This window comes from Arachis hypogaea, chromosome 17 (genome assembly GCF_003086295.3).
Source record: "Arachis hypogaea cultivar Tifrunner chromosome 17, arahy.Tifrunner.gnm2.J5K5, whole genome shotgun sequence".
NCBI lineage: Eukaryota > Viridiplantae > Streptophyta > Magnoliopsida > Fabales > Fabaceae > Arachis > Arachis hypogaea.
In genome coordinates, this window is record NC_092052.1 from 38,043,345 (window position 1) to 38,115,433 (window position 72,089).

Genomic DNA, 72,089 nt, shown 5'->3' on the forward strand with positions numbered 1-72,089 from the left:
AAAATTAGGATTTAGAGAAGAGAAAGATATGATATTTGGCAAAAGTAGGAAAACTGTGCGCCGCAAGCGACGCGATCGCATGGGCCATGCAGTCACACGACTTGCGCTTAAGGTGATGGACGCGGTCGCATCGGTCACGCGGTCGCGTGACCCAGTTTGTGCCAGTGGCGCGAGGGTTGCCTCGCACTCGCACAACTCTCTGTTCAAAATCATTAAATGCCAAATTTTAGGTGACGCGATCGCATGGGGCATGCTATCGCGTGAGTGGGCAGTTGATGGGGTACGACGTGGCCGCGTGGGGCACGTGGTCACGTGAGGGGGATTGCGCGTCCAGCGCCAGCCCAGCACCACTCTAGCACAACTTTCAGTTGTGCACTCTTTCTACGTCGAAAAGCAGGGCACGCGGTCGCGTGGGGCACGCGGTCGCGTGGGGCACGCGGTCGCGTGGGAGGTCATTATGCCCATACGACGCGGACGCGTTGGCGACGCGGTCGCGTGGGCTGATTTGTGCCACTAGCACTCCTCCAGCCACGCTCCAGCATGACTCTCTGTTCGTTTTTAATTTTCTCTCCTCTCCTTGCCACGCGGACGCGTCGCTGATGCGGTCGCGTCGCGTGGCACCTTCCCCCCCCCCCTTTTTTTTTTAAATATGCAGATGCAAATGCACGAAAGTACTGATAAAGAGAAGAGTTATTGAATATGAAAAACTAAAAATAAAGAAAAAAACGATCATACCATGGTGGGTTGTCTCCCACCTAGCACTTTGCTTTAACGTCCGTAAGTTAGACGCTCCACTAGCTCAATCTTCTGCTATGTGGGGATCTTCCAAGAGGAAGATCTCAAGCTCCTTGTTTTTCTGCATCTTCTCGCCATGGTATAGCTTTAGGCATTGTCCATTAACTTTGATAAGTTCAGAACTTGAAGGATGACTTAGGTGATAAACTCTGTACGGTTCGGCCTTCTCTACTCTGTATGGACCTTCCCATCTGGATCTCAACTTGCCTGGCATGAGCCTCAGACGAGATTTCTAAAGGAGGACTAAATCCTCAGGTTGGAACTCTTTCCTCTTGATGTGCTGATCATGTGCAGCCTTCACCTTTTCCTTGTATAGTCTTGAGTTCTCATAAGCTTCTAGGCGAAGGCTTTCCAGTTCTTGCAGTTGCAACTTCCTTTCAGCTCCGGCGTTCTCCATCCCCATGTTGCACTCCTTGACTGCCCAAAAGGCTTTGTGCTCTACCTCAACAGGAAGATGACAAGCTTTTCCATAAACTAAGCGGAACGGACTCATCCCAATGGGTGTTTTGTATGCTGTTCTGTATGCCCAGAGTGCATCTTGTAGCATGGTGCTCCAGTCTCTTCTATGAGGTTTGACTATCTTCTGCAAGATACGCTTTATTTCTCTGTTTAACACCTCGGCTTGCCCATTGGTCTGAGGATGGTATGCTATCGCAACCTTATGAATTATCCCATGCTTCTTCATTAGTCCTGTTAGTCTCCTGTTACAAAAATGGGTGCCTTGATCGCTCACGATTGCTCGTGGTGATCCAAAGCGACAGATAATATGGTTTCTCACAAAGGAAACAACAGTTTTAGCATCATCAGTGCGGGTAGGAATTGCTTCCACCCATTTGGAAACGTAGTCCACAGCTAATAATATATAAAGATAACCATTAGAATTTGGAAATGGACCCATGAAGTCAATGCCCCAAACATCAAAAATTTCACAGAAAAGCATAATTTGTTGAGGCATCTTATCCCTCCTGGATATATTACCAAATTTTTGGCATGGGGGGCAAGATTTACAAAATTCAGCAGCGTTTCTAAAAAGAGTAGGCCACCAGAATCCACAGTCCAAGATTTTTCTAGCAGTTCTTTGAGGGCCAAAATGTCCTCCACTCTCAGATGAGTGACAGGCCTCTAAGATGGACTGGAATTCTGATTGAGGCACACACCGTCTAATTACCTGATCACCGCCACATCTCCATAAATATGGGTCATCCCATATATAATATTTAGACTCGCTTTTCAGCTTGTCTCTTTGATGCTTAGAAAAGTTAGGAGGAAATGTGTGGCTAACTAGATAATTAGCTACATGTGCATACCAGGGAGATACCTCAGATACTACTTACAGGTTATCAAATGGAAAATTATCATCTATAGGAGCAGAATCACCCTTAATGTGCTCAAGGCGACTCAAGTGGTCTGCCACTAAATTCTGGTTACCACTCCTATCCTTTATTTCTAAATCAAATTCTTGTAATAGCAGTATCCAACGTATAAGCCTTAGTTTGGACTCCTTTTTAGATAATAGATACTTTAAAGCTGTATGGTCCGAATACACTACTACTCTAGTACCAAGTAAATAAGCTCATAATTTATCCAAAGCAAAAACAATAGCAAGAAGCTCTTTTTCAGTAGTAGTATAATTGGACTGGGCAGCGTCTAAAGTCTTAGACGCATAAGCTATAACAAAAGGGTCCTTACCTTCACGCTGAGCCAGCGCTGCTCCTCCTGCATGGTTGGAAGCATCGCACATGATTTCAAATGGCTGGCTCCAGTCTGGTCCTCTCACGATTGGAGCTTGAGTCAGGGCGGCTTTCAACTTATCAAACACTTGTTTGTAATCCTTACTGAACTCGAACTCAATATCCTTCTGTAGTAATCTGGATAAGGGAAGTGCTACCTTACTAAAGTCCTTAATAAATCTCCTATAAAAACCTGCATGGCCAAGGAACGAACGGACTTCCCTCACAGAAGAGGGATAAGGTAAACTAGAAATAACATTCACCTTTGCTGGGTCTACAGAAATGCCACTATTAGATACCACATGTCCTAATACAATCTCTTGTTTTACCATAAAATGACATTTTTCAAAATTCAATACAAGGTTTGTATTAACACATCTATCTAATACTCTAGATAATCCATCTAAGCAAAGGCTAAAAGAATCACCATAAACACTAAAATCATCCATAAAAACCTCTATACAGTCCTCAATAAGATCAGAGAAAAGACTCATCATACACCTTTGGAAAGTAGCTGGTGCATTGCACAAGCCAAAGGGCATTCTCTTGTAAGCATAAGTCCCAAAAGGACATGTAAAAGTGGTATTTTCCTGATCCTCAGGAGCTATATGAATCTGAAAATAACCTGTGTAACCATCTAAAAAGCAATAATGTGATTTACTTGACAGGTGATCCAGCATTTGATCAATAAATGGAAGTGGGTAGTGATCCTTACGGGTAGCTTGGTTGAGATGCCTGTAATCGATGCAGACTCTTCAAGCATTTTGAACTCTAGTTGCTATGAGCTCTCCATGCTCATTCTTCACTGTAGTGACTCCAGACTTCTTGGGCACCACTTGTACTGGGCTAGCCCATTCACTGTCTGAAATGGGGTAGATGATACCTGCTTCCAGTAGTCTGGTCACTTCCTTTTTGATAACTTCCAAGATAGTGGGATTCAATCTTCTTTGGGGTTGAGGGACAGGTCTTGCTCCCTCTTCTAAAAATATTCTGTGCTCACATACTTGAGGGTTGATGCCTACTATGTCTGCCAAACTCCACCCAATTGCTTTCTTATGCCTCCTCAGTACATCAAGTAACTGTTCTTCTTGTTGAGAAGTGAGTTCCCTTGCAATGATAACGGGGAACTTCTGCTCATCTTCAAGATAAGCATATTTGAGATGTGGAGGAAGAGGTTTCAGTTCCAACTTCTGATCATGGGTAGGTTCTGGATTGTCTGGAGCTTGTGAAAATGCTGAGGTGTCCTCATTGTCAGTCAAGAGGGTCCCCACACTTGGACCTTGTCCAATGTGCCTCTCTTCTAACTCTTCCTTGTGGACTTCAGCTACAGTTTCATCTATGACATCACACTGGAAGATAGAATGATCTTCTGGAGGGTTGTTTATGACTCCATTCAGATTGAAGATTACTATATGGCCATCTATTTCAAAAGAGTATATTCCTGAAAAAGCATCCAATTTGAATTTTGATGTCTTTAGGAATGGTCTTCCAAGTAGGATTGATGATGGCTTATCTGAGTCATTATGAGGCATCTCCAAGATATAAAAATTAGTGGGAAATGTAAGCCCTTTAATGTTCACTAAAACATCTTCAGCAACTCCAGCCACTGTAATAATGCTTTTATCTGCTAACACAAAACGAGCTGCCGACCTTTTTAATGGAGGGAGCCTCAAAATATCATATATGGACAAAGGCATTATACTAACACATGCTCCTAAATCACACATGCAATCATAAATTACTACTCCACCAATAGTACAACTAACTATGCAAGGACCTGGGTCACTACACTTCTCAGGTAATCCTCCCATTAAAGCAGATATGGAACTACCTAAAGGAATAGTTTCTAATTCATGAATTTTGTCCTTATGTATACATAAATCTTTTAGAAACTTTGCATATTTAGGTACTTGTTGAATAACATCAAAAAGAGGAACGATTACTGACGTTAGGATTTTTGCCAGTAAAGAAGTTCATAAAAACAGTCGTGTTGTAGATATAGTCTCTAAACCAACAAAATTCCCTTCGTGCAAACATTTTGGTTGTCACAAGTAACAAACCCCTTTAAAATTGATAACCGAGTATTTAAACCTCGGGTCATCTTCTCAAGGAATTGCAGGGAAGTATGTTCTTATTATTGGTTATGCAAAGGTATATTTTGGGGTTTTTGGATCCAGGTAAAAAGTTAGAAAAGCAATGGCAGAGGGAATAAAATAATAACAATAAACATAAACTCTTGGCAAGGTATTAGAAATTGCAAGTCCAGACCAAGTTATCCTTATCAATGATAATGAAAATTGAATCTTAATTCCACTTAGTCAACCTTTACTAAAGTAAAGGAAAGTCAAGGGATTAATTAGTTTGATCTTCGAATCCTATTTATTTCCTAAGAAAAGATTGGGATTATTGAAGTTCAATTCAATTGGCAAGATAACAATTATCAATTATGCTGTTGAATTGGATAACTCCTGAGTTACTGATTTCTTAACCAAAACCAAGAATGTAAAAAGCTAAATATAAATCACAAATCTGAAAATACCTCAATTGCATTAATAAAGAAAATCATAACATGAAAGCCATAAGCCAATTATTCAAAAGATAAATATCAATTAAAGTACTAAGGTGAATAAAAATGGCAACGAAATTAAACAGAAAAGAACATTAAACCTGGGATCGAGAGTCACTCTTAAAACTAAGAGAAGTCCTAAATCCTAATCCTAAGAGAGAGAGGAGAGAACCTCTCTCAAACTAAATCTAAATCATGGAAAGTGAATTATGAGAGCCCCTTTATGAATGGATACATTCCTCCACTTTATAGCCTCTAATCTGTATTTTCTAGGCTGAGAACTGGGTCAGAAACAGTCCAGAATTCGCTGGTCTCGAATTCAACCACGCTGGAATTCCGTCACTGCGACGCGGCCGCATGAAGCACGCGGTCGCGTCGCCTAGCATCAAGGAAACTATGGCCTATTATATATCAAATCGAAGCCCCAGACGTTAGCTTTCCAACACAACTAGAACCGCGTCGTTTGGACCTCTATAGCTAAAGTTATAGCTGTTTGAGTGCGAAGAGGTCAGGCTGGACAGCTTAGTAATTTCTCTAACTTCTTGTATTCCTTCCACTTTTGCATGCTTCTTTTCCATCCTCCAAGCCATTCCTGCCCTATAATCTCTGAAAGCACTTAACACACATATCAAGACATCTAATGGTAATAAGAGAGGATTAATAATAAGCAAATATAAGATCAAAGAAGCATGTTTTCAATCAAAACACATAATTAGGAAGGAAATATAAAACCATGCAAATAGTATGAATAAGTGGGTAAAGAGTTGATAAAATCCACTCAATTAAGCACAAGATAAACCATGAAATAGTGGTTTATCAGTTACTTCAACCTTTTTGAATATTTCTACCATTTTGGGATCGGGTTCCAGCTACTTCCTGGGCTTCTTTATAAGTTGTGGAAATGGAATGGGAGTGGTGTTTTCTGCAGTGTCTGCGCCTTTTGGTGCTTCCTCCTGTGGTTGGGCTTCTTCTTTTTCATCCATGTCCTGTATGTCATCTTCCTCTTCAACATCTTCTATTTCTACTACCTCTTCAGCTGAGGCGTGTTCTGGTAAGCTTGGTTCCTCCTGATTCCTCTCCTGCAGTGTGTTTCCGGACCTTAGGGTGATGGCATTAATGCCCCCTTCGGATTGGGTAATGGTTGAGAGGGAATTCCAGCGGAACTTGAAGGTTGGTTATTGGAATTTTGCATTGATCCAATCTGTGAGACAAGAGCTTGCAAAGTAGCGGTCAGACCATTCAGACTGGCATTAATGTTATTTTCCATGGTCTGTTGACTTCGCTCAAAAAATTTTAGTAACTCTTCATTAGGAGACGAAGAAGGGTGAGTAAATTGAGAGGTCTGCTGTTGGGTATTCTGTGGTCCTTGGGACTGCCTCAGGTGAGGTGCTCTGTAAGGTTGGTTCTGTTGCCTGTTGTTGTTATTATTCCACCTCTGATTTCTCTGATTATCTCTGCCTCCTCTGTTATTGTTGTCTCTCCAATTCTGGTTAGAATTATCCTGCCATCCATGGTTATTATTTCCACCTTGATTGTACCCTTGGTTAGGGTGATCATAGAAGTTATGAGTGGACCCCACCATGTTGTCTTCCTGTTGGAGTTGTGGGCATTCATCAGTATAATGGCTATAATCAGCACAAATTTCGCAAACTCTCTGTGGGACTAACTGCTGGCTTTGCTATGCTGGAGAAGGTTGAGCTTGCTGAACTTGTTGTTGATTCAATTGCATCTGCTTCAGCAAGTTGGTCATTTCACAGATACTCTGAGCTAGAGCAGTAGTCTCTCTGTTAGAGGATACTTCTGCAACGACTTTTGAATGGCCTTGTTTCTGCCTGTGGTTCCAAGTAGATTCAGCTAAGTCGCTGATCAATTGCCATGCCTCATCATTGGTTTTGTACTTCTTCATAGACCCATTGCTAGCACTTTCCAATGTGGTCTTATCTTGGGGCCTCATGCCCTGTGTGATATAGCTGAGTATAACATTATCTTGTCGACCATGTGGTGGGGGCATGCTTCCAGAAGACTATTGAAGCGCTCCCAGTATTCAAAGAGAGTCTCGTTGTCATCTTGAACAATTGTGGAAATGTCTTTCCTCATTTTATCAGTAACTTCAGATGGAAAGAATTTCTCCAAAAACTCTTTTTTGAGCGTATCCCAGTTGGATACATTTGCTAGGGATTGAGTGTAGTACCACTCTCTTGCTTTTCCCTCAAGAGAAAACGGGAAAGCTTTCAGCAGAATTGAAGTTTCATCAGCACCATCACACCTGACAGTAGAACAGGCTGCCTAGAAATCTCTCAGGTGCTTGATAGGCTCTTGAGCAGGTAAGCCATGAAACTTGGGCATCAAATTGAGCAGTGCGGTCTTTATTTCGAAATCTGTAGCCACCACTGGGTGATGCGCTTGAAACGGTTGCATTGTAAAATCAGGGGCTCCTTCCTCCTGGATGGTAACTCTCCTAGGTTCTGCCATGTCGTCTGCACGTGAATCAACCAAATCAGTAGAACGGGGGGCTGGTCTCTTCCTCAGATGGCGTTTCAAATCCGCACTCAGAGAGGACTAACCGACGCCGAGCTCGCCTTATTCGTGAGATGGTTCTTTCAATATCAGGATCGAATACTGGCAAGCGTGGGTCAGGAAGTGAACGCGTCATCTAGCGAAAGAAACATGCAGCTCATAGTAGCAAAATAAAATAAAATGCAAATAAATAAATTCTAATTAATAACTTTAGCACTCTATTGCAACTCCCCGGCAACGGCGCCAAAAATTGGTGCGGGCAGAAATTGGCGAATTAAAAATTGTTAAAATATATACGTTGCAAGTATAGTTCTTAATTCGCCAAAAATCCGCCTATCAATTTAGAAAGATGTCACAGAAAATTGAAATTAAAATACTGGGAGTATGAATCCCAGGTCGTCTCCCAACGAGTTGCAGAAAAGTGTGCTATTTTATTAATCAGAGGTTTTCAAAAAGGTTTGAATTGGGCAAACAGAAAATTAAATTGGTGAAATTGAATAATGTAAATAAAAGCCTTGACTGGGAATTGATTAGTTGGAATCCCTATTATTGTTGGAATACGCTCAGGATTAATTGACAATTAAAGGTTATCCTGTTTAGTTATCCTTCACTAGGTGAAGGAAAGTTAAACAAGTTGGAATGCTACGTCCGTTCACAAGTTGCAATCCACTTAATTAAAAGGGATTGGTGTTAGTGATTAGAAGGCAATCCAACCATAAACCCAATTACAATTTTTCTTTCAAGCCTTCCAACTCAACGGTTCCTTTCAATCAATTCCCCATCAAGTTAGGGAACTACTCACTCATTGTAAAGGTAAAATTCATAGCATATGAAAAGGAATTAAAGAAATACATTGTAAATAAAAATTAAAATAGTCAATTAAAAATAAAAGTGATCCTTGTATTAAATAATCCTAAGAATATTCCAATGGTAAAATTAAACAAAGCAAAGAACATGGAAGAGTAAACCAAGTAAAGAAAACGAACTAGAATGACGAAGTCTTGATGAGGTAATAACTCTTCTCTGTGTTCCAATGCAAAGAGCAATCGCAAATTAAATGCTAAGAACTATGAATGTCTAGAGAGAAAACCTAGAGGAGGAGTAAAAACTAGATCTAAAAACTAAAACTGTGTAGAATGAATGTTCTTCTTGGTTTCTGCATGTTCTCTGGCTCTAGTCTGCTGTTCTGGGCCAAAAACTGGGTCAAAATAGGGTCCAAAATCACCCTCAGCGATTCTGCAAATTATGCAGATCGTGCATGCCACGTGATCGCGTCGCTCATGCGGACGCGTCATTCGCGTTTCGCTTCACCACGCGGGCGCGTCGTCCACGCCTCCGCGTCACTCGTGCTTTTCCATTTCACGTGATCGCATCATCCATGTGGCCGCGTCACTATGATTGATCTTCTCCGCGCGGTCGCGTCGTCCATGTGGCCGCGTCGCTTCTCGCTGGTTATCTCCTCAATTTCTTGTGTTCCTTCCATTTTTGCTAGCTTCCTTTCCAATCTCCAACTCATTCTTGCCCTATAAAGCCTGAAACGCTTAACGCACAGATCACGGCATCGAATAGAATAAAGGAGAAGTAAAATGTATAATTAAAAGTCTCTAGGAAGCAGTTTTCACTCATGTAATAATTTCAGGAAGGAAATATAAATGCATGCTATTTTAATGAATAAGTGGGTCAAGATCATGATAAAACCACACAATTAAACACAATATAAACCATGAAATAGTGGTTTATCAACCATCCATAGTGAATTCCTTACGCCTCTTATCACCAACTGGTTGGAACAATTTCTGAAGCTTCTGCTCATCTTGCTGAGCCTTCTAAATCTCTACTTTAAATGTACTCGAGATCTCTAATTGATTCAAACAGGCTCTTCCAGCAACTTCTCCAATATCCAGCTTAAGATCCACTAACTTATCCACTAAATCCTCCTCTTTGATTCTCATCCAAGCTATTGTTAGGGACTTCCGACTCAAAGCGTCTGCTACCACATTCGCCTTTTCAGGGTGATAACTCAACTCGAAATCATAATCTTTAAGCAACTCCATCCACCTTCTCTGGCGCATATTAAGCTCTTTCTGATCAAAGATGTACTTGAGACTCTTATGATCAGAAAAGACGCTAAACTTTACACCGTACAAGTGGTGTCTCCAAATCTTCAATGCAAACACAATCGCCACTAATTCCAGGTCATGAGTTGGGTAATTCACCTCATGCGGTCTTAGCTGATGCGATGCGTGAGCCACCACATTCCGGTGTTGCATCAACACGCAACCCAAACCCTTCAAGAAAGCATCACAATACACTTCAAACGCTTCATGCGGTTCCGGCAAGATCAAAACTGGCGCTGAAGTTAACTTTTGTTTCAAAGTCTCAAAGATTTCTTCACACTCCGACGTCCACACAAAAGGCACCTCCTTCCTTGTCAACTTAGTCATCGGAAAAGCTATCCGGGAAAATCTTTCAATGAATCTTCGGTAATATCCGGCTAAGCCCAAAAAGCTCCTGACTTCTGTCACCGTCATTGGTCTTTCCCATTCCATTACCGCTTCTACCTTCGAAGGATCTACAGCTATCCCTCCTTTACTCACCACGTGACCTAGGAACTTTACTTCCTCCTTCCAAAACTCACACTTTGACAACTTAGCATACAACTTCCGCTCCTTTAAGATTTACAACACAATCCTCAAGTGCTCCTCATGCTCCTTTGCTATCTTGGAATAAACTAAGATGTCGTCTATGAAAACCACCACGAATTTCTCCAAAAAAGGACGAAAGACTCTGTTCATGTAATCCATGAAAACAGCAAGTGCATTCATTAACCCAAAGGACATCACCGCAAACTCGTAGTGTCCATAGCACGTCCTAAACGCAGTCTTAGGGATATCATCCTCCTTCACCCTTATCTGATGGTAACCGGATCTTAAATCGATCTTGGAAAACACCCCAACTCCTTGCAATTGATCCATCAAGTCATCTATCCTTGGCAGCGGGTACTTGTTCTTCATAGTCACTTTATTCAACTGTCGGTAATCCACACACAATTGCATTCCTCCATCCTTCTTCTTTACCAATAAAACTGGCGCTCTCCACGGTGACACACTCGGTCGAATGAACCTTTTTTTCAGAAGCTCTTCCAACTGAGTCTTTAACTCTGCCAACTCTATCGGAGCCATTCTATACGTCGCAATCGATACTGGTCCAGCTCCCGGCACCAATTCAATCGTAAACTCAATCTCCCTTTGAGGTGGGAATTTCGGGATATCTTCCGGGAATACCTCCGAAAAGTCTCTAACTACCGGAATTTGATCCAAGTTCTGAGCATCACCCAACGCATTAGCAGCCAACAGGATATAACCCTGACACTCCTCCTCACTACAGTGCACCATAATAGAGTTCAGGTAATACCCCGCAGCTACTACTGCTTCATTTTCTCCTTTCGGTATAAACCGAGTTGTCCGTTCAAAGCAATCCAACAAAACCCAATTCTTCGACAACCAATCAAACCCCAAAATCATTTCCAATCCAATCATTGGCAAACAGATCAAGTCATGCACAAAGTCTCTACCCTCAAGCTTGAAACCTACTTGCCTACACCCTGACCTAGTCATAACCATCTGATGCGGAGTATGTACAAGCAGATCAAATGCTAACTCTGACACTTTCAAGCCTAGTTCCTCAACCTTAGCAAACGAAATAAACGAATACGATGCTCTAGTATCATACAATGCAACTATAGTCTTATCACCAATTAAACAAATACCTCTCATCAACGGATCCGCCTTAGAAGCATCCTTGGGATTCACAGCAAAGACTCGACCTTGATGCTGACTTTGGCCCACATTCTGGTTCCTCCCACGAGTGTAATCCCTCGCAATGTGGCCAGGCAACCCACAACTGAAGCAACCACCTAAACCAATCTTGCATGAGTCATAAGGATGAAAACACCCACAACGCACACAAGTCAAATTCGGAGAATTCTTACTCTGATTTCCTCTCCCCTTAGCATACTGAAACTGACTCTGATTGTTCTTTCTAAAGCCTCCTTGCCTTTGAGGCGGATATCCTCCTCTCTTGAAGCTTTGACCTCTCGGATGAAAATACTTGCCACGCCCTCAACTAGAACTCCCTCCGTGAGTTTTCTTGGACGAAGCTACCGTCTTGGCATACCCTTCCACCACTCTCACCTTGTTCACCAAGCCGGAGAAGACACGGATCTCCATAGGAGCCACATCAGTCATAATGTTGTCCTTCAACCCCCTTTGGTATTTAATACACTTTCAACTCTTATAAGTCTCCGGGGCACCCTGACATACCTTGGAAAACCTACAGAGTTCCTCAAACTTGCTTGTGTAGTCCACCATAGATAGGGAACCTTGCTTCAGCTGCATCAGTTCCATCTCCTTTGCTTCCCTTGCAGACTCAGGGAAGTATTACTTATAGAAGCCCATCTGAAATATATCCCACAGAACATCGGTGTTCTGGAAGCTGTAGCAAGTGACACTCAGCTTGCCACCAGTGCTGGGCCTCTCCCGCAAGCTGATAAGCGGTAAACTCGACATATTGATTATTTGGAACATGCTGCGCCTGTAAAGCATACTCCATAGCCTGGAACCAGTTGTCTGCTTCTGTAGGATTAGTTGATCCTCGAAAGATTGGTGGGTGAACCTAGAGAAAATTCGCCAACGTCATCGGAACACCTCCCGTGTTATTGCCGTTTTCCTCAGCATTATCACGAGCATTCCCTTCACCGTTTCCATTGCCATTCCTAGCCGGTTGGCCCAACCTCTGCACAGCTTGCAGAGTCGCAGCAGCATTAGCCTCCATGGTATTCGCTAAGTTAGCCATGGCCTCCATGAATTCGGCATGGTTGTCAGCCGGTTGCGCATTCCTACTCTCTCGTGAACGGGCTCGACCTCGTCTGCGAGTGGCCATTAGGGTTGCTGTCTGCACCAAACAATCGATATCAAGGTGATCAGTCTCAATATCAAAATTCTAGTGCTTCAATTATCCCAAACAGCACTCACAAATAAGCATGCTATGCAATATCAAGCAGATAACCTAATAGCATCAAAGAAAAAGACACACAGAGTATGTAATGAAACACAATCGGCTCATCCCTTAGGCTCACGAGGACGAACCGCTCTGATACCACTAAATGTAACACCCTAATTAGCCTAAGCTTTACCTCGCATCGTAAAGCAAAGGTTAATCAGAGATTACGACAGTTCTAAGCTCATACATAATATATATAAGCTTAATCAAAATAATGAAATTTTCCAAGGAATTTATTTATAGGGCACCCCCAATTGATTTGAAAAAAAAATTTAGAACTTGCTTGAATTACATATATTGTGGATCATGTTTTGAGCTACGAACACAAGCAGGTGAGATTTGAGCCTAATTGTGTGGTTACATCATATAACCACTTATTTTCATTCTTGTGTGCATTATTCTCTTTCTATGATTGTAATCTTTGATTTGTTTGATTCTTTATGTCCATTATTTTGTGTATAAATGCATTTATATGATTGAGGCCATTGTTTCATCGAGCTCACTTACCCAAATAGCCTACCTTTTATCTTCCATTGTTAGCCAATTTTGAGCCTATGCTTAACCCATTTGTTCTTAATTTTAGCACATTACAAGCCTTAAGTGAAAAATAATAAATGTCCCTTGTTTGGATTTTTGATTAGCTTAGGCTAGTGAGAGTGCTTATCATTCAAGTTTGGGAGAGTTGGGAATATTGGTTGGGATAAAAGAGTGTTTTTGTATTTTTGTCAAAATTTTGAGAATTGGGTACATGCTCATGCATTGAATGTTAAATCATATGCATTGATGTTCTTGAATATATTTTAGTTTGAAAAAAAATTAAAAGAAAAAATATATAAAAAAGAAAGAAAAAGAAAAGCAATAAAAAGGGAACAAAACGCCCCAAAGTAGAGTTCAATAATATCAATGCATATAGGATGTGAATTGAAAAGAGAATGCATGAGTGTGTGAAAAAGTGAGGATTATGTGTAGTTAGGTTAGCATTTAAATTTTATAGGTTTTTATATAGGTTAGGTGGGAAGCTTAGGTTAATCAAAGATTCAAACTCTAGTCCACTTACCCATATGCATCCTACCTTGACCCTAACCCCATTACAACCTATGGAAAATTCCTCATGATATTTGTATGCATGCATGAAATAAGTGTTGATTGTTAGATGAAAAACAAATCTTAAAAAGCATGATTAGGGGAGAATTGAGTGAATCAACCCTATACACTTGAGTGACTAGAGCGGATACACATCCGGTAAGGGTTCGATTGCTCAATTACATGTTTTCACCATGATCATCTCTTTTCTTGCAAGTTTATAAAATCTTTTAATAACTCAATTCAATTGTGGGTTTGATTTGATTGTTATTGCTTTAGCCCTTATGCTTATATTGGTTTTCTTGGAAATTGATTTTTTTTTACCAAGTAATTGTAAGCATTTAGATAGATTGCACGTAGATAGATTGCATCTAGTTAGTTTGCATTGAATAACAGACAAATCAATGAAAAGAGCATATGGCTTAGTAGAGGATGTCTTGGTGAAGATTGAAGACCTTTACATCCCTGCAAACTTTATAATCATAGATACTAGGGAAGATGAGGATAAATCCATCATCCTTGGAAGACCTTTCCTAGCCACTGCCAATGCTATCATTGATGTAGCTAAGGGGGAACTGATTCTACAACTAGGGGAGGATCACATCTTGTTCAGGATGCCTCACCCCAACCCCCCTACCTAAAAAAAGAGAGATAATTGTGCAATACTTAGTATTCCAACTATCTCTTTCAGTACAGAGCTTTACTAAGCCCTCAAACACCAATTCTAAGTTTGGTGTTGGGCAGTCATCAACAAGCATTGAGAACAAAGGTACTAAAAAGAAAGTACCTAAAGGTTGGAGGGACAAGAAAGTCCCCACTGAAGGCCTCTTACCTGGCATGAGAGTTGTCTTCACCAAGAAGCCAGTCATACTACATACAGTGAGTCGTGTCCTGTCTCTAGAGCATGTGGAGCTCATCCATGAGAAGACAGGAAGAAAGTTCACTATAAGGGGAAAAATTCTGAGCCCATATCAATCTCCATAAAGGAGCTAACCATCAAGCTAGTGACGTTAACGAAGCGCTTGTTGGGAGGCAACCCAACCTTATTTAGTTATTTATATTTCTTTTAATTCCTTAAGTTTGTTTTTCTTTAGTTATTTCTTTAGGTTCATGATCATGTGCAGTAGTCAGAACAGAGACATAAAGGTTCAAAGACAAAAATAGAACACTCTGGATAGAGTATCTTACTGCATTAAACGCCACACAAGGAAGGCAGAGTGGGCGTTCAACGCCCACCAAGAGCAGCCAACCTGGCATTGAACACCAGCCATGGAGCAAAGGCTGAGCAAAGGCTGGGTGTTCAACGCCCAAATTGGCAGAAGACTTGGCGCTGAACGCTAGGAAGAAGGTCCTTCTTGGGCATTCAACGCCCTGAATGGAGCAGGAAGCTAGTGTTGAACGCCAGCCATGAAGCATGAGCTGGGCGTTCAATGCCCATAAGGTGGGCAGAGAATTCAAATTCCTAAACCTCTCAGCACCAGTGGGTCCCACAACATCTTCACTTACCCCACCTTCTTCTCTCTTTTTTTCACACTTTCCCACACACTCTTTCCTATAAACCCTCAACCAATCACATCCATACCTCTTCTTCAAAAATCATCATAACTCCCACTAACCCCCACCCACTAAAAATCAAAATTTCCCACCCATATTCCCCCCATTCATTCGAAACCCTAACCATGCCCTCCCTATAATACCCCCTCATACCACTTATCCCACACACTACTCATACACCTTTAACTCCCACTTGGCCAAATTGCTCATTCTCCCTCCATCTCCATCTATTTTCTTCTTTTTCTACTCCATTCTTCGGTTTTGTTTATTTTTTCTCGAGGACGAGCAAAGCTTTTAAGTTTGGTGTTGGAAAAGCCTTGCCTTTTGCTTTTCATTACCACTTATGGCACCCAAGGTTGGAGAACCCTCTAGAAAGAGGAAAGGAAAGGCCATAGCTGCCACCTCTGAATCTTGAGAGATGGAAAGATTTATCACTAAAGCCCACCAAGACCACTTCTATGAAGTAGTGGCAAAGAAGAAGTGACCCCTGAGGTCCCTTTTAGACTTAAGAAGAATGAGTATCCGGAGATCCGATATGAAATTCGGAGAAGAGGTTGGGAAGTCCCAACCAATCCCATCCAAGAGGTTGGGATCCTAATGGTGTAAGAGTTCTATGCTAATGCATGGGTCACGAAAAAACCATGACATTAGTGTGAACCCACATCCTAAAAATTTGAGCACCATGGTCCGAGGAAGAATCTTAGACTTTAGTCCGAAAAGTGTGAGGTTTGCATTTAACTTGCCTTTGACGCAAGGAGACCCACATCCTTACTCTAGAAGAGTCAACTTTGATCAAAGGCTGGATCAAGTGCTCTCAGACATCTGTGTGGAAGGAGCACAGTGGAAAAAGGATTCCCAAGGCAAGCCTATTCAACTAAGAAGGCTTGACATCAAGCCAATAGCTAGAGGATGGTTGGAATTCATCCAACACTCTATCATCTCCACTACTAACCGGTCCAAAGTGACCATAGACCGAGCTATCATGATCCACTGCATCATACTCGAAAGTGAGGTAGAAGTACATGAGGTGATACCTCAAGAGTTATACAAAGTGGCGGACAAGCCCTCCACCCAAGCAGGGTTAGGTTTCCCTTATCTTATCTGTCACCTATGCAATTCAGCTGAAATTGTCATAGAAGGCGACATTTTCATTAAGGATGACAAGCTCATCACTAAAAGAAGGATGGAGCATACTAGAGAGCCAGCACATGAACCACAATATGAGCATATAGAGCCACCTCAATATGAGATCCCTGAGATGCCTCAAGGGATGTATTTTTCTCCTCAAAGCTATTAGGATCAATGGCATACCTCTATGGGAGAATTAAGCTCTAACATGAATCAGCTGAGGATGGAGCATCAAGAGCATTCCACCATCCTCAATGAAATTAGAGAAGATCAAAGAGCTATAAGGGAAGAAAAATAGAGACAAAGGCGTGACATTGAAGACATTAAGCGCTCTATTGGATTCTCTAGAGGAAGTGGTAGCCGCCGTCACTGAGGTGGTCCCGTTCCATCATCCCTTGCTTTTATGTTTCTATTTTCCATTATGTTTTACTGTCTGTTCTCTTGTTTTTAGTGCATGATCATTTCTATCTATGTCTTAAGGCTATAAAGTGTTTCATATATCTATCACCTTGCTTAAAAGAAAATTTTATTTGAAAAAGAATTGAGAGATACATGAATTTCGAGTTCTATAATAAGAATAGTCAATTATTTTGATGTGGTGGCATTGCTTTTGTTTTCTGAATGTATGAATGAATAGTGCATATTTAAAATTGGAATTAAGAATGTTGGCTCTTGAAAGAATGATGAAAAAGGAGAAGTATTATTGGTAATCTGAAAAATCCAAAAAAAATTGATTCTTGAAGCAAGAAAAAGTAGCAAAAAGATAAAGAAAAAGCATGTTGCAATAAAAGAATATATATATATATATATATATATATATATGCATGCGAAAAAAAAAGAGAGAAAAAGCAGAAAAAGCAAGCAATAGAAAAAGCCAATAGCTCTTTAAACTAAAAGGCAAGTGTAAGGATCCAAAGATCCAAAGAGTGTGCTTAATAACTCTAGACACCTTTATCTGGGAATTCTAGCAAAGCTGAATCACAATCCGAAAGGGTTCACCCAGTTAAGTGTTTGTAGCATTTATGTATTCGGTGGTAATACTGGAAAACAAAGTGCTTAGGGCCACGGCCAAGACTCTAAAAGCTGTATTCAAGAATAAAAAAGAACTAAACTAGGAGAGTTAATGATATCATCTGGATTCTAAGTTCCTAAGGATGCCAACACTTCTGAGCTTCAATGGATAGTGAGATGCCAAAACTATTCAGAAGCAGAAAGCTACTAAGTCCCGCTCATCTAATTGAAACTGAGCTTCATCGGAAACTTTGAGATTTATTGTATCTTATTCTTCTTTTTATCCTACTTTCTTTTTAGTTGCTTGGGGACAAGCAACAGTTTAAGTTTGGTGTTGTAATGAGCGGATATTTTATCATTTTTTGCCATCATTTTCATATCGTCTTTAGCATGTTTTATTTAAGTTTTATTATATTTTCATAGGTTTTAGTACAAAATTTACATTTTTGAATTCTACTTTGATTTTGTATTTTTATGCAATTTTCTGGTATTTTCTGGCTGAAATTGAGGAGCTGGAGCAAAAGTCTAATTCAAAGACAGAGAAAGTGTTGTAGATGCTGTCAGGATCTGACCTCCTTGCACTCGAAAGAGCTTTTCTAGAGCTACAGAAGTCCAAATGGAGCGTTCTCAATGTCTATGGAAAGCTAACATTCAGGACTTTCCAGCAATGTATAATAGTCTATACTGTGCTTTAGAATTAAAGGCTCAAAAATGGCGTTTAACGCTAGCCATCTACCCTATTCTGGCGTCCAGCGCCCACAAAGGAGTGACCAGCGTCCAACGCCTAAAAGGGGGCCCCTATCCAGCGTTCAACGCCCCTAGGGAGTTCTAGCACGTGGAGACCACTCAAGCTCAACCCAAACACTCACCAAGTGAGCCCCGGAAGTGGATTTTCGCACTACAAGCCTTAGTTAATCATATTTCTGTAATTCTTAGTTATTAGACTAGTATATATAGGAGAAGATCACCATTGTTTAGGATCTTCAAACAACTTTTGATCTCTCCCAGCATATTTTCGAATTTCATATTGTATTTTCTATCAGTATGAGCCACTAAACCTCCTAGGTTGAGGTTAGGAGCTCTGCTGAGTTTTATGGATTAATAAAAGTACTACTGTTCTATTTCAATTCATGTTTGATCTTCTCCTAAGATGTATCTTCGTTCTTCAACCTTATGAATGAGTTGAACTGTCAAAAGTTATTTCTGTTCTACATGGGTTCAGCAAGCGTCTTTCATCGGATATCAGTGAACCACTAGCTTGATTATACATCTCTTAGACGGTTAATCCACGACTTTGTTGGGGACTTCTCGAGACACCAGTTCAGTCGAGGTATGGGGAGAGTAGAGTCTTTGTGGTAAAGGCTAGAACTAAAGGCGCAGCATTCTCTGATCCGGAAGATTCGACCTTGTCTGTGGCGTTTTGAGTAGGATCACCAAGGGGAATGAACTGTAGGAGCTTCACCCTCATTCAAACTGGATGCGCACTAACCCTGGTGTTCAGTCTAGAGGAAGATCGGCGACCTCTCAAGAGAGGCGTTGATCACATACAGCCTGCCATAGAAGAAATCATCCACAGTTGGAGTAGACAGTAAGACTAGATTGATCCAAAAGAACAAAGCATCTCTAAAACCTTAACCATCTTCTTATCATTGCATTCACCATCAACTTATCTGAGTAACGTTATCTTTATTTTACTTTTATGCGCTTTAAACAAACAAATAACTTTTCTATCAGCCGGACTAAGATCTACAAGATAACCACAACTTGATTCAAGCCGACAATCCTTGTGGGATCGACCCTGACTCGCTCAGGTATTACTTGGACGACCCAGTGAACTTGCTAGTTCAGTTGTGCGAAGTTTAATTCCGCACCAGATGCACTCCTACTGCTAGAATCGATGGAAACCTTTACTGTCTAGGCTACCATTATTGTTCTATTCTGCCTTCCCCTGAGCTGATAATACCACCATATTCCTCCGAATTTCATTCCTGTTCCATTAGGACATGCCACTGCAGTTTTTATTTTGGGGTTTTCCTCCATTGAAGTTACCACCAACAGTGCCACTCTCCATTTTTATTCCAATTCCGTAATTCAAAAACCTAGTTGGTGCCACAGCTGCTGTTTTAGATTGCGTTGAAATTGCCGTTGCCGCTGTGAGTTCAGACTAAGTGAGATTGTCGCATTTAATCCCCGAGTTCGGTTAATCGAGGTAGGGGGTTCGTTTTAAAATTAAAAGTTTTTATTACAAATAATTTATAAATATTTTGTATGACTAATTGGTGAGAATTGATGAAGTTGGTGATAGTGAGTATGTTTGAATATGATAAAATTGATTTTGGTTTGTTTGATGGCGCTGTGAAGGTTGAATATGTGATTGATTGTGATGAAAGTTGACTGTATGTGAGTTGGAAACAAGTATGCGATTGTATTTCTATGTGAATGTTTTGATGAAAATTTTGGTTACATTGGATGAAATGTATTTTGGGTGTTTGTAAATAAAAATTATGGTTGTATTTTCAAGTTAAAATGCGTAAGTGAAGGCCCAGAGGAATTGAGTGATTTAAAAGAATAATAAACTCTTTTTTCAAATCTTTAAAGGATTTTTATAGTTAAATTAAAATGTGAAATAAGGATTAGAAATGAGTTTGATACTGAATAGCCAACTATGGCATTGAAATAAGCTTGAGCGATGATTATGAAAATGTTTGGACTATTGACTTGGGTTGTAACCAAAATACATGAATGGTTAACAAAGATTATATAGTGATTGGTTGTTAAATCAAACTATGATAAGTTGATTATTGAAAATCTTCTGTCTGATAAATTATTGAGGAAAGGTTGATGAGTTGTTGAGATTGAGAGAATCCGTAGGATGGTTTTAGTCCCATTTTCAGGGGAGATTATATCCGAATTTTTGTAGAATATATGGACTTAGTTAAATTAAAATGTGTAAGTTGTCCCTAGAAATATATAAAATTATATGGTAATGCAGAGGTATGCTTAATTATATGCAGAGGTATGATTGATTACTTAGTAATACGGAGATACGACAAAAAGAGAAGGAATGAGAAATGATAGATGAAAAATATAGTTGAGAATTGGTTATTTGATTAGGCCTTTATGCCGAATTACTAATGCAGAAACGCTTGCCTAACTGATAGCCTGTTTCTTACTGTGATGCACATTAGAGATGCTAGCAAAATTATTATGATTATGATTCAGCTTAACTGACACGGATAAACCCGTGATCCCGAGGTATCCTGACTGACATAGTTCGCTCATGATGATACCAATGTGCCTGACTGACACAGTGAAAAAACTATATTTGGGGTTCGCCTTGAGTAACGTCGGGTTGCGGGTAGACAACTAACGCATGAGCTCATGGCCTGTTTAGGACAGACATGTATCATATTATTTGCGTATTTGTATTTGGTTGTGTTTACTTGTTTTATTTTTCTGTGATTGTGCTGTTTGTCTTATTCTGCCTTGTTTGTGTCTCCAATTGGGTCTCTTGTGCTATTAATTTGTGTATTAAGGTAATTAAAAATTAATGTTGTGATTGAGATTTGTTTTAAATTCAGAAATTTTAAAAAAGTAATTAATTATCTAAAGTAAAATTAAGAAGTATTTTCAAAGGTTTGATAAAAATAGTTTTATTGAATAAAGTTAATTATTCGCATTTTATTCATTACTTTTACGGCATTTCTTTTCCCTATTGAGAACCTTCGAGGACGATATTCTCATCCCCTACAAATTTTCTTTTCAGCAACAGGTTCAGGAATTCTTGGCGCGAAACTACGACCGAACTACAGAATTTTATGTATATATATGTATTCATATTTTCTGTATTTGGTTTAGTCTTAAATTTTATTTTTCCCTCGTCGTTTATTGTTTTGGTTTTTAGATGGATAGGACTTGTATTTAAGAATATATACCTTTGTGATTAAGTGATTTAAAGTAAAAGTTTTTTGTTTTCTTAATTAAAATTTCGGTTTGTATTTGCAGAGGCTCAATATTAAATAAATATAGTATGAAATTAAAGGGTAAAAATAGGTAATGCTCGGATTTTTAGTGCGATCATAAGTTGTTAAAAGTTAGGGTGTTACAATATACTTTAAAGACATACAATAAAATTATTATTTAAAAAATTTAAATATTTTTTAATAAATATAAAACTAATATTTTAAAATTAAATTTTTTTATAATCTTAACAAATATATTTAATACACATAAATTAACTAAACCCTTTAATATAATATTTGTCAATAACACCAACAATTAAAAAAAAAAAAAAGCAAGAGTAGTGGTAATTACTATTTAGTATTTACTAATAAATAAACAATTAAATATGCTGGTGGGTTTTTTCTCTTTAACTCCAATCCTCAGGTGAAGTGAGTGGCGACTCCAACTCCATTTGTCTCATCATCATCACTCTTTCAGAGTTTCAGTCTTTCGGCACTCTCACTCTTTCCTCTTTACAACAAAAAAGCACCACCTCATAGCTCATTCTCCTCCTTCCTTCGCTTCTTTCTTTCTCTTCTTCCCAAGAAACAAGAACTTTAATAAAATGCATCCAATGTAGCTTCTTTTCTTTCTCGTTCACTTAAAACATTTCATTTCTTTTCCCGTTTCAAACGATGGATTCTCTTCTCTCACTCCAAACCCCAAGCAACAACCCACACCCTCATTCACCGCCAGGCCTCACCCCAACGCCGTTACGGTTACAACCAACACAAACGCCGTTACTAGTTCCAAAACCAGAGCCTCTCGACGATTTCTTCTTTTCTAATAATTCCCAACAACGCCCTCACTGGTTCCCTCACCAGCAACAACTACAACCACCCCAACCTAACAACAACGAGTTTGAGTTACACGCGCCACCATTCGCGTCTGCTTCTCCAGAAGAACAAGAAGACTCCGAACTCTACAACCACTTCTTCCGAGTCTCTCAGCTCTTCCGTACAGCTTTCTCTGATACTCTCTTCCAAAAGGACGCCGTTCCGGAACCCGTGACGCCACAATTACAGTCACAGTCGCACCCGAATTTTCAAGATTCTCTTTCCTATGCTTCTAGTTCCCAACCTGAACCTGAGGCTGAGGCTGAGGTTGAGGCAACGCCCGAAGCGGATTCACGCGCCTTGGTTCCCGTTCCGCCATCTTCGTCGTTGGTCGTCGCGGCTCCTTCGAAGCGCGTAAGCAAGAAGAAGCAGCTGGTGAGGGTCTCCGAACTCCGCCTTCACGAGCAGCTTCATTTCCGTGAGGTCGTGAGGCGAACGAGGATGATCTACGACTCGATCCGCGTTCTCTGCACCATCGAGGAAGAGAAGCGCGTCCAGGAGGAGAAAAGAGCTGCCGCCGTCGCTGACGTTGTTACTATTGCCGCTGATGAACCGTTCGCTGCATCTGAATCCACCATTGAATGTTCTTCCTCAGCTGAAACCACCGTCTCTGTTGCCGTGCCAGCTCCTGAATCCGCCGGGGAACAACAATCGGCGAACAACAATGGCGCCGGCGATAAGCAGCCGGAAACAGTCAACAGGGGCGAAGCTGATGCCAAGATGGCGCGGCGGATGCGGCAAAGAGGGGATATTCGTGCGGCGCAGATGATGAGGTTGAAGCATCTTTGGCTGAACTGCGATAAGCGAATCGTCGGAGCGATTCCCGGTGTGTATGTTGGCGACGTATTCCTCTTTCGGATGGAATTGTGTGTCCTTGGATTGCACGGTCAGATCCAAGCTGGCATTGATTACCTGGCAGCTTCCATGAGCCCCAACAATGAACCAATTGCAACGAGTGTCATTGTCTCCGGTGGCTACGAGGATGATATGGACGAAGGAGATGTCATAATCTACACTGGACAAGGCGGGCAGGCCACGAATTCCGTGAGGCAAGCCACACACCAGAAGTTGGAGAGTGGGAACCTGGCATTGGAGAGGAGTATGTATCATAATATTGAGGTTAGAGTGATTAGAGGGATGAAGTATGAGGGAGCCGCTGCGAAATCCGGTAAGATTTATGTCTATGATGGTTTATATAGGATTTCTGAGTGCTGGTTTGATGTTGGAAAGTCCGGTTTTGGTGTTTATAAGTATAAGCTTGTTAGGACTGAATGGCAGCCTAAGATGGGTAGTGCTATTCTTAAGGAAGCTAGGGGCATTAGGAAAAGTGGAGTGGGTTTTCAACCAATGTATTGTCTTTCTGTTGATATTTCGAATAAGAAGGAGAAGGTTGCGGTTCGGCTCTTTAATGATATTGATGATAGTAAGGAGCCGCTTTGTTTTGATTATCTTCTGACAACTATTTTCCCTCCATTTGTGTTTCATCAGAGCGGGACAGCTACTGGGTGTGATTGTATTGGCGGTTGTACGGATGGATGCTTTTGCAGTATGAAGAATGGAGGCGAGTTTCCTTATAATCAGCAGGCGATCCTTGTGAGGGGGAAGCCTTTGATTTTTGAGTGTGGCCCTTTTTGCAGTTGTCCACCTCAATGTAGGAACCGTGTGTCGCAGAATGGGGTGAAGAACAAGTTGGAAGTTTTTAGGTCGAAGCAGACAGGTTGGGGAGTAAGGTCCTTGGACCTTATTCATGCTGGTGCTTTTATCTGTGAGTATTCAGGGGTTGTTTTGACTAGGGAGCAAGCACAGCTTTTGACGATGAATGGTGACTCGTTGATATATCCTAATCGGTTTTCTGAAAGGTGGGCAGAATGGGGTGATTTGTCTCAGGTAAACTCGGACTATGTGCGTCCATCTTATCCGTCAATTCCTCCTCTGGATTTTTCTCTGGATGTGTCAACGGTCCGAAACGTTGCTTGCTATATGAGCCATAGTTCAAGTCCAAATGTTATGGTTCAATTTGTTCTGTATGATCACAACAACTTGATGTTCCCTCACATTATGCTGTTTGCAATGGAGAATATCCCTCCACTGAGAGAGCTCAGCCTTGATTATGGGGTGGCTAATGAGTGGACAGGCAAGCTCTCTATATGCAATGGGTGAATTCATAAGATTCAAGCCCTTCTTTTTTTTTTTTGCTGAAGCGGAGTTTCAGGCATTGTTTCACTGAGGTAAAGCCATCTTATATTGTTTAACTCGTCTGGTTTCACCATTATCTTTCATTAGATTATGTCATCTGCATATCCATTCTCTGTGCAGTTTCCATTGCAAACTGTTGACTTAATACCATAATCCATATGATAGTGACTTATCGGAATATCATATTAGTATTCTGGTGTTTTCAAACACCTTGGATGTTCGAGACATTTTACGGTGAGGGTGATGACTGACCTCACCTTGTTGTCTTTTGAGTATCTTTTTGCAGTCTGCGTTGCGAAATGCAAACCCATTATGACCATGGTTGCTCACTGATATATTAACATATTATGCAGTTCATAATTACTTTCATCTGCTTTCCATGGGTGATATTTTACTGAATATCCCCTTAAAACTTGTTTCACATAGCCAAATGTCCCTTACTGAGACTTGACTTTTTCCCATTCGGTTCCTTTGCAAAATGGTTCGTGTAATTATACACTCATTTTGTGTTTTGAATTCCCATATTCATGTTGGTGTGATTTTCATATCTGGTGATTTTCTGATTTGGTAATCATTCTGTGCCTAGTGTTTAATTATTGAACTTAGTTTGTTAGTAATTTGTGAAGAGCTTTACTATAATACCATTGTCCATATATATATAGTCTGTCTCTCTTCCGAACATAACCCTCTTTATCATAACAAGTTTCTTAATATACATATGTGTAGCCAACTAGGTTCTTATAAACCAATATTAAGCCTTTACTTGACAATTGAAGCTCCTAGAAAATTCATTGCTTGATACAACCCAGACTTGGATATTACAATTAACTATCAAACTAGGAATTTGAGTCAAACCTAACTTAGCATTCTATAAATACAACAAACTAAGCTTTTCCTGCCAAGAAAGGTTCGGTACATTTGTGTTTGTAATAGGACCTATTCATACTGAAAAAATGCTTGAATGGACCACTAACTATTATTCCTTTTCGATGCAATGCTAGTAGAAATTGCTTTGATAGAGACATTCTCCTTGGAAAGATGCCATTGTGAATCAATTCTCTTAAAAATTTAAATTGATTAGTAGAAATGCATGCAAGCCACTGCAAAAGAGTCTTTGGGCTTTGGTGTCCAAGCAGGCCCCAAGCCATACTTAATAGGTGGTTTCTCTTCTAGTGGCGCAACATATATGTGGTCGTTGGTGGCATCCTTCTCAAAGATACAAATGAATGAAATAGAAAAAAAAAGTAGAAGGATGGACTTATTCTACCTTAGCATGCCTTCGTTACAAATCTTGGCACCTTTATGAACTTTTCAAACGCCTAAGTTAACACTTTGTAAAAAAAATATCTTGTGCTTGTGTTTTTTACTTTTCAAAGTTGGATTCAAATTAAAAAGTTTCATATAAATTTATATTTTAATGAATATCCAAATATATTCTTATTCTTTATTATATTTATGTCTATTATAATTATTTTAAATTTTAAAAGTGATTTCACCAAACACTATTGTTGTAACTTAAGCTTTTTAAAAACTACTTTTATTTTGTTTTAGCAAACATAACTCTTATGACTTTTGAAAAACCAAAAAAGATAGGCAACTTTCAATTTCACTTTTTTAGGTTCATTGAAACATTCATGTATTTAGGCGTTTTGAAAAAGGGACTATTAAAACACAGTATTCTACTTTTTAGGGTAACAATAGTTTGACCATGTCTACCGAACTTTATGCACAAGTGAATAAGTTCTGCATCCTTCTCTTTCATTAGGTTCTATTATTGAGCTCTAGACACGATAGGAACTCTGGATCCTGGGTTGTTATTTTCATATATTTGGTAGGTCAATGTACTTAAAAATGAATAAAAAGGGTTTAAGTGGGTTTAATCATTGGATAATCCAGCAACCCAACTTAACTCTGAAATGGATAATTTTTAAAATTGTCAGGTAGCTGGGTCGGTTTATTGTTTTTAACATTGTTCATAATATTGTATCTATTTGTCTCTGACTTTTGTGTTTAATTGACTAACCGAGTTTAGATTCCACATGTACTTTGCACTAGGCTTAGTAATAGATACTCACTGACTCATTCTTGTATTTGTTTGCAGACTTAGCTTGATTTTCAGAAGGGTTCAACGTACTCAGATTTTGTGAACCATTGGAGTGCCTGCTTATGAACCCTTAGGGTACCGTAAATTGCGTAATAGCTATATTACATAATCGTTTTATCTAACTCCTGTTGGCCAATTCATGGCCTTTTCTGCATGGTGAAGATCAGGAAATAGTGTTCCTCTCCTCAACTGGAACAAATCTGAAAATATACTCAGTTGTTGCTGCCATAATTTGTTCTTCGATACCTGGTTTCCGGCAAAATATTTGCAAATCTTGTAACCACCCAATTCTAGGAAGTAGCTCGGCTTCGCTAACCTGTTTTTGTCATTGTATATAATGTAAGTTCAAAGCTTGTACAGGGATGATACTAGTGGTTGGCAATGATGGATGGATAGAATGCAGCAAATCTAATTAGTTTTGGAAACAAAATGTGTTAGCAATCTTGGTATCTATCATCGTAGGCTCTCGGTATTTTTGGCCCATAGAATATACTTTAGATATTTGGCTCATTTTTTTTAATATGGATAGTATGTTGGTGTTTTGAATGGAAATAGGCGTTTTTGGTGTATTTGCATGTTGGAGGACATGTCAGATGTGCATTATCAACATGTGGGGGGCTTGCTGACGCAGCACGTGGAGGGCGAGCTGGCAACACGTGAGGGGCGTGTTACTGATGTGGCAACGTGTGATTTGAGGCCCCCTTAACACGTGTTGACGTGGCAATGACTGATTCGAGGGCACTTCCAACATGTGGGGAGAGTGTTGATGACGTGTCAAAGTGTGATGGGAGGGCAGCTTCAACACGTGGGGGGCGTATTGCTGATGTGTCACTTTGTGATTCCATGGCGATGCAACACGTGGTGTGCGTGTTGAGTGCTCTGTCTATATAAAGCCAAGCTCAGTACCATGTCATTGCGGAGAAGAGAGAGTGTATTTCTGGTGTGATTGAGGATACCGCAAACTTGGTAGTGGATTGCAACAGGGAGATTATACGAAATATTCATGAGGGAGTGAGGTTTGTGTGTCAGAATCCGTTTGTTTGTGGTTTCATGCACCATGACGTTCATGGAGCTTTAGAACGGCCTCTGTCAAAGCATGGAGAACGGTATGTTGAGGAGAGTGAGTAGTATTTTGTACCGGAATTCCATTATAGTTTTTTATGGTCTAATACAATTTGATATTATGCTAATCATTGACGAAGCGAGTATGCAAAATATGTTCTAAATTCACCAGTAGACTCGGGTGCAACAGCCACAGATTAAGCTGTATTTTGAGTTTGAGAACATAGAGGCAGATGGGATTCAAAATGATTTAGATATAGAGGATGATAGAGCTATAGTGTACGAAGTAATGAATGGTGACAACAAAGAGGACTTCGAAGCCACTTGTGAAGCCGACGATGAAGATGAGAATGGTGATGTAGGAATTGAGGCTGTAGCGGAGATTGCAGTGGTTCCTCCTGCAGTTAGTCAACCCATGGACGTTCCGCCTTGTATGCGTAACTTGGACCTTGACGCCATGTATGCATCGGAATTTTTCAAATATGCAAACATAGGTACGTTATGAGTGAATAATACATTTGTCTTCATTTATATTTTGGATGGATCAAGCAATAACGATTTCTGATTTGTGTAGGTGTTGTTGATCCTAAGGACGGGGAGTTTAGAATTGGAATGGAATATAGTTCTAGAAAGTCTGTCGTTGTAGCAATCAGAAGTTACAATATCTCTAGAGGAGTCAACTAAAATGTTTTTGAGTTCGTGCCACAGGCGTTCTATGCAAAATGCAAGACGTATGGGTGTGGGTGCAACTGACTTATCCGAGCCAGCTTGATACAGAAAAAAGGTTGTTGGAAGATACAAAGATACAACGGTAGGCACATGTGTGCCATCAGAACGATTTCACAAGATCATTTCGAGTTGGACTCGGACACAGTTGTTGAGGCTATAAGGCCATTGGTTGAACCGACCTGTCCATCAAGGTCAAATCTATAATTGCGGAAGTCCAGTCAAGGTTCAACTATACCATCAGTTACCGAAAGGCTTGGCTGGCAAAGTAGAAGTCCAAAGCCATAGTTTTCGGTGGTTGGGAGGATTTTTACCAAGCGTTGCCATAGTGGCTCTCGGTCATGGTTCAAAAGATGCCTAACTCAGTTGTCCAAATAGAAATACAACCTATGTACAACGGGAGTGAGGAGGCGGACAGTGTCAGAATACTTCACCGCGTTTGGAGTTTCAATTCATGCATTAGGACATTCAGGCATTGCAAGCTTTTAGTTCAAGTTGATGGCACACACCTTTACAAAAAATACAAAGGTACACTTCTGGTTGCTGTTGCACAAGATAGGAATCAAAACATTGTGCCTATCGCTTTTGTCCTGGTGGAGGGGGAGACAGCTGATGCGTGGCACTTTTTTCTCAGAAATTTACAAAGGCATGTTGTTAGAAGAGACGGTGTGGGTATGATCTCAGACCGACATGAATAAATCTAAACAGCAGTAAATCGTTTCGGAGGTGATTAGTAACCCCCAAGAGCATGGTGGATGTTTTGTATAAGGCACATTAGTAGTAACTTCTTAAGGGCATTCAAGGTCTCGCACTTGCAAGAGCTTGTTGTCAACATAAGGTATTCAAGGACAATGGAAGAGTATAACATCAACTATAAGAGGTTGGAAGAGCGAGGTGAGGCATATGCCCGGTGGTGCGATGCCATTGGACTTAGACACTAGGTATTGGCATTTGACGAGGGACATCGATGGGGTCATATGATAACGAACCTTGTCGAGTGCATTAATTTAGTGTTGATGGGTGCCCGAAACCTCCCTGTGTTAACGCTCGTCTGAGCAACATATTATCGGTTAAATGAACTATTTACGTGGAAAAGTGACGAGACTCACGAACGCAAGCATGCTAGATTTACTTACTCTGTATTTGCACAACAGCGGATAGAAGCAAATATGCAATGAGTTGGGAACATAGTTGTTCACCGGTTTGATAGACAAAATGAGGTATTTGAGGTGCGCGAAATGCCTACTAAAAAGGTGTTGGTAGTTGATCTTGCGCGACAGACATGTAATGTGGGCACTTTCAAGTGGAACGACTACCATATCGCCATGTTATTGTTTGTTATGCTAACCAGCATCTCGATTGGCAATTGTATGTGCATGATGTGTACAAAATAACAGAAGCTCGTAAGGTGTATAGATTATTTGAGTTCATACCATTAGGTGATCTAGAGACATGGCCTGCTTATTAGGGACCCACATTGGTCACTAATCCCGCCTTGAGGCGAACATTGAAAAGTCATCCTAAATTGACCTAATACCTGAATGAAATATACTCACGCGACATGCGTGGTCCTCGGATATGCTGTCTCTGTGGTAGACAAGGTCATAGTCGAAGTCGATGTCCTTAGCGTGCTCGACCGAGTGGTGCTGGTGACGATGGTAGTCCTTAGATCTTTGTTGGTCTTTGTGTTTGTATGTTTAGGTTAATTTTATCAGTTAATGCTTTTGATGTTCGTCGTGTTTGTATTTTTAAATTAGAGTTAATCCATTAATGTTTTTCATGTTCGCCATGTTTGTATTGTTAGGTTAATATTATCATTTAATGCCTTGTGAGCTAAACATACAAAACATTAACTAAGAATAACATTAACTTAGTTTTGAAACCATAATTTAAAATTCAATTAGGTAAATATATAAACGATTAACTAAGAATTACATTAACTTAATTCTTAAAATTAAACTTAATTACTAAATTCCTGCTCACTTCTTTCAAACTATCCAGTTCAGTCCTTTGCCCATTATGCCTTGACCGAACTGCGACGGAGTAAGCCTATCAAGTGGATTTTGCTTCGTTCGTAGGTCATACGGATGACCCTGAATTGAATCATCGATAGCAAGAGTGGTCGACCCACCTGCCTCTGTCAGAGCAGATGCACCGAGGTTGTACTCATCAGCAACCTTGAATTCCACATGCAGCTCGATAAAACCATTATCACACGATGCCTGCCCTGAAGTGTGATCAAAAGCAGGCCCCTGCATACCAGAGTCCATATCTACTAATGCCTGATGTGGATGAGCCAACTCTGACGATGAAGATATAGTGGGTAAATCTAGACAACCACCCAAACTAGGCTTGACCCATTGCTGTATCTGGTCATCTCCATAACCGTCAATGGGAATCTACGATGGGATCAACAGGAAGTCAACATATTCTTGTTCGGGTTGAATGTGATATGTGGGCTGATTATGCTGGTTGAACTGACCCTGCTGGCTATGTTGAGAGTGCCGACTATGCTGAGAGTGATGATTGTGCCCACTATGCTGACTGTGATGTCTGTGATGATTGGCCTTGCTATGGTTGCCGGACTGACCATGATGACTATACTAAATGTGGTGACTGTGCTAGCTACCATGATTGTGGTCTAATGGTTGTGGTACATAATAAGGAAACAACTCAAACACTGCACACTGAGGTGGTCCCTAAGGTGCTGGTGGCTGTAGTGCTAGTGGCTGATATGGATGCGAAGGAACGTGCTCCGACAATCTCACCAGAGGTCCGTATGAACCCACGTACCAATCCTGGTATTCCGCCGACGGTCTAAAGTCCCAAGTCGGAAGGGGTGCAGATCCTACAATCGAGTGTTACGGCGGTTGTCTCATTCCTCTATCCATTGCGCATGTTAAACTTTTCAGTCATAAAGTTGCACTCCGCGAAGAGTGATGCAATGCTCTGCCAGTAGAATGTCTCTTACTACTGTCGGGGAGAGTTGTGCATACCCAAACTGACGCATCACTTAGTTCACATAGTGTCATTCCACACACTCGAACGACAATAATGGAGCAACGGTGTTACACACCTCAAGGTGTCTATGTAGCTCGTCGGGTATGATCACTCCTTCATACGGCTGCCACACAAACTGTAACATGTTATTAGAAAATTAGAACGCTGGCATTAATGTTGGATGTTAACACACACAAAGCAAAAACATTTACCTCTTTCATATAGTCTATTTCTTGCCTAAATGTAGTCGTGGTCTTTGATAACCACGCGGAAATTCGTTTGAAATGGCTCCACCTGAAACACGTAACATTGAAAGAATTAAAAAATGTGCTGTCAAACAATAGAATACACAACTAAAATAGGAACTGTTACCTCCGAGCAACTGGTACGTCGGCCGCTGGAAGATACTGCCTCGGTACGGGCACAATACACGGCATTCGCTCCCATGTCCAAACAAACAAAATATTAAGAGGGTCATCCATCTCCTTAGTATCATAATGTGATGCACGGTACAATGCCCTGTAAAGATGCACAAGACATGCTGACCCCAACTGTAAGTTTGGATTAGGTTGAAATCATGGAGCAATGGTAGATACTTCGCGTGGGCATATACCGTCAACTTATCCGCAAATAAGGTGGAACCAAGAAAATAGAAAATTTGGCATCTGATGTATCTCTGAATAGACTCCAAAATGTCCAATCGATCTGTGTCTCTGATACGGCGAACTCATGCCAACTTTATGTAAGATTTGGAGGAACTACTCATAATGGGTTCGCAGCCGAAAATCGCGATGCTCTAGCTCTACAGGAATTCGCCACTGCTATCTGTCCAGCCGCTCACAACCTGCCCATGAATGTGTAGGCTAAATATATAAGCGACATCTTCCAATGTCACAGTGACCTCACCCACCGGCAATACAAAGGTGCGAGTCTCCAGCCTCCACCTTTCCACCAAAGCAGATAATAAAGGGTAAAATTCTCTTATCACCCAAATTCTAGAAACATGGTAGAATCTCATTTCTCGTAAAGCGTCTTCTACCATTAGGTTCCACGTCTCTGGCGGATCCAGTTTACGAACCATAAGATTCCTGTTAGGCTGGTACAAAAAAAATTTATTATTCATTAAATATTTCTATTAAATATATTTATTCATTAATATATTTATAGATAAATAAAAAATAAAAAATATATCATATTTATATTATTCATTTACTAGTTTAAATAATACAAATACCCGAACAAATTTTTTTTATAAATTCATAATATTTATTCATATTCGTAAATAAAAAATATTCATTAATAATATTAACATTTAAATTATTTATTAAATCTATGCAAAAATAATCACATTATAACAAAGAATTCCAAAATTTAATGGATTATCTCATATTAACATAGAAAAATAATATTATTAATTAAAATTACAGAAATTCAAAAAATTGAATTACCAAAAAAAAAATTATCAACTTATATAAATGGGATGATCCAAATAATTGATAATAGGTTTCTCGGGTGCCGTATAATTATGTACAATTTTTAATCACTACAAACTAATAATTTTTTTAAACACAATACTCACATTACTAACTCTCTTCTTCTTCTTTCTCGCTATATATTTTTTTCACACTACTAATATACTAACACACTACAGAATGGAAATGATGTATGGAATGGGTCATGAAGAAGCTCAATTTATAGTTTCATTGGGTCGCTGGTTATCGGAGTGGAGGGGCTGTCCCCTGCATGCAGACCGCCTACAACACCCCCTCTCCCAGCGCGTGTTGCTACAGGCTCCTTGGAAACGCGCGGAAACCCTGCAACACTTCTAAGATTCGGAGGCAACACACTCACCGCATGTTATCAGGGCCTGCCACCCATCTTAGCCTGTCACATTACCACGCCCCCGCATGTTAAACCTGCACCCACAAACCGACCAAACACCCCATTTTTAATATTGAGCAAAAACACCAATGACCGTTCCATATGAAAAATAAATTCTGTAGATATTTCATTTTGAATTTTTATTTTATTTTTTTATTGATTCTGAGTTACATGGTTGTTTTGATGCATTTAAATGACATCAGAACATACTATGCATGTTGAATACTGTTGTTTGCTTAAAGTTGCTTTAAACTTTAAATTGAGTATAGTGGTGTATTGTGAATGGTTCTTAGAAAAGGTATATAACAAAATTGATAAATTAGATTTATTATAATTTAATTAAGGACTCAAGAATAGTTGCAAAACCTTAACATGGTGCAGAAATATATCCATCTCCATTGAGTTCTGTCTAGGATAAGGTTATTTAAATTATATTTTAAATTTTTATGTGCTGCTATGCAACAAACAAAATTTTTATGTACTCCCATACATCAAATGAAATTTTAAATTTTTGAGTGAATACCCCATCCGGCACCTGACAATTATCTCGAAAGGACAACGAGGCTCCCAAGAAAAAAAATACCCAATCCAGCCCCTGATATTTTTTTGGGACTGATTAGCCCCTGTGCCAAAAAAAATAACATTGATTTTTTTGGCACAGGGGCCTCGTTGTCCTTTCGAGGTAATTGTCAGGGGCCGGATTGGGGTTTTTTTTGTCAAGGGCCTCGTTGTCTTTCGAGATAATTGTCAGGGGCTATTTTGGGTTTTTTTCTAAATTTTTATATAAATCCTAATAAAAAACCGTCAATGGATGGAAGTAAGTGAATGGAAGAAGCAATAGTTTTAATAATGAGTAGTTAGAAAAAAGATAACCGTGTTAATAGTGGGTAGTTTAACACGATTAGAAAAGTAAATGTGTTAAAGTGCTTATTTTAAATGAACAGTTCATATTTCCTATTATTTAAAATGGATTGCTTATCTTTCCTATTATTTAAAATCGTCCATCTTTCCTATTATGTGAAACGTTCTATTCTTAAGAGTTTGGTCTAATTTAAATCATTAATATTTTTTATTATTTTCAAAAATTATATTTAATTATTTATAAATATATAATGAGATATATGAAAATGAAAAAACTACACATATCTAGTTTACACCATAAACTAGATACGTGCAAAATTATCTCGTTTACAATGTAAACGAGATAAGGGAAGAATATTTATTTCGATAAATATTTTTTAAATTATCTATTTCAGTTATTTTTATAATTAATTTATTTATTAAAATAAAAAAAATTATTGACTACCTTTGTTTATTGATTGAAAAATTTCACCAGGCTTCATTTGTACCATTACAATCTTTACCCTGGTCAAAGTATGATTTTTGTAACTCTACATGTGGTCACATGTCCAAATTGGATTCGTTTCTGAAATTCGGCCACTTTAGCCACCGAAACCATGTGGCTACCAGAAACGAGTTTTTTATTTTTAATATTAGGATAGAAGGTGGGTAATATCCAGAAATGAGGCTCTGAGTATGTTATGCACAGATATGGGTTTGATAATTGGCATATTCAGAAATCGTTAATAACGATTTTAAACAAATTGTGATTAGCGTTTTCTATTAGGAGAGAGAGTGTGGAAAGAGAAGCTGGAGGCGTTGGATCAAGTGAGAATGGCTAGGATCAATAAATAAAATGAGGGTACCGATTTCATGGGGGTGAGCAGAGAGACAATGGATAGCAACCGCAAGATAGACGATCTACGGCTGGGAAGCTTGAATAAAATCGGTACTTCCGATTTGATGCTGTGTCCACGTGGCTCGCATGCGGTGAGTCCCTGTGTGGTCCGTGACTCCTCTCTCCCCAGAAGCTCTCACTCATCATTGAGAAGACCAAAACACCAACACACAAAGTGTGTGTTAACTCTCTGCTCTCTGTTTCGGTTCCTTTCTTTTTAAGTGCCATTGTTTCCATATGAAGGTTGTATGTTTTGTGGAACTCCAGATTTATCTTTTTTAAGATGGAAAAGAAAAAAATCTCAATGGATAAACATATTGTGAAATATCTTGATCATTCTTTATATGTAAGTAATTTTTTTTGTCTATAAAATTATTTATAATGTTAACATCAATTATAAGTTGGTTAAATGAACTTAGTACTGTTATAGAGTAAAAGTTAGTTATAATAATAGATTTAAGTATAATAAGTTAATGTGAACATAATAGTTAATCTAAATAAACCCATGAGTACTCTGTTTTTAACAGTTTAGTGCTTTTTTATTTTTTAATCATTATTATTAATATTGAGATAGTTATTATATATTTACATGATAGTGTTATTATATACTGATAATGTTATTATGGAGTAAAAATTAGTTATAATAATAAATTTTAGTATAATAAATTAACATGAACATGATAGTTAATCTAAATAAACACGTGAGTACCCTATTTTTAAGAGTTTAGTGGCTATTTTTATTTTTTTAATTATTATTATTATTATTATTATTATTATTATTATTATTATTATTATTATTGAAATAGTTATATGATTAGGCTATATGATTACCGATAGTGTTATTATAGACTAAAAATTAGTTATAATAACTGATTTGAGTGTACAAAGTTAATATGAACATAGTTATTAGTCTAAATAAATATGTGAGTACCTGTTTCTAAGAGTTTAGTGGCTATTTTATTTTTTTAGTTATTATTATTATTATTATTATGTGATTACTGATAATGTTATTATAGACCAAAAGTGAAGTTAGTTATCATAATGAATTTGAGTGTACAAATTTAATATGAACATGGTAGTTAGTCGGCATAGGATTCGGTGGTCCAGGAACTTTTGGACTACTTAGTGGTCTAAGTAAAAAACATATTTTTGAAGTTTTTTTATCAATTACTACGTAGTCCTTGAATTAGTTTTAATTACAAATTAATCCCATATATTTTATTTAATTATAAAAATAATTTTTTATTTTATAAATTATTATTTTATCAATTATCTATTATATTTATTAACAATCAAATACAAAAATAACAACCAATTATATCCTCCATTCATCCTAATAATTCCAATTGATTAAAAAATTAACTTTGATCTCTTTACGTTCGTCCATGGCTTCCAAATCGTGTTTCCTTGAAATTCAATCGATTGGTTTTTCAAAACAATCGATTGAAAGTTGTAAGGTAGAATGGTAAAAAGCTTAAACCAATCGATTGTTTATACTTTCCAATCGAATGAATGCCTCAAAACAATCGATTGTTGTTGTTAATCAATCGATTGAATTCACGAAAACAACATGGATTTGCCAAATACAATCGATTGGAAAGTGATGACATTGAAGTTTTAGCCAAATTCAATCGATTGGTAATGTAATCCAATCGATTGGAAGGTGATGAAGTTGAATGTTTTGCCAATTTCAATCGATTGGTAATGGTACCCATCTACTCAATCAATTGTTTTTTATTATACCAATAAGCTATTGAACCAACTTGGTTAAACTTGGTTACCAAAATAATTTCGTCATGTAGTATCACGGATTTAATTAATACTAGTAGAAATACATTTTCTTCGTCCAAACTAGACCAAACTACAGGATCAATGATTTAAGTTAAGTGATAAAAATTGTTCTTATGTTAATACATTGATATTGGTGCAAGAAGATAATAAGATCCTGATCATGGTGATTGAAAAAAAATTGGATTAATGAGGATTTGTACAACCTATTTGTGATTTATGAAAGTAGAATAGAATAAATTGTGCAAAATCCTACAGAATTCTGAAAAATGAGAACATTACCAATTGATTGAGTAGATGGATATTCCATTACCAATCGATTGAAATTGGCAAAACATTCAACTTCATCACCTTCCAATCGATTGGATTACATTACCAATCGATTGTATTTGGTAAATCCATGTTGTTTTCGTGAATTAAATCGATTGAGTAACAACAACAATCGATTGTTTTGAGGCATTCATTCGATTGAAAAGTATAAACAATCGATTGGTTTAAGCTTTTTACCATTCTACCTTACAACTTTCAATCGATTGTTTTGTGATATAGTGTAAACCAATCGATTGAGTTATCATTCAATCGATTGTTTTGAAAAACCAATCGATTGAATTTCAAGGAAACACGATTTGGAAGCCATGGACGAACGTAACGGGATCAAAGTTAATTTTTTAATCAATTGAAATTATTAGGATGAATGGAGGATATAATTGGTTGTTATTTTTGTATTTGATTGTTAATAAATATAATAGATAATTGATAAAATAATAATTTATAAAATAAAAAACTATTTTTATAATTAAATAAAATATATGAGGTTGATTTGTAATTAAAATTAGTTCAAAGACTACGTAGCAATTGATAAAAAAACTCCAAAAACATGTTTTCTACTTGGACCACTAAGTGGTCCAAAGGTTCCTGCACCACCGAATCCTGAGCCTAGTTAGTCCATATAAACATGTGAGTACCCTGTTTTTAAGAGTTTAGTGACTATTTTATTTTTTTAGTTATTATTATTATTATTATTATTATTATTATTATTATTATTATTAGATTACTGATAATGTTATTATAGACTAAAAGTGAAGTTAGTTATCATAATTGATTTAAGTGTACAAAATTAATATGAACATGATAGTTAGTCCAAATAAACATGTGAGTACACTGTTTTTAAGAGTTTAGTGGCTATTTTATTTTTAATTATTATTATTATTATTGAGATAGTTACATGTTTACTGATAGTGTTATTAAGTTTTATTAGTTATTGTGATTACGGTTGTTATAATTCATTTTTAATAGTTTCACTTCCAAATGCATTTCCATACTTATTAACATTGATATTGTTATTGTTGTTATTATCATTATTATTTTAACAGTTATAATTATGTGTTGATTATTTCTGTCAGGGTTCTAGAGTAATTGGACTGAGACACTTATATGCTCCAGAACCATATGATTGAAGAATAGAATCCTATCTAAGAGCCGCTGGCTTTTACAATGTGTCTCAAATTCGAAAAATTCCAGGACAAACGGCCCTGATAAATGCCTTGGTAGAACGGTGGAATCCAGTGACTCATACGTTCCATCTCCCTATAGGTGAATTTACTATTACTTTAGAAGATGTAGCTTTGATACTTGGACTTCAAAGAACTGGGCTACCAGATACAGGGCCAACCAACAGTAATCACAGATCCATGGTGCAAGAATGTCTGATGAACTTTGGAGTTGCCCCAACAGCGAGTGAATGCAGAGGTAGCTTTATCAAGCTAACATGGTTGCGTAATGTTAAGCATGGAATAATTTTGATTACTCATGAGGCTATGAAGCGTTATACCAGGTGCCACATTATGTCGCTGTTTGGTACCACGTTATTTGATGACAAATCCGGTGCGGTGGTGCATTGGAAATTTCTACCCTTGCTCTGTAATATTCCTAGAATCAGGACATATAGTTGGGGATCAGCTTGTCTTGCCCACTTGTATAGGTCTCTGTGTAGGGCCACGCAATATGATTGTAAATATTTGAATGGGCCTTTAGCACTGTTGCACGTATGGGCTTAGGAACAGATGCCTTTCTTTGCACCAATTCGCCATCCCCCGACTTTCCTATTAGCTTGTCGGTATGACCTCTAAGGATATTCATTACTGATGTTTTATTAATTGACTATGTAAATGCATTATATTGATGTAACATTATTCAATGACAGGTGGAATGAGTGGAATGCCCCTTCGAGTGAGTTTACACGGTGGACACCTGCACATTTTAGGCAGATGCTTGATAACATTACAAATGCTAATGTATGTCATTATTATTGCTTATGTTTCATTCGTCCTCTAATTTCATACCATGCGTTATTTTCATTGTTAAGAGGTTTGCCTAAATGCTCTTATACATGGGTAGAAACTCCAGAAAACTCGGTTTAGAATCCTGACATCCTGAGCCAATTCATCCCTGCGGTAGCAAGGTAACGTTTCATATTCGACGGCTGCTGATGGCTCTTTCTTCACCATTGCCTCAAACCATATGGGCAACGCTTCATAAGAGGCTTCCCACCCTCCAAAAATTTTTTCAACTACCTTCTGCTTAGCCAACCATTCTTTGTGATAACTAATCGTGTAGTTAAACTTCAATTGGACATCTACAATCACTGATTGCACCTTTATGGATGGATTGGCCTCTATCAATGGCTTAATTGCTTCTGCAATAGTGTCTGAATCCAACTTCGAATGATCCTGAGAAATAGTGGCTCTAGTACAAGTATGGCTGTCATTGTATCGTCTAATCTCCCAACAATACTTTCTTCGCATCATGCTAACCCTGATAAGCCAATCACAGCTTTGCCCATATTGCACACATTTCGCGTAAAATGTCGTCGGCTCAGACTCAAAAACTCGATAATCAACACCTCTGTGAATGGTATAATCTTTAACTGCCTTGATCACAGCCTCTCTAGAATTAAATTCCAACCCTATGACAAATTCACCATCCTTGACCATAGGTGGATCTACAATAACACTGCTAACCCATATTTACACAGTGCATAATATTAATACGCAAACATATATTTAAAGTTCTAATCCAAATACGGTGTGATGCAACTACAAACCTGCATTGGCATACTCCGGAAATTCTGGAGCATTCATGGCATCGAGATCCAAAGCGCGCATGAAAGACGGTTCTTCGAATGGATGCTCTCTCGCTAGTGCATTTGCGACGTCTTCGATGTCCGACTCAATGGTACAGTCCTCTTGTTCCTCGTCTGCATTCGGATCAACAAAATCGTAATTTCCTTCATATTCCTCTTCGCTGTCACCGTTATAACTTTTCCCATCGAAATCATGATCATCTTGTTCCACCGTATTTGGTAATTGGTCAAACTCCATATACAACTCAATAACAGACACTCGTGATTGGGCTTGATAGTAGATTGAGAACATCTCTTGCAGACTTGTGTCATCATTGATGCACATCGCATGAAATTGAACGAATCCACCGAATACTAATATAGATCATCTGTATAAAATATTTGCCACCCTCTTTGGCATATAAGAATCTATATTTTGACAAATATAACTCTTAAATTCTTCGAACGACACCATAAAAGAAAAAACAGATATACAAAGATTATTACACATAAATATCACACCTTGAGCTGTTTCAGATAAAATTTGACCATTATAATAAATTTTAAAACTAATATTATTATTCATTTTTGTGATCACGAAAATTATATTTCTATTATAATTTTTAACACGAATTAACAAAATATCATAGTATCAAAATGAAATATTTATATAACTAAAATAAACAAAAAAAATTTACCCAATAACAAACAACAAAAAAATTGCTTGCACACAGAAAAGAAGAGAAACAATAAGAAGAATAAGAAGTAGAAGAAGAGCATTAGAAAGAGAAAAGGAGATCGAGAATTGCAAGACATTACATTCACGCACGCACTCTATATATAGAGAAGTTAATAAACAAATCGTTACTCACGTTTACGAATTAAATAATTTCAAAATTAATAAAAAAGGAAATCAGCACTAACGATTTCATGTTCCCATAGATTCAGAACTTATTTTTGTCCTACTTGAAATCGTAAGTCCCATTTTCTATATTTTTTTTCCTATTCAAAAATCGTTAGTCTCATTTTCACAGTTTTTTTGTCCATTATGAAATCGTTAATAACGATTTCTTGTTGTATTTTCTTAATCTCCATATCAATGCATTACACTAAACTAACATAATATCTCCGTATTATACCTATGCTTTGATAATATCTAAAAAAATAGCCACCAGAAACACTGCCATTTAATTATTTTAGTAACTAATTATTTAAATTAAAAAATTATATAAATCAATATGAATAAATATACACAAATAAATAATAAATAATTTAGTGCCTAATTTTTAGTGTATAGAAAATATTTTTCATAGTAACACATCAAAACGTTTAGCTGACTGAAAATGATAAATCAAAATTGAATTGACTTAAATATGTGAGATATTTTAAAAAATAAAACATCGTTCAATCATTTACTAAGCACAGAGACTAACAAGTACAAATATATAAATCCATGATATCCTGGAGAAAAAGAACTTTACATTTTAGGGAAGGCATAATGTATGGTCATTTTCATATATTAAGTGACATGGATTAGAAGTATAACCATGACAAATAGTTTACCATGTGAAAACTCATGTATACTTTTATGTATTATTCCTTTTAGGTTACATTGCATTTCCAAAAATCATATTCATTTGTTTTTTCATGCTTTTGAACACCCAACATATTTTTTCATTTCATATTTTTGGCCCGCTTAGAATAAGGCTTACGTAACAGAAAAATAATTTTGGCCAAAAAAATCGTCAAATATCCTCACAATAATTTACTACTCAGTTATTGCTAAACCAATGATGCAACATTAATCCACTCAATGGAAAAATTTCCCTTATCACATGTCATCATAAGATTGGTCGAGTTAAACTTTGGCCATTCTTAGTCATTGACTCCCATGCCACTATAGAACTTACCATTTATGTATTATTCAATAAAGTATTAATATAATAAAATTTTTAATTAAATTTAAAAATTTATCATTATAATAATAATTATAATATTAAAAAATAAATCATTTGTAATTTAACTTAAACTGTTCTTAGTAATATAATTGTTAATAAGGACATTAATAATTCGTGTATATATATAATTTTTATAGATAAAGATTAATAGATCTTGTTTATTAGTTGTGGAAAAGAAAATATATGAACGAAAAAGATTGTTTAATTGTTAAAAAAATTCAACTGTAATCTACCTCTAAAGTTTTTATTAAAAAAAATTAATTAAAAAAAGTGATAATTTATGAGCAAGAGATACCAGGTCATGTGGGTTGAGGGTGCAGCAGCCTGTTAACCCTTTATCTTCTAGCCTATGCCCAAGTCTCGAAGTCCAACTCTCAACTTGGAGAGGACAGGACAGCATATTGCAAACCCATTTAGTCTAACCAAGAATATCCAAGTCCATGTTCCATCACAATAATGCCCCTACTCAGGTCACAAGCTCGCGTTATCAAGTTTGGAAAATATTACACCTTTTCATAAGTTTTATAAACCCGTGTGCTCTAATATATATGACCGAGGTGAGATTTGTCAAGCGAAGAACTTAGAACAATGTTATATTTGAATAAAAAATTTTATCTCTAAAATCTATTTTTAAAAAATATATATATAATTCTTTTCGTCTCATTTTTAAATCTTTTAGAGACTTATTTGTTGTTAATATTTTTTGTGAATTTTTTTATCAACAATATAAATTTTCGAGTACCATTTTAGTAGTTTATTTTAAATAATTATAAAACTCGACCTAATTAATAAAATTTAAAAGTTATAAGGAGGCTTATTTGTTGTTAACATTTTTTGTGAATTTTTTTGTTAACGATATAAACTTTAGGGTACTACTTTACTAGTTTATTTTAGATAGTTATAAAATTTGACTTAATTAATGAATTGTAAAAGTTATAAAGATTAAATTGATTAGCTATAAATTTTATTAGTGTGAAATTTAATTTTTATTTGATTTTAAAATTTTGTTTTCCAAAAAAATATGAATAGAAAAGATTATTTAATGGTTGTGCAAAAGAAAATATATGAACGGAGGATTTTTTTTTTTTAGGCCCACTAGCTCTCAACTTCTAGAAGTTAGGGTGGGATAGCGTAGAAAACCAACAAAAAAGTATTTAGATAAATGCACAGTGAAATACACGTATCATTACAAACAAGAGCAGCCAAGTGAAGCAAGAAGTCTTGGAAAATTCTGAGAACATTGGTGCGACCGATGCTTGCCAAGCTATGCTCGATGGCTTTCTCAGTTGAGTCGAGTATCTGCGACCGAAACCACAAACAATAATGAATCAACTATACGCAATGGCAGCATTCTGTTAACTAGATTAATCAATTTAATTAACAGTTATAAAACTCAGACTAAACTGAATATGTGAAAATTAGACCTTTTCAATATTTTGCAGAGATTGATTCATCATGAGGCTACTCTCTTTGAGTTGCTTTGCCAGCACAACTATCTCATAAGCCAAATCCTCTTACAACTTTCTGCAAAGAATAAAAGGAAGATTAATTAACAAAAATAATAGGAATATACAACAACATAACATAGACTTTGAGTGAAAAGATGTAAAGGTTATGACTCCCCAAATTGCAATACCAAAATCCAACATAACAAGTTTTAAATTATAACCCAATTAAGCAATATCTGTGCTTTTCAATGTGTGCAATTTTACAGGTGAGTGACCAGTCTCAGCAGGTTCATGTAGTCTATCTTCAAAACTTGGGATAGGTCTGTTCCAAGAACAAAGATAAGTAACAATAAAGCAACCTACAAACATATATGGCTGCAAGAAGGCACTTTAGCTTACACAGATCTTCTTCTTAATCCAAAAGAAAGAGGAGAAAGAGGAATTTGCTTTTTTGCCTCTATTTCAGAGTAATTTTCTTTAACACTGGTCCATTCAAAGTTGTTATCAGATTTTTGTGGTTAATATGACAATCTGGCTTTTCCACCAAGATAAAATAGGATATACAGAAGAATGGTAAACAAATAAAAAAGAGCCCATTTTGCTGCCTCATGATTCATTCCAACCAAGTGATAAAATTCAAGCAATGAAGTGTTTATACACACTTTTCACATTCTATGTATTTTTATTTTCACCATTGTTCAAAAAAGCTCTTGGTGTTTATTTAGCTGAGTAAGTAGTAATTATAGAGCATAGTTAATTTTTCAAAAATATAGAAATTAGAACCAAAGTGAAAATGAGAATTCCTTTCTTTATCAAAAATTTAAATTTAGCAAATTCCATCTTCATATAGTTTGAATTTTCATCTTTTGTTGGAACAGAAAAAGTAATTTAATAGGTAGCATCCAAGATTTTTTCATTCTAATTATCTCCCTAAAGTAAAAATAAGAGATTAGAAATACACACCTCAAAGTTAAGCAGTTTGGATGAAATGGCCTCAATCTTCTCTAAATACTCATTTATTGTAACCTTTGAAATCTTGCATGACCAGAGTTACACTAATCCACAAATATTCAGTAAAATAAACATAAATATATTAAGAATATAGTAGCTTTTATAAATAATAAGTTACCGGTTCAACTTTTAAACATAAACAATGTTCAATGTGAGTCATATAGATTACTATTGTATAAGGTGTCTTATTATGTTAGGCACAATATTGGGCCACACTCATTCTTGTTCATGAATATTAATAAAGAAAAAAGTATTGAATACTAAATATATTATATCTAGTCTCCTTCCATCTAATCCTAAAAATTTCAACAAGTTCTGGTATTCCTATATTACAACCCAAGTGAAAAAGATGAAAGGGAAAAAAATGGTGTTCTGACTTATGAATAGACAACGAAGTTACTTTGTCTCACTTACGTCTAAGACTTTAAGTTACCTTGGTAAGCCTTCTGTTGTCTTCTCTTCAGCCAATTGTTCTAATTGTTCTCACATACTGCAAAGTCAACTGATACGCACCAAATCTCTATTCCTAAATTAGTGTGTTTATATTTAGTAGTTGTTAGCTGATAGCATCAATTAGCATAATTAGAGTAAGAATTCGTTCCTCTATTTTTGGTCTGTATCTTTATTTTTCTATTTTGCAGATATGCAGTTAGTTTTAGAATGATTGGTTTTAGGTTTAGGTTGCAGGTCTCGATGTATATATGTTAAGAACACATTCTATCAATGACAGACTTTGACACATACAATATCATTTTAGCATGGTATCAGAGCTGCCCAAACTCTGATATTCAAATCAATGGCAGATCTCCACTGTAAGGATGGCAGCAAAAGAAAGGGATGAAAACGCTGCAAAGATAATTGTAGAAAAGACTGAAGGCGATGGAAGCAAGAAAACTCCATCACCTTATGAGTTGAGTGCGAGTGACAACCCTGGAAATATCATCACACAGGTACAGTTGAGAGGTGAAAACTATGACGAATGGGCTAGAGCGGTGAAGATATCTCTACGGACTCGAAGAAAGTGGGGGTTTATAGATGGAACCCACAAGGAGCCAGCAAGTGAAGCTCCAGAATTGGAAGATTGGTGGACTGGTCAGTCCATGATTGTGTCCTGGATCTTGAATACCATTGAGCCTAGTTTGCGCTCAACTGTGGCATATGTGGAAAACGCAAAGGACTTATGAAAAGAAATAAAAGAATGCTTCTCTATAACAAATAGTCCAAGGATACAACAGCTGAAGGCAGAATTGACGGAATGCAAACAATAGGGAATGTCCATCAGTCCATGGTAAATTACCATGGAAAACTAAAAGCTTTGTGGGATGAGCTGGCAAATTCTGAGCAAATTTCAAGATGTGTGTGTGGAGGATGCAAGTGCAATCTTGCATTACAATTTGACAAACGGAGAGAAGAAGAAAAGGTTCATCAATTTCTGATGGAGCTGGACGATGTGGGTTACGGGACAGTTCGGTCCAATGTTCTAGCAACAGATCCCCTGCCTCCACTGAACCGAGTTTATGCTATGATGGTGCAAGAAGAGAGAATGAAGATAATCACTAGATCGAAGGAGGAAAGAGGCATGGTAGTAGGCCTCGCTGTCCAGACAGGATACAAACCAAGGGAAAAAGGTGAAGCAAAAGACAAAACAATTGTGTGCTCTCATTGTGGGAGGTCTAGCCATGATACAAAAGGGTGCTTTCAACTTGTTGGATACCCTGAATGGTGGGGTGACCGACTACGAAATGAGGGTCGAACCACTGGAAGAACCCAACAAAATCGGGTGGAAACCGAGGAAAAGAAGGACAATTTCATGCAAATGTGGTACATGTCGGAACCGAAAGCGGGATCAAATCAAGCGCGGAAAAACAGAAACTTGAGGTGACAGGAATCAGTGAAGAGCAGTGGAACATGTTAATGGCGGTATTAAATTCACAAAAATCAAATGATCATGTAAAAATGACCGGTAAGAAATTTTGGGAATTGTGGATTGTGGATAGTGGTGCTTCTAATCATATGACAGGGACCTTGAGAAACTTGTGTGAATTGCGAGACATACAGGGATACCCAGTTGGGTTGCCAGATGGAGAAAAAAGTGCTTGCTAACAAGGAAGGAACAGCAATTCTCGATGGAGGACTAAGGCTTAAAAATGTTTTATACGTGTCACAACTGAGATGCAATTTAATATCAGTATCACAATTAACTGATGAAGAAGAATGTGTGGCATTATTCACTAACAAATTGTGTCTATTGCAGGACCTACTTTGAGGATGCCGGTTGGAGCCGGTGAACGGAAGGATAGACTTTATTTCTATCGTGATGTAAGTGATGTAAAAGTATTTCAAGCTGGTAGAGATTCTCAACTGGAATTGTGGCACAAGCGTCCTGGACATCCGTCTTATAACATTGTTCAGATGATTCCAAATTTGGGCAGCTGTAGTAGAAGAGAGTGTTTGAATAAAACTTGTGAAGTGTGTGAAAAATCCAAACAAAGTAGAGAAAAATGTTCTTTGAGTAATTGTCATGCTTCTGATAATTTTGAATTAATACATTGTGATTTGTGGGGACCTTATAGAACTCCTTCATCTAGTGGTGCTTCATATTTCTTAACAATCGTTGATGACTGTTCTTGTATTGTATGGATTTACTTGTTGTGTGAAAAGAAAGAAGTGTCACAAACTTTGATAGATTTCTTTACACTTGTGGAAAGGCAGTATGGGAAACGCGTTAAGAAAGTGCGTAGTGACAATGGAGCGGAGTTTATGTGCTTGAAATCATATTTCTTGAAAAATGGAATCATGCATCAAACTTCATGCGTAGGGACACCACAACAAAATGGTAGGGTTGAAAGGAAGCACAGGCATATCCTCAACGTAGCACGTGCACTTCGATTCCAAGGGAGCCTTCCCATTAGTTTTTCGGGAGAATGCATTCTGACAGCCGGTTATTTGATTAATCTGACACCTTCATCTGTCCTCAATGGAAAGACTCCTTATGAAGTTGTGAATGGAAAATCCCCCATCCTATGCACACTTGAGGGTATTTGGATCCCTGTGTTATGCACACAACCAAAATCGACAAGGAGATAAATTTGCTAGCAGGAGCCGTGTGTGTTTGTTGGTTATCCTCATGGCCAAAGGGGGTGGAAATTGTTTGATCTTGACAACAAAACATTCTTTGTCTCACGTGATGTGAGGTTTTTTGAAGATGATTTCTCTTTTTCCATTAAAACCAGTGCTCCTACAACGGGTCCAGCTACTACCATTGAGAATGAAGTTCTTGCTGGACTTGGTGCACTCAATGAGGAAGAATTAGGGCTTAATTGCCAAATTGGTCAAATTAGGCCCAATGACCACACGGAGCCCATCAATACAGAACAAGGTTGCAGCATCTCAACACAAAAAGACACCCTCGATACTCACAATGATATTGGGAGTTTGGAGGCCACTTCATCGTCGGTACCGGCCGCTCCTGCCACCACCGTCTCTGCTATGCCTGAACCTACCACCGTCGCGCCACTTGGAAGAGGACATCGACTGAAGATACAATCTATCAAGCTACGAGATTTCGTCACTTGCACCACGGTACCTCCCAATCCATCAAGTCGTTCTCCCTCTCCATCGAGCTCCTCAGGTATGGTTTATCCTTTGACAAACTATATGAACTGTGAAAAATTTTCTTCCTCCCATCGCATTTTTCTCACAGTCCTTCAAGATGAGCAGGAACCTACGCTTTTCTCCGAAGCTGTTCGAGATGCACGTTGGAGGGACGCTATGCCTGAGGAGATTAATGCCCTCCAACAAAATAGAACTTGGGATCTCACACCTTTTCCTGTCGGCAAGAAAGCTCTTGGATGTAAATGGATTTACAGAATCAAGTATCATTCGGATGGTAGCATTGAACGATTTAAAGCTCGCCTTGTTGTCCTGGGAAATCATCAAGTGAAGGGAATAGACTACACAGAAACATTTGCTCCTGTGGCCAAGATGGCTACTATCCGCACTGTTTTGGCGGTTGCTGTAGCTAGAGACTAGGAACTCCATCAAATGGGTGTTCACAATGCTTTTCTACATGGTGACCTTGAGGAAGATGTGTACATGAAACCACCGCCTGGGTTCTCGCTGTCACAAAAAGGACTGGTATGTTGCCTTCGAAAATCTCTATATGGCCTTCGACAAGCGCCTCGTTGTTGGTTTGCTACTCTCTCTACTGCTCTGGTTCAGTATGGTTTTCAATACTCAAAGTCAGATCATTCTCTGTTTGTTTTTCGAAAAGAAAATGTACAACTTGTGGTCCTGGTGTATGTTGATGATCTTGTTATTGCGGAAAATGATCACGTGGCCATTTGTAGTTTCAAAAACTATCTTCACCGTTGCTTCCATATGAAAGACTTAGGCAAGCTGAAGTACTTCTTAGGAGTAGAATTCGCGAGATCTCCCACAGGCATTTATTTGAGCCAGTGAAAATATGCCTTAGACATAATTGCCGAAACTGGGCTTCTTGGGGCTAAACCAGCTCCTACTCCTATGGAAGATAATCATCGATTGGCCTTAACTACGGGCCATTACTGTCTATTCCTACCCAATATCATCGCCTTGTTGGGCGTCTCATCTACTTATGTTTTACCCGGCCCGAACTCTCATATAGTGTTCATATTTTGTCTCAGTTTATGCAATAACCTCGAGAGAAACATTGGCAAGGTGTTCTTCGAGTTGTTCGTTATTTAAAAGGTCAACCTAGTCAATGTATTCTTCTGAAACGGGACTCTGATCTGCGCCTCTATGGCTGGTGTGATTCAGACTGGGCAGGATGCCCACTCACACGCAAATCTCTTACTGGTTGGTTCATTTCTCTTGGCCATTTTCTGATCTCTTGGAAGACAAAGAAACAACTCACCGTTTCTAAATCCTCTGCCGAAGAGGAATACAGGTCTATGGCCACCATCACCTGTGAACTAAAATGGCTTAAGGATATTTTGACTTGCTTGGGTGTTCCTCATCCTATGCCAATTTTTCTTTTTTGTGACAGTCAAGCCGCCCTTCATATTGCCAAGGACCCGGTCTTCCACGAAAGAACAAAGCACATCGAAGTAGATTGTCATTTTATTCGTAATGAGATTCTTCATAATCACATTTGTCCTTCTTATGTTCCCACTCAAGATCAGCTGGCTGATATATTCACTAAGGCACTTGGCACAAAATAGTTTGTTTCATTGCTTAATAAGTTGGGCATTCAAAATCTCGATGCTCCAACTTAAGGAGGGGTGATACGCACCAAATCTCTATTCCTAAATTAGTGTATTTATATTTAGTAGTTGTTAGCTGATAGCATCAATTAGCATAATTAGAGTAAGAATTTATTCCTCTATTTTTAGTCTGTATCTTTATTTTCCTATTTTGCAGATATGCAGTTAGTTTTAGAAGGATTGGTTTTTGGTTTAGGTTGCAGGTCTCGATGTATATATGTTAAGAACACATTCTATCAATGACAGACTTTGACACATACATTATCATTTTAGCATCAACAAATGATCATTTTACATTTTACCTCTTTCCAGAGTTAGCAAGAAACTAAATAAAGTATATTTCAAGAAGACTAAAGACAATTACAACTTATAAGCTTCCTGAGATAAACACAAGCTCAATATTACTAAAATTAAAGAGTACATGAACGAGTTTTGCCTGGTTTTGTTGCTAAGGTGCAGCTGCAAGCAACCTCCTTAGGTTAACTTCCATTTTACTAATTCCCATGAAAATCCTGTAACATTTTAGTACACAAACAAAATTAATTATCTTCACCAAAAAATTGTAGAATTTCAATCCTCCATGTTCTTCAAGTAAAATAGCTCAGATCTTAGACCAAGGTTGTACATATAGCTTTCTTGGTCATTCATGCAAGATTTAATGGTCTGAATTTGTTCCTATCACTTGCACTCGCATATAATTTCAACATAAAACTTTCCACAAAATACATATAAGTCACTGCGTTGAAATAATTTCAACATGACTATCGATGGATTTTCTTACACTTATCTATTACTCTTATTGGAATTTCTACAAGGAGGTAAATATCAAATCGGTACTCGAAAAATTTTATCATTGACAAAATGGTACCTGACTTTTGTTATTTACAAAATAGTCTTTAAATAATTTTAAAATTTGACAAGCATGCTCCTGAGCTCGTCGGAGGACATTTCCGATGAAAAGGATGCTAAGGTGGTCACCGAAAAATCCAAGAAGATTATCATGTGCTTTTGTATAATATTTTATTAGTATTTTGAGTCCTTTGATTTCTTGTTAAATGTAGGAAAATTAAATGTCAGCAGAAGAGAAGCGGAGCACAAGCAAAAGAAAGCAACTAGAAAAGCAAATGATATCGAAAGATTAAGATTTGGAGGTTTTTTTTTTTGTTCACGGTATCTAAGAACCCGACAAGGTCAAGGACTAATCCGTCACATATCTGAACTCCATTTAAAGGTCTGTCGCTTGCCAATGAGTTACTGCATGCATAAGATGGGATTCGAACCCCCGACATTTGCTTAAGCGGACGAGTGAGTTGACCACTCTACCAACCCAAATTGGTTAAAATTTTGGAGGATTTAATGTTAGGTTTTCATGGTCTTGAATTCAGATTGGCCCTTTGGATTGGGTTGGGTTCTAATCAATGCCAAGAAAACATCTTCAATTTGGAACACATGATGAGAATAGATTCTCGAAAGGATAAAGTAACTTGGATTGGTCGATTGGCAAACTTACTTGTCAGCTTAAACAAGTGTCACTCGTCAGCTTAAACAAGTGTCGAGGGTTTGAATCATGACAATTCTGTGCATAGTAGCTTCCTACAACTCGAACGACATAAAAGATACTATTTGTGTGTTTTTACAAAATATAATGTGATTCTGTCTACATAGATAAAATCAATTATTTGTATAAATTACATAAAATACAAAATAAATATTAAAAATATATGAAATAATATATATTCATACACAAATAACTGATTTATTAAATAACTTTTTTGTTTATATATAATTTTATATTAAAATTATTTAAAAAATCATGTATATACAAAAAATTAATAATCATATATTTAATAGTTTTTTTTAATTATTAACATGAATTTAAAGTTATATAGATAGATAAAATCAAGGGTGAGGCCTAATAGAAACAAAAAGCAAATAAGCAATTCCAGCATGCAAACTGCAAAGTATGGATCAATGCACAGATAGATGCATTATAAGCAAAGGCCAAGCTGTATTTTATCCATACATGTTTCTTGCAAATATGTTATAAATTATGATTGGATATCTAAGTCTACGTATAAATTATTTAATATTTTAATAATATTACTAAAGAGTATGGGCAAAGGACTTTGAAATAAATGTTCACTCCTTACACGGGAAAAAATGTTCACTTTATAAATTATTTTGTATAATATTTTATCATTTAAGTTCTCAAACTTAATGTTTCATAATAATAATAATATGAAGTTATATCTATACTCACTTTGTACCACTTGATAAGAGTAATAATAAAAATCACAAATTCATCAATATAATTTTCGAAGTTCAATATCAATTTTCAAAATAATATTAAAATCACAATAATTATCCAGTTGAAAAAAAAGAATTCAACTACATAATAAGATACTTTTAAGTAAAAAAGTGAAATAATGTCATTAGCTAAACCAAATATCATATAAATTGTTATTTGTGTAATTTTTCAGAATTTCCAATACAGCATATTTTGCAATTTCTATAATATTAGAGGAGAAGAATTATCAAAGCAATTTTTTAATTAAAAAAAAAGAAGTTAGAGTCCAAAAAATGATTGTTATCTGTTACACACTTAAGCGGACCCACATTTGCAGCAATGAAAGCCAATCAATAAAGTAAGCACCTTCTTCTTTCTTCATTATTCTGATTTCCAATTTCGCAGAACCCTAAAATTTCTCTCTCTCTCAACTCTTCGAATTTCACAACCCCGTCCCAATTTACAATTGTCCCATGTAATAGAGATCAATTAACTATAGGATGCATCCAAACAAAAAACCAATCAGTTAATACATGCATGGAGGAAAAACATACAATTTCTGAACAAAACATTGTCTCATCGACCTCCTAACATGGGAATTTTTTTTTAATTAAATAAATATAAAAATTATGAAAATAAATAAAAGGTGAGGTATTTATAAAAATGCACTATAGAACACATCTCGGATACTAAAGAGATAACTAAAAAATGAACACATTTCGGATGCTGAGATTTCATATTATGACTAGGTGACACCGAGTCACATCCTGAGTGCACCCGGAATATATATAAGTATAGAAATCGGATATTGAACATCTGAGATATGAGCATTACGTGAAGGGAGTCTCAACATCCGAGATATAGTAAACGACTTAATTAGGGTCTCAACACCCAAGATATGTTAGAAAATAAGTCTATTTATATAGCCCATGCCAATACCTCCCCTCACACAATTCACAAACCAATCTTTTCTTTCTCTTCTTTCCGTTTTGTTCTGATGGAGAATAATCAATTCTTCTTTGTTGTGGTTTATCCCAATGGAATAGTCAGACACGGTGATGAAGGAGTGATTTTCGAATCTGATAAGACTGTCCGGTTGAACACTAACCGTGTTGATAGCCTCGATGCGCTAAAGACGATTATGCTGAGTAATATGGGAGGAGTAAGTACAAAGGAGGTTAGGCGAGTTGCATATAGATTTCTGCACGCGCTTCCGAATGGTGGATTTACTAACCAGTTATTTTGGATTGATGGGGATCAACATGTGAGGGTAATGTTCGGTGCACATGCACGGCTAATGCCGCAACATGTGATGGAGTTGTATGCTACAGTCTATGACGTGGTTGTCGGTGGTCGGCCGTCTCCTTTGAGTCCTAAAGTTTTCCCGCTCGAGGCCACACTAATCCACTATGCCCAGCCACATGATAGTGCCGACGAGGATGACAATGACGGCGATTCAACTTATATTTTTCTGAAGATGAGTATGTGCTGGAGACTCCTGGCAACGGTGTTGGTAGGTTTTTTCAGCCTCCCCCTTTGGCCATTCATCGACTGTCAGATGTTCCTAGTCATTATCAGACGTTGAACTCGGACGCAATGCTACGATCTTCTAAACGCCGATGATGGGAGGATCATAACACAGATGGTGGGGTGGAATTCCAAGTTGGGCATAGGTTCAGGAACCATGAAGCAGTTCTAATGGTAGTGAAGAACTACAGTATTCGATGGAATGCGGAGTACAGAATTTTGGAGTTAGATAGTCTTAAATGCCACTGTCGTTGCAAGCAATTTACCAATAGTTATTCATGGAGTCTTAGTGTGGCACTACAACAAAACTTGAATTATTGGTATATGTTACGATTTATTTTAGATGCATTAGAGTCTATCACGTTAGTTTTGTATTTTGCATAATGTTGACATCCACGAGAAATTTGTAGGGAGGTGCGTAGGTTTAGTGGATTACATACCCGTCTGGCACCTACCATGTCTCAGAATCATGCTCAGCTGGATAGTGGTTTGATTTGCAAGGTCATGTTACCTATGATTAAGACTGACCCGTCGGTGTCTATCCCGGTGTTGCAAAGTACGGTGCATCAGAGTTACCATTTTAAGTTCTTATATCGAAAGGTGTGGATGACAAAGCAGAAAGCGATTGCCAAGATCTATGGCAACTGAGAAAAGTCGTACAACAGGATACCTGCACTCTTACAAGCTTTGTAGGAGTGCCTCCCAGGCACGATTCATGGTTGCGTTGTTGTACCTTATTACAATGGGGACATGGTTAACAGAGAGTTGAGTCAGTTTGATAAAGTTTTTTGGGCATTGCCTCTATATATTGAAGCGCTTAAGCATTGCAAGCCTTTTGTATCTGTGGACGGGACACACTTATATGAAAAGTACGGGGGCATGATGTTAATTGCTGTGGCTTAATATGGTAACAACAACATTCTTCCCATAGTTTTCGCATTAGTTGAGTCTGAGAAAACAGAGTCATGATTATTTTTTTCTCGAATTTGAGACAACATGTTATTCCACAGCCAGGAATCCTGAACATGTTACTCTTTACTTTTGTTGCTTTCACATCAACTTAAAGCATTAACGTTAAGGATGCGTAACTAATGATCTTGATACTACTTAATACATAGTCGTACTTGAATAATCAACTTAAAATATTAACGTAAAAAGTATACTGATGAGCGGATAATTTATACGCTTTTTAGCATTATTTTTAGGTAGTTTTTAGTATATTTTATTCGTTTTTTATTATATTTTTATTAGTATTTATGCAAAATTAACATTTCTGGACTTTACTATGAGTTTGCATGTTTTTCTGTAATTTCAGGTATTTTCTGGCTGAAATTGAAGGACCTGAGCAAAAATCTGATTTAGAGGCTGAAAAAGGACTGCAGATGCTGTTGGATTCTGACCTCCCTGCACTCGAAATGGATTTCCTAGAGCTATAGAAGCCCAATTGGCACGCTCTCAATTGCATTGGAAAGTAGACATCCTGGGCTTTCCAGCAATATATAATAGTCCATACTTTGCCCAAGCTGAGATCACAAAAACTGGCATTTAACGCCAAGTTTCTACCCTATTCTGGCGTTAAACGCCAGAACTGGCATAAAAGTTGGAGTTAAACGCCCAAACTAGCACAAAAGCTGGAGTTAAGACCAAGAGCAGCCTATGCACGTGAAAGCTTCAATGCTCAGTCCAAACACACACCAAGTGGACCCCGGAAGTAGATTTCTGCACTTTCTATCTTAGTTTACTCATTTTCTGTAAACCTAGGTCACTAGTTTAGTATAAAAACTACTTTTAGAGACTTACTATGTACCTCATGACATTTTTACATCTGAATTTTGTATCTTCTACAGCATGAGTCTCTAAACTCCATGGTTGGGGGTGAGGAGCTCTGCTGTGTCTCGATGGATTAATGCAATTACTACTGTTTTCCATTCAATCACGCTTGTTTCTATTCTAAGATATCCACTCGCACTTCAACATGATGAATGTGATGATCCGTGACACTCATCACCATTCTCAACCTATAAATGTGTGCCTGACAACCACTTTCGTTCTACCTTAGATTGAGTGTGTATCTCTTTGATTCCTAGTTCACGCGTTTGATTGCATCTCCTGACAACAGAGCATTCAAATCTGTGAGACCAGAGTCTTCGTGGTATAAGCTATAATCAATTGGCAGCATTCTTGAGATCCGAAAAGTCTAAACTTTGTCTGTAGTATTCCGAGTAGGATCTGGGATGGGATGACTATGACGAGCTTCAAACTCGCGAGTGTTGGGCATAGTGATAGACGCAAAAGGATCAATGGATCCTATTCTAACATGAGTGAGAACCGACAGATGATTAGCCGTGCGGTGACAGTGTATTTGGACCATTTTCACTGAGAGGACGGATGGTAGCCATTGAAAACGGTGATCCACCAACATACAGCTTGCCATGGAAGGAGCCTTGCGTGTGTGAAGAAGAAGACAGTAGGAAAGCAGAGATTCAGAAGACATAGCATCTCCAAAACCTCAACCTGTTCTCCATTACTGCATAACAAGTATTATTTATTTTATGTTATTTACTCTTCATAAACCCAATCATTTTTATTACTAATTTTCTGACTAAGAGTTACAAAATAACCATAGCTTGCTTCAAGCCGACAATCTCCGTGGTATCGACCCTTACTCACGTAAGGTATTACTTGGACGACCCAGTGCACTTGCTGGTTAGTTGTGCGGAATTGCAAAAGTGTGATTGTGATTTCGTGCACCAAGTTTTTGGCGCCGTTGCCGGCGGTTGTTCGAGTTTGGACAATTGACGGTTTATTTTGTTGCTTAGATTAGGAAATTTTTTTTTCCTTTTTGGTTTAGAGTCTTCCGTTTGAGTTTAGTCTTATATTTTAAGTTTGGCGTCAATTGCATAAGTTTATTTTTCTTTTATTTTTTTCGAATTATTAGTGTTCAAAGTATAAAAATTTTTTAAGTTTGGTGTCCTCTGTGTTTTAGTTTTCTTAAAAAATTTTCAAAAGTTACTTTTGGTGTTCTTGGTGTTCATCTTGATATTCAAAGCTTCCTTATTTGTTTTCTTTGTTTTGATCTAAAAATTTTAAATTTGGTGTCGTTTTTACTGTTTTTCTCTTTCTTCATTAAATTCAAAAATATCTTCTCTCTTTATTTTAATTGATTTTCGAATTCTGCCTGTAAAAATTCAAATTTTCATTTTAAAACTTCGTATTTTATCTTATCTTAGTTTTGGAATTTCAAAATTCAAATCTTTTTCAAAAATCATATCCAAGTTTTGTTTTCAAATTTTCTTAATTAATCAATTATTCTAGTTTTCAAAACTTCTATTTTATTTTCCATTCATTTTATTTTATTTTATTTTATTCTGTTGTTTTAATTAAATAAAATAAAATAAATAAAAATATAATTTATTTACAATTTATATCAATTCCCTTTTCTCCATCATGGACATAAGTGGAAATGAACAGTCCAAAAGGACTCTGGGGTCATATGCTAACCCCATTACCGCTGCATACGGGAGTAGTATCTGTATACCTCCCATCAAAGCAAGCAGTTTTGAGCTAAATCCTCAGCTCATTGTCATGGTGCAGCAAAATTGTCAGTATTCCGGTCTTCTACAGGAAGAACCTACTGAGTTTCTGGCGCAGTTCTTGCAAATTGTTGACACAGTGCGTGACAAGGAGGTAGATCAGGATGTATACAGATTATTACTGTTTCTATTTGCTGTAAAAGATCAAGCTAAGAGGTGGTTAAATAACCAACCACAGCAAGCATAAGAACATGAAAACAGTTATCAGACAAATTCCTGAATCAATATTTCCCTCCAAAAAGGATGACACAGCTAAGGCTGGACATCCAAGGCTTTAAACAAGAGGATGGTGAATCCCTTTATAATGCCTGGGAGAGGTACAGAGGGATGCTAAGGAAATGCCCCTCTGAAATATTTTCAGAGTGGGTGCAGTTAGACATTTTCTACTACGGACTTACAGAAAAAGCTCAGATATCTCTAGACCACTCAGCTGGTGGATCTATACACATGAGAAAGACTTTTGAAGAGGCTCAAGAGCTTATCGATACAGTTGCTAGAAATCAGCATCTATACATAAGTAGTGAGTCCTCTATGAAAGAAGAAGCTAAGGCAGTATCAACTGACTTTAGTCCTCAGGAACAAGTTGCTGAACTCAATCAGCAACTATCTTCTATAACAAGGAAGTTATCAGAATTTAAGGAGATGCTACAAGAAACCAAAAATGCCAACAAGGATATGGAATCACAATTGAATCAGACAAAATAACAGTTATCAAAATAGATAACAGAAGAGTGCCAAGCAATTCAATTAAGAAGTGAAAAAATATTGAATACCTTAACTCAAAGCAGCAGAACGCCAAGAAAAGAACAGCTGACAGAGGACGAGCAACCAGCTACCTAAAATCCCTCTGAGGATAGTAAGAGCCCAGAGAGGAATAACTCTGGCGTTCAAATGCCAGAAAAGGGTGAAAAACTGGTGTTAAACACCTAGTCCATGTCCAGTTCTGGCGTTCAAATGCTAGAAAGGGAAGGGAATCTGGCGTTAAACGCCCATCCAGCCCCCAAGCCTGGCGTTCAAATGCCAATGAGGGATCAGACACCTGCAAGTGTTGATGGTAACCCCTCTAAGAAGGATTCTCCAACCACCTCTGTAGGGAATAAACCTGCAGCAACTAAGGTTGAAGAATACAAAGCCAAGATGCCTTATCCTCAGAAACTCCGCCAAGCGGAATAGGATAAACAATTTTCCCGCTTTGTAGACTATCTCTGGACTCTTGAAATCAAGATTCCATTTGCAGAGGCACTTGAGCAAATACCCTCTTATGCTAAGTTCATGAAAGAGATCTTAAGTCATAAGAAGGATTGGAGGGAAATTGAAAAAGTCTTCCTCACTGAAGAATGCAGTGGAGTCATTTTAAAGAGCTTACCAGAAAAGCTTAAGGATCCTGGGAGCTTTATGATATCATGCACATTAGAGGGTACTTGTACCAAGACAGCTCTATGTGATCTTGGGGCAAGTATCAACCTAATCCCTGCATCCACTATCAGAAAGCTTGGCTTAACTGAAGAGGTCAAACCAACCCGGATCTATCTTCAACTTGCTGATGGCTCCATTAAATACCCATCAGGCATAATTGACGACATAATTGTCAAGGTTGGGCCATTTGCCTTTCCCACTGACTTTGTAGTGCTAGAAATGGAGGAGCACAAGAGTGCAACTCTCATTCTAGAAAGACCTTTCCCTAGCAACTGGACAAATCCTCATTGACGTCCAAAAAGGGGAATTAACCCTGAGAGTCAATGAGGATGAGTTTAAGTTGAATGTTGTCAAAGCTATGCAGCATCCAAACACCCCAAACGACTGCATGAGTGTTGATATTATTGACTCTCTGGTGGAAGAGGTTAATATGACTGAGAGTCTCGAATCAGAGCTAGAGGACATTTTTAAAGATGTTCAGCCTGATCTGGAGGAACCATAGAAAACAAAAGAACCTCTGAAAACTCCTCAGGAAGAGGAGAAGCCTCCTAAACCCGAGCTCAAACCTCTACCACCATCCCTAAAATATGAATTTCTGGGAGAAGATGACACTTTTTCGGTAATCATAAGCTCTGCATTAGAGCCACAGAAAGAGGAATAACTAATTCAGGTGCTGAGGACACACAAGACAGCTCTTGGGTGGTTCATAAGTGACCTTAAGGGCATAAGCCCAGCTAGATGCATGCACAAGATCCTATTGGAGGATGATGCAAAGCCAATGGTTCAACCATAGAGGCGGCTGAATCCAGCCATGAAAGAGGTGGTGCAGAAGGAGATCACTAAGTTACTAGAGGTTGGGATTATTTATCCTATTTCTTATAGCCTCTGGTGAGCCCTGTCCAAGTCGTCCCAAAGAAAGGAGGCATGACAGTGATTCATAATCAGAAGAATGAACTGGTTCCCACAAGAACAGTTACAGGGTGGCGTATGTGTATTAACTACAGAAGGCTCAATACAGCCACCAGAAAGGATCATTTTCCTTTACCATTCATAGACCAGATGCTAGAGAGACTAGCAGGTCATGAATACTACTGCTTTTTGGATGGCTATTCAGGTTACAACCAAATTACAGTAGATCCTCAGGACCAAGAGAAAATAGCATTCACATGTCCATCTGGAGTATTTGCATACAGAAGAATACCTTTTGGTCTGTGCAATGCACCTGCAACCTTTCAGAGGTGCATGCTCTCTATCTTCTCTGATATGGTAGAGAAGTTTCTGAAAGTCTTCATGGATGACTTCTCAGTATTTGGAGACTCATTTAGCTCCTGTCTTAACCATCTAGCACTTGTTCTGAAGAGATGCCAAGAGACTAACCTGGTTTTAAATTGGAAAAAATGTCACTTTATGGTGACTGAAGGAATTGTCCTTGGGCACAAAATTTTAAACAAGGGAATAAAGGTGGATCAAGCTAAGGTAGATGTGATTGAAAAATTACCACCACCCACCAATGTTAAAGCAATCAGAAGCTTTCTGGGGCATGCAAGATTCTACAGGAGGTTGGATTTTTCAAAAATCGCAAAACCTCTGAGTAATCTACTAGCTGCTGACACACCATTTGTCTTTGACACAGGGTGTTTGCAGGCCTTTGAGACTCTAAAGGCTAAGTTGGTCACAGCACCTGTCATTTCTGCACCAGACTGGACATTACCATTTGAATTAATATGTGATGCCAGTGACCATGCTATTGGTGCAGTATTGGGACAGAGGCATGACAAGTTTCTGCACGTCATTTACTATGCTAGCCGTGTTTTAAATGATGTGCAGAAAAATTACACAACCACAGAAAAGGAATTGCTTGCAGTGATTTATGCCATTGACAAGTTTAGATCTTACTTAGTAGGATCAAAAGTGATTGTAACACTGACCATGCTGCTCTAAAATATCTCCTGACAAAGCAGGATTCAAAACCCAGACTCATAAGATGGGTGTTACTTCTGCAAGAGTTTGATATAGAAATAAGAGACTGAAAAGGGACAGAGAATCAAGTAGCTGATCACCTGTCCCGGATAGAACCAATAGCAGGAGCGTCCCTCCCTCCTACTGAGATCTCTAAACCTTTTCGGATGAGCAATTTTTTGCTATTCAGAAAGCTCCGTGGTTTGCAGACATTGCAAACTATAAGGCTCAGTAATGTCAAGCTATTGACAGTAAAGAAGCGCTTATTTAGAGGCAACCCAATCTTATTTATCTATGTTAATTACTTTTTCATTTTATTTTCCATTGTTATTTTATGTTTTCTTTAGGTTGATGATCATGTGGAGTCATAAAAACAGCTGCAGAATTAAAGCAGAATCAAAAATAGCACACCCTGGAGGACAGACTTACTGGCGTTTAAATGCCAGTAAGAGTAGTAGAATGGGTGTTAAATGCCTAGTCTGGCACAATTCTGGCGTTTAACGCCAGAAAGAAGCAACAAGCTGGCGTTTAACGCCAGAACAGAGCACCAAGTTGGCGTTAAACGCCAGAAAGGGAAGAAAAGTTGGCGTTAAACACCAGAAACAGGGTGCAACCTGGCGTTTAATGCCAGAATTGCACTCTAAGGGCATTTTGCATGCCTAAATGGAGCAGGGATGAGAAATCCTTGACCCCTCAGGATCTGTGGACCCACAGGATCCCCACCTACCTCACCATTCAAATTCAAACCATTCCCCTCCCAAACCCACCCATTCACACACCTCCATCTCCTCCACTTCTCCTTCTACTCCCTTCATTCTTCTTTTGCTCGAGAACGAGCAAACCTTTTAAGTTTGGTGTGGAAAAAAGCGTTGCTTTTTTTTTTCCATAACCATTTATGGCACCTAAGGCCGGAGAAATCTCTAGAAAGAGGAAAAGGAAGGCAGTTGCTTCCACCTTCGAGTCATGAGAAATGGAGAGGTTCATCTCAAGGGTCCATAGTTCAGTGGTAGAGCATTTGACTGCAGATCAAAGAGCCATGAGGAAGGAGCAACAAAGGAAAGGAAGAGACATAGAGGAGCTCAAGAGTACCCTTGGTTCTTCAAGAGGAAGAAGACGCGACCCTCACTAAGGTGGACCCGTTCCTTAATCTCCTTGTCTATTTGTTTTTCTGTTTTTGGTTTTGAGCTTTATGTTTGACTATGTTTTGTGTCTTTACTACATGATCATTAGTGTCTAGTGTCTATGCCTTAAAGTTATGAATGTCCCATAAATCCTTCACCTTTCTTAAATGAAAAATGTTCCTAATTACAAAAGAACAAGAAGTACATGAATTTCAATTTTTATTTTGAAATTAGTTTAATTATATTGATATGGTGGCAATACTTTTTGTTTTCTGAATGAATGCTTGAAAAGTGCATATTTTTTATAGTGGAGTTTATGAATGTTAAATTTGTTGGCTCTTGAAAGAATAATGAAAAAGATAAATGTTATTGATAATCTGAAAAATCATAAAATTGATTCTTGAAGCAAGAAAGAGTAGTGAATAACAAATCTTGCGAAAAAAAAAGAAGAAAAAAGAAAAAGCAAGCAGAAAAAGCCAATAGCCCTTAAAACCAAAAGGCAGGGGTAAAAAGGAACCAAGGCTTTGAGCATTAATGGATAGGAGGGCCCAAGGAAATAAAATCCAGGCCTAAGCGGCTAAATCAAGCTGTCCCTAACCATGTGCTTGTGGCATGAAAGTACAAGTGAAAAGCTTGAGACTGAGTGGTTAAAGTCGTGATCCAAAGCAAAAAGAGTGTGCTTAAGAACTCTGGACACCTCTAACTGGGGACTTCAGCAAAGCTAAGTCACAATCTGAAAAGGTTCACCCAGTTATGTGTCTATAGCATTTATGTATCCGGTGGTAATACTGGAAAACAAAGTGCTTAGGGCCACGGCCAAGACTCATAAAGTAGCTGTGTTCAAGAATCAACATACTAAACTAAGAGAATCAATAACACTATTTTAATTCTGAGTTCCTATAGATGCCATCATTCTGAACTTCAAAGGAAAAAGTGAGATGTCAAAACTGTTCAGAAGCAAAAAGCTACAAGCCCCGCTCATCTGATTAGAACTAAGCTTCATTGGTATTGTGGGATTTATAGTATATTCTCTTCTTTTTATCCTATTTTGTTTTTAGTTGCTTGGGGACAAGCAACAATTTAAGTTTGGTGTTGTGATGAGCGGATAATTTATACGCTTTTTGGCATTGTTTTTAGGTAGTTTTAGTAAATTTATTCGCTTTTTATTAAATTTTTATTAGTATTTATGTAAAATTTAAATTTTTGGACTTTACTATGAGTTTGCGTGTTTTTTTGTAATTTCAGGTATTTTCTGGCTGAAATTGAAGGACCTGAGCAAAAATCTGATTTAGAGGCTGAAAAAAGACTACAGATGCTGTTGGATTCTGACCTCCCTGCCCTCGAAATGGATTTTCTGGAGCTACAGAAGCCCAATTGGTGCGCTCTCAATTGCATTGGAAAGTAGACATCCTGGACTTTCCAGCAATATATAATAGGGCATACTTTGCCCAAGCTGAGATCACGCAAACTGGCGTTTAACGCCAAGTTTCTATCCTATTCTTGCGTTAAACGCCAGAACTGACATAAAAGTTGGAGTTAAACGCCCACACTGGCACAAAAGCTAGAGTTAAACACCAGGAGCAGCCTATGCACGTGAAAGCTTCAATGCTCAGCCCAAACACATACCAAGTGGGCCCCGAAAGTGGATTTCTGCACTTTCTATCTTAGTTTACTTATTTTCTGTAAACCTAGGTCACTAGTTTAGTATAAAAACTACTTTTAGAGACTTGCTATGTATCTCATGACATTTTTACATCTGAATTTTGTATCTTCTACGGCATGAGTCTCTAAACTCCATGGTTGGGGGTGAGGAGCTCTGCTGTGTCTCGATGGATTAATGCAATTACTACTGTTTTCTATTCAATCACGCTTGTTTCTATTCTAAGATATCCACTCGCACTTCAACATGATGAATGTGATGATCCGTGACACTCATCACCATTCTCAACCTATGAACGCATGCCTGACAACCACTTCTGTTCTACCTTAGATTGAGTGTGTATCTCTTTGATTCCTGGTTCACGCGTTTGATTGCCTCTCCTGACAACAGAGCATTCAAATCTGTGAGACCAGAATCTTCGTGGTATAAGCTAGAATCAATTGGCAGCATTCTTGAGATTCGGAAAGTCTAAACCTTGTCTGTAGTATTCCGAGAAGGATCTGGGATGGGATGACTGTGACGAGCTTCAAACTTGCGAGTGTTGGACGTAGTGATAGACGCAAAATGATCAATGGATCCTATTCTAACATGAGTGAGAACCGACAGATGATTAGCCGTGCGGTGACAATGCATTTGGACCATTTTCACTGAGAGGACGGATGGTAGCCATTGACAACGGTGATCCACCAACATATAGCTTGCCATGGAAGGAGCCTTGCGTGCATGAAGAAGAAGACAGTAGGAAAGCAGAAATTCAGAAGACAGAGCATCTCCAAAACCTCAACTTGTTCTCCATTACTGCATAACAAGTATTATTTATTTTATGTTATTTACTCTTCATAAACCCAATCATTTTTATTACTAATTTTCTGACTAAGAGTTATAAAATAACCATAGCTTGCTTCAAGTCGACAATCTTCGTGGGATCGACCCTTACTCACATAAGGTATTACTTGGACGACCCAGTGCACTTGCTAGTTAGTTGTGCGGAATTGCAAAAGTGTGATTGTAATTTCGTGCACCAAGTTTTTGGCGCCGTTGCCGGGGATTGTTCGAGTTTGGACAATTGACGGTTTATTTTGTTGCTTAGATTAGGAAAAAAAAATTTTTCCTTTTTGGTTTAGAGTCTTCCGTTTGAGTTTAGTCTTATATTTTAAGTTTGGTGTCAATTGCATAAGTTTATTTTTCTTTTATTTTTTTCGAATTATTAGTGTTCAAAGTATAAAAATTTTTTAAGTTTGGTGTCCTTTGTGTTTTAGTTTTCTTAAAAAATTTTCAAAAGTTACTTTTGGTGTTCTTGGTGTTCATCTTGATATTCAAAGCTTCCTTGTTTGTTTTCTTTGTTTTGATCTAAAAATTTTAAATTTGGTGTCGTTTTTACTGTTTTTCTCTTTCTTCATTAAATTCAAAAATATCTTCTCTCTTTATTTTAATTGATTTTCGAATTCTGCCTTTAAAAATTCAGATTATCATTTTAAAACTTCGTATTTTATCTTATCTTAGTTTTGGAATTTCAAAATTCAAATCTTTTTCAAAAATCATATCCAAGTTTTGTTTTCAAATTTTCTTAATTAATCAATTATTCTAGTTTTCGAAACTTCTATTTTATTTTCCATTCATTTTATTTTATTTTATTTTATTTAGTTGCTTTTAATTAAATAAAATAAAATAAATAAAAGTATAATTTATTTGCAATTCATATCAATTCCCTTTTCTCCATCATGGACATAAGTGGAAATGAACAGTCTAGAATGACTCTGGAGTCATATGCTAACCCCATTACCACTGCATACGGGAGTAGTATCTGTATACCTCCCATCAAAGCAAGCAGTTTTGAGCTAAATCCTTGATGAGCGGATAATTTATACGCTTTTTGGCATTGTTTTTACGTAGTTTTCAGTATGATTTAGTTAGTTTTTAGTATATTTTTATTAGTTTTTAAATAAAAATCACCTTTCTGGACTTTACTATGAGTTTGTGTGTTTTTCTGTGATTTCATTTATTTTCTGACTGAAATTGAAGGACTTGAGCAAAAATCAGATTCAGAGGTTGAAGAAGGACTGCAGATGCTGTTGGATTCTGACCTCCCTACGCTCAAAGTGGATTTTCTGGAGCTACAGAACTCCAAATGGCGCGCTCTCAATTGCGTTGGAAAGTAGACATCTAGAGCTTTCCAGCAATAGATAATAGTCCATACTTTGCCCGAGTTTAGATGACACAAACTGGCATTGAACGCCAGTTCCATGCTGCATTCTGGAGTCAAACGCCAGAAACAGGTTGCAAAGTGGAGTTAAACGCCAGAAACAGGTTACAAACTGGCGTTCAACTCCAAGAGAAGCCTTTACACGTGTAAAACTCAATGCTCAGCCCAAGCACACTGATAAACCCATATTTTATGATATATTTTGTACTTAAATTGAGTGATTTATTCAATCCTTCACCCACTTATTCATATTAATTGCATGATTTTACTTCTCCTTCCTTATTATGTGATGTATGTGAAAAATATGTTTCCTATGCTTAAAATTAATTATTTTAATTACCCTTATTATCATTCGATGCCGTGATTAGTGTGTTGAGTAGTTTCAGATCTTCTAAGGCAGGAATGACTCAAAGGATGGAAAGGAAACATACAAAAAATGGAAGGAAAGCACAAAACGGAGTTTTTGGAGAAACTGGCATCCACGCGATCGCGTGGGCGACGCGGACGCATGCCAAGCGCGAATCAACAGCGACGCGGCCGCATGACTGACGCGACCGCGCGCCTTAAGCAAAACACATATGACGCGGCCGCATGACTGACGCGACCGCGTGACAAGAAAAGCTCCGAATGACGCGACCGCGTAACCCACGCGGACGCGTGACAGAGGCCACGCACCATAAATTGCAGAAAACCCTCCTAGCAATTTCTGAAGCCCTTTTTGGCCCAAATCCAAGTCCAGAAGGCATAGACCAGAGGTTGTGAAGTGAGGGAATGCATCCATTAAAACAAAAGCTCGCCAATTTAGTTACTTCTCATGATTTAGATTTAGTTTGGAGAGAGGTTCTCTCCTCTCTCTCTTAGGATTTAGGATTTCTCTTAGTTTTAGGAGTGACTCTCGATCCCAGGTTTAATGTTCCTTTACTTTAAGCTTCCCTTTCACTTTTATTCATTCCATTACTTTAGTTGATTATTTACTTTTGCCATTTAATTTATGAATTCTTCTATGTTCCAGATTATTTGAATTAATGTTATTTGAGGTATTTCAGTTTATTATTGCTTTCTTTTATTTATGTCACCATTGCTTTCAATCTGAAGACATTTTTATTCCAGCAAATTTACTTTTTCCCTTTTGGTCTTGGTTAAGAAATCAGTAACTCAGGAGTTATCTTAGCTCAACGTAATTGATAACTGTTATCTTTGCTAATTGAATTGACTTTCAATAATCCCAATCTTTTCTTAGGAAATAAATAGGATTCGAAGGTCAAACTAATTAATCCCTTGACTCTCCTTTGCTTTAGCAAAGGTTAACTAAGTGGAATTAAAATTCAATCTTCTTTATTATTGAGAAGGGTAACTAATTTGGACTTCCAATTTCTCATCCCTTGCCAAAAGTTTGTTTTACAGTATTTATTTATTTTAATTGCTATTTAAATTATTTGTCATATTTGTTCCTCATTCTTGAAACCCCGAATTTACAATCTCCATAACCAATAATAAGAACATACTTCCCTGCAGTTCCTTGAGAAGACGACCCGAGGTTTGAATACTTCGGTTAACAATTTATTTAGGGGTTTGTTACTTGTGACAACCAAAACGTTTGTACGAAGGGATTTTTGAAGGTTTAGAAACTATACTTGCAACGAGGATTTATCCGCAATTTTCTAGACCACGCAAAAGTTCCTCTCGTCAAAATGGCACCGTTGCCGGGGAACTACTAACGTGTGCCTTATTATTGGTTATTGTACATATTTTTATTTTACTTGTTTATTTATTTCTGTTTTTTTCCTTTTTAATTTTATTTGCTACTATGAACTCTCACCCCTCTCGCTTTGAGTTTGGTTCTAACTTTGTTGAAGGAAAAGAAGCCACAGTAGGAATATGCATCAAGGTCAGACCAATCAAGGATGGATGGAGCCAAGAGGATCTAATCAACCCTTTAGGCAACAACACCCTCCAAGATATCATAGACAACGACCATTCTACAATGCATACCCAGCTGATAGATATGGTGGACAACCCTGTAACTACCAACAAGCCCCACCCCGTGCCTATAGACCATCCTCTCAACATAACCTCGAACTACCACACTCACAAGATTCTCTTCACCATTCGCCACCACATGATCCCTATTTACCCCAGTTCTAATCCAATCACTCCCAAACACCACCACTTTCCTATGTATCATGTCCAAATCCATCACCCCGAGAATCAGAGGTTCGCCTCAAGGAAACAGTAAATAAACTTCAAACAACCATTCGACAACTAGAGCAAGCAGTAATTCAATTAGCTTCTAGACGTTCGAACATTCAAGGACCAACCACAGCCCGATGTGGACAATCTAACGAAGAGCGTAGCATGAAAAAAATACTAGAAACTCCAGTGGACAAGACAGAGAATGAATTCATACTAGAACAAGTAGAAGAAGCTGTCATTACGCAAGAAGAAGAGTTGGTTGAGGATCTAGGAGACGCTGAACCTCCATGGGAATTCAGAGCTGAGGAGAACTCCGTCAAGGACGTTACAGTTGATGCTAAGGAGAACAGTGCACAATCCCCAAGGCAAGTCATTTATGAAGAACTAGACGGAATAACCCAGGACACAAATTCCCCTGATAATGATAGTCACAAGTCAAGTTCTCTTAGTAATGAAGTTGCATCCGCAAGTGAATACTCTGAGATCGAAGAATCTTCCCCAAATGAATATGAAGATGATGCAGAGGTAGATTTCTCTCAACCTCCAATCTATGACTCGAGTGATGAGGAAGACACAGAAGACTTTGACCAGGACACAGATGCATTTGAAGAACCTTGCAAAGAAGTGGAGGAATTCACAGAAGAGCACAAGAGAGTAGAACTTACAGAACCACCGGAAACACCTACCCCAAGGCCATTACCACCCAATACAAGCTTCAAGTGGGTACAATCCTTGACCTTTAACTTTACTTTTTCACTTGAATACGGTTTGCTTGAAACAGATGGCCAGCTTAGAGCTCTCTGCGGCTTTAAGAGTAAGAGGAAAATGGCTCGTGCTCAGAGCTGGTGCGCAAGGTTCAATAAGGTTCCACGCTTCAACTTGAAGTGCACAGATTGGTATCATATTCAATTGAATGGATCTCGAAAAACGTTTGGTCACCATGGTGAGAATCTACTTTCTAAACCGCCCGGATGGAAAAATATAGATCAAGATGGAGGCGGATTTAAAAGCAAAGTTTGGGATCCTGGAATCTATTCCGACATTCGTCATTCCGGGAGCCTAAAAATTTGTTTGAAGCTGCTCAGGAGCTTTACATGCCTAGTTTGGGACCCCAGAGGCTATTGGCATTCCAAGCATTGGTGGAGATTTTTGGATGAATTTAAACATAAGCCGCCATAACAGGAAGCCCCTCCAATGTCCAACTTAAGGACTTTAACTAAAAGTGCTAGGTGGGAGACAACCCACCATGGTATGATCGTTTATTTTTCAATTGTTATTTCGTTTTGTTTGTTTTCAAGTTTTATTTTATTTTATAATATTGAACCTAGAATTTTGCATCGCATTCATATTAATTATTGCATTCTGCATACTGCATAAAAAAAAGGGTGCGCGACGCGACTGCATCACTCATGCGATCGCGTCAAATGGCAAAAATACACTTCCCACGCGACCGCGTCATCCATGCCGCCGCATGACCTGGAGATCGGCGTAAAGATCCAACGTCCAGAAAGTTAGGCTGGAATCGTGCGGCCATTGTGCGTTTCGCACAAATGACCCACGTGATCGCGTCACCCACGCGATCGCGTCACTTGCACAATGCCAATCCCATGCGGCCGCGTGAGCGACGCGACCGCGTCGCATGAATTGCACGAACACCCCAAAGGAGACAGAGAGTTGCACTGAAATGACGCTGGATTTGTGCGTTTAGCACAAATCCCAGCGACGCGATCGCATGCGCCAGGCGATCGCGTCATTCAATATTTTTTGCCCTCCATGCGATCGCGTCACCCACGCGATCGCGTCACCCCCCATTTCGCTCCAGCCACGCGACCGCGTGCCCCACGCGGCCGCATGGATTCAAATTTATAACCCCCCCAACCACGCAAACCCTATCAGTCGCGCCCCCCCTGAAACCCTCTCCTCCCTCTCTTCCCCTCCAATCCAACCACCACCATCCAGCCACCATCACCGCCGACCTCCCAGACGCCGCCGCCACCTACCCTCCTTCCTCCTCCCCCTTCTTTCTTCTTCTTTCTTCTTCTTCCCCCCCTCTCCGCCATTGCCCCCTTCGCAACCACCACCCATCGCCGCCGCCCGTCCCAGCCGCGCCCTCCATCCACTACACACACATCTACCCCCTCCCTTCCCCTCTTACCCCCTACCCCCATTCCCCTTCCTAAACTCCCCTGCCTCCGAACAGCCGCCATCACCGCCGCGCCAACCACCTCCACCGCGCCAGCCGCGACTGCCACCACCCCCCAGACACCTCTCTACCCCAATCTCCTCCATTAGCCTTCCAGGTTCCGCAAAACATCACCCTTCTATCCATTCGTAGTTAGTTCATATTTTTCTGTTTATGTTCATATTTAGGCTAGTTCGATATACATGCTGTAGTGGATCTTAGGATGTTAGGTAGCCTAGGATGTGGTTAGTGAATTTAGGCCTGTTTACTTGCACTGTTCATGTTTCTGTTTTATCAAATTTGCAATTCTGCTGTTACTGTGATGCTTGTAATGTTCATATGCTGTGATTTCTTGTTTCATGCTGCTCTTTACACTGAATTTTCATGTTTATATTCTTTATATGTAATTGCAAGCTTTAATTTTAATTCATATGAACTATTTGACTGCTGTTTATTTTCCGGGACAATCCAATTTTAGCCGGAATGCTGCCCAAATTTCTGTAAAATGTTTTCATTCATGTTTTGATTTTGGCATTTTGAAATCTGCTTTCCTCTGCTTTACCCAAACCCATTCATGAATGCCAGGCACACATTCTTATTCTCTTTGATTTCCTGGTTCATATATTTCATTTTTGATGTTTGATTCCAATTTTTGCTATTTCTATATCTATTTGAATCATCATCAACCTGTTTTCCTTGTTTGGTTATGAGTTACCTATCACTTCTAATTATGAATGCTTGTTACTTAGAAACTTATCCTTATGCCACTTACCTTAACCCATTTTTCATTAACTCACTAATTCTAATTTTCTGAAATCTTTTTTTAATTCTAACCAAACTAACCTTTTAAAATCTTTTTTCTGGTTTTTCACTTTCTTTTAACCCTCTAACCATGGCATACTGATAATTTTTCCTACTTAACATGCCTTCTATTACATTTTGGATTGTGAATTTTTCCTTTCGAACTTTTAACTCCTATACAATTCTTAATGCACATTTACTTAACTCATTTACCTCATTCTAATTCTCCTTTGCCACTTTGTGTTTTTTTTTACTATTTGCCTATTTGTTTTCCTATTTTTATTATATCCTGGTTTTCTGTTTTTCAGGATGTCAAATTCCCAGAGAAAGGGAAAAGGAAAGGCTACCACTGGCAAACGTAAAAGAGGAGAATAATCTATGTCTATCATAGATCTCATGCATGATGCCTCCTGGCGGGAGAAAAACTTCACCCCGCAGGACTGGCTGCGCCTCATCCACAGCAGGAGGCAGCGCAGGCAGGCACCCAGCAGGTAGCACACCAGCAGGAGATCCCACATCAGATCCAGGCTGCAGACTCCAAGATCCCTATCCAGTCAGCACCTCCTCTACAGCAGCCAGATGCTCAGACCGCCACCACAGAGACTCCGGCCACACATCCTTCCGGTGATGACACCCCTTCACACCCTGCTTGAGTGAGCATCAGGGACGATGCTTCATTTTAAGTGTGGGGAGGTGGTCGCCATCTCTGGCGTATCATTTTGGTGAACCACTATAGACCCTTTTTCCTTTATTTTGACTATTTTCTTGTTTTTTTCTCTTTATTTTTCAGTACTTATACATTGCTACTTTTTATGTATTTATACTCTATTTCTGCATTTTGCTTTTTTAGTTCATATTTTAGCCACTTAGTTTAGTTACAATTCTAACTTACTAGTTATAGAAATTGTGGATTGATTAGTATAGTTTACCCTTTTTTAGCATAAGATAACTCGAAATAGATTGAAAAGAAAAAGGAAGTAAAGTAGAGACTTTAACAGAATCAAAACAACCCACACCTTGTATATATAGCATTACATGTTAGTTAATTAACAACATTTCATCAAGGAGAAACACTAGAACTTTAAAGCCATTCAATATAAGTTTTACATTGAGAATAATGAGAATTTTTAACTAAACCTGCATGACATACATAACTGATAAATGATTTTTGAGCTAGAGAACACACAGCCTGTGAGTTTAGAGCTTAATTGTATGGTTACATTCAAACCATAATTTTTTCCTGTGTGTTCCGCCCTTCTTGTTTATTCTGGTGTTCTTTACTTTGTTTTAATCTATATGTCCGATTATAGAATAGAAATACATACCAAGAGAGTGATTGAGGCCATTATTTGATTTTAGCTCACTTATCCCAAAATAGCCTACCCTTTACATCACCCTTGTTAGCCCCTTGAGCCTGTAAATCCCCTTTTATTCTATCAGCCACATTACTAGCCTTAAGCAGAAAGACAAAATAAAAATCCCAAGTTGAATCCTAGGTTAGCTTAAGATAGGAAGTATGTATGGTTTAAATGTGGGAAAACCTATTGGGAACATGGATGATAAAAACAAAAGGTAGAAAATTTGAAAA

The 72,089-nt window shown here is 38.1% G+C and overlaps 3 protein-coding genes across 3 annotated transcripts; all 3 read left to right on the top strand.

Moving 5' to 3' along the window:
* Positions 1 to 21,626: 21,626 nt before the first annotated feature.
* LOC112764682 (histone-lysine N-methyltransferase family member SUVH9-like) lies at positions 21,627 to 27,013 on the top strand. The gene is made up of 2 exons (XM_025810403.3): positions 21,627 to 24,511; positions 26,581 to 27,013. Exon 1 carries the CDS (start codon positions 22,083 to 22,085, stop codon positions 24,441 to 24,443), a length of 2,361 nt encoding a protein of 786 aa, XP_025666188.1. The 5' UTR covers positions 21,627 to 22,082; the 3' UTR covers positions 24,444 to 24,511; positions 26,581 to 27,013.
* A 784-nt stretch (positions 27,014 to 27,797) lies between these two features.
* On the top strand, positions 27,798 to 28,459 carry LOC140180941 (uncharacterized). Its single transcript, XM_072222773.1, has 2 exons — positions 27,798 to 28,139; positions 28,220 to 28,459. Exons 1-2 carry the CDS (start codon positions 27,935 to 27,937, stop codon positions 28,327 to 28,329), a joined length of 315 nt encoding a protein of 104 aa, XP_072078874.1. The 5' UTR covers positions 27,798 to 27,934; the 3' UTR covers positions 28,330 to 28,459.
* Positions 28,460 to 34,965: 6,506 nt separating this feature from the next.
* Positions 34,966 to 38,990, top strand: LOC112763172 (serine/threonine-protein phosphatase 7 long form homolog). The gene is made up of 3 exons (XM_025808909.1): positions 34,966 to 35,041; positions 38,300 to 38,823; positions 38,982 to 38,990. The coding sequence occupies exons 1-3, from the start codon at positions 34,966 to 34,968 to the stop codon at positions 38,988 to 38,990; spliced, it is 609 nt and encodes a 202-aa protein (XP_025664694.1).
* Positions 38,991 to 72,089: the final 33,099 nt, after the last annotated feature.

Excerpts from the sequence above, each read along its gene's own strand:
- LOC140180941 (XM_072222773.1), top strand. The coding sequence starts at position 27,935 with ATGAATGGTGACAACAAAGAGGACTTCGAAGCCACTTGTGAAGCCGAC. Across the intron at positions 28,140-28,219 it reads TTTCAAATATGCAAACATAG|GTGTTGTTGATCCTAAGGAC; the intron begins GTACGTTATGAG and ends TGATTTGTGTAG.
- LOC112764682 (XM_025810403.3), top strand. The coding sequence starts at position 22,083 with ATGGATTCTCTTCTCTCACTCCAAACCCCAAGCAACAACCCACACCCT.
- LOC112763172 (XM_025808909.1), top strand. The coding sequence starts at position 34,966 with ATGGGGGTGAGCAGAGAGACAATGGATAGCAACCGCAAGATAGACGAT. Across the intron at positions 35,042-38,299 it reads GGGAAGCTTGAATAAAATCG|GACAAACGGCCCTGATAAAT; the intron begins GTACTTCCGATT and ends GAAAAATTCCAG.